The sequence below is a fragment of the Uloborus diversus genome, chromosome 2, assembly GCF_026930045.1.
Source record: "Uloborus diversus isolate 005 chromosome 2, Udiv.v.3.1, whole genome shotgun sequence".
NCBI classification, from domain to species: domain Eukaryota; kingdom Metazoa; phylum Arthropoda; class Arachnida; order Araneae; family Uloboridae; genus Uloborus; species Uloborus diversus.
In genome coordinates, this window is record NC_072732.1 from 39,733,554 (window position 1) to 39,805,642 (window position 72,089).

A 72,089-nucleotide genomic window follows, 5' to 3' on the forward strand; every position below is an offset into this window, starting at 1 on the left:
CTTCAGGAAAGCTTTTCCGACCCCCACATTGCTATATGATTTCGAGTCGTCAGGATGTACCCTACACCTCTTAGGAGGACCTCTTATGTGCATTTTCTAAAACGCCTAAGTGAGACAACCGCTATATGCAAATATAAAACAAATTATTTTTCTTTTTCTTAGTTTTCAATGTATTTTTGGCCTTTGAAAAGTTTTCTGATTTACAACTGTCAAGCATCATATCAAAGTATGAATAAGTTTTGTCTATTTCATTTGTTTTGAATTAAACGAATTTTTATCATTGTTTGAAGTTTTGTAATTAAATTTTAAAATTAAAAAATATATTGTACCCTTTAATGCCCATACTATCCAATATTTAGCGGGTAGATTTCACTCCGTTAATAGTGCTTATTGCCGATTAAAAAAAAAATATACGTTCAATATTTTTAAGTGTTCTGTCGATGTGCAAAGTTTTATTCAAACCGGCTTATGACACTTGGGTAGAGTGATTAGTCAGTTGTATACGAAACGTTTAGCGTCATTATTCTAACAAATTACTTTTCAATAAAATTATATTAGTGGTAACTTGATTTATAATTCAAACTAACGATCTATGATTAAAAAATTCAGCAGATGTTTTAAATAAGGTTTTCGTTCTTACACAGACTTCATTAACATATTCGGAAAACCCTGTGTCTCGCAAAAGTTATGATGTCAGAAAGAAAAGTATACGCTATTTGAGTAAATGTAAATTCTACATTGTTCGAAGGAAAAATATTTTTTTTCTGTAATTTTTACATTCTTTTTTTGTGCTATTCGTACAAGTGAGGTGGCTAAATTTAGAGACATTTTCTCCTTCAAGCTGTGATTGTAGGTCACATTTAATGGCTGTAATCACGAAAGTTAAAGTGATTTCTGAAGATTTGATGAAGATGTTGGATGAAAAAGAATTTTCCCCAGAATCAAGACTACTAACTCTCGCAATGGGGTGATTTTTTTCAGTCAAAAGTACTACTTTTAGTCATTGAAATGGAGAGGATGAGCAAAAAAAAAAATAACATGGACCCAGAAAATACTTTCATTTTCCCAATAGTTTTTTTTTTAATTAATTTTTTTAAGTGTCCAATTTTTGAAACAAGGCATGGTTTTGATAAAGTCACAAATGATGCACTTTGCCGCATCTTTCTACTACGTTTCCACGTTATGATAATCAAGCAGCGAATTAAAATTGCGCTCTAAGCTTGCTACCAACCATATCGTTGCCAATACACGTGAGTAAAGATGCGAATTAAATATCTTGCTCTGTCAATGGCAACATAGAATGGCATTTCATCATTTGTGATGTCATCGGCAAGAAATTTAAACAATGAAACGCACCGATTTAAGTTTTTTTTTTTAAATATTAAACTTAAACAAATTATTTAAAAAATTGTCAGATCCTATGTTTTTAAGCATGCTCCTTCAGAAAAAAATACTTTCAAAATTTTGGAAACGACCCCATTATAGAAAGCAGCATTTGAATATTGCATAAAATTAGTTAGAAAGAAAATTTTTAAACTTTGTAAACTGATGACAAGATTGAAAGCTGAAAAGGTCGTGCAAAATTCGATGTTGTTTTTCATTAATGTTAAGTTTGAAAGTTTGATATCGCTTTTACTTTAATCATAAGGTAGAATGCCACCCTAAGCCTGACATTTTTAAATAAAATAAATGTTTAAATCATTACTAATTTTCTAAAATAATTTAGACTTTTTCTTTCCAAATGAAGAAAGACGTATCATATATGCATACAGATGGCGTGAGAAAACTCGTTCTAGAAATTGGGGATGTTTAAAATGGATATTTTATTTGTCCATACGTTCGCAAGTACTGTCTGCCCACGGTTGCGATGGAATAGCAAAACGTCCAGTTAAGACGATTTTATCTGAATAAGGAGGGAAAAGTAAAAAATTGATACGCGGGTTTCGCTCATTTTAATATAGTTCTGCTTTATTTGAGTCTTATACATATCCACAAAAGCTGGTATGCCTGAAAACTAAGAGATGCGTCCATTTCCGCTTGTAAACCGGATGTAAGTCTTTCCATCTCATCGGTGGTCAGGCTGTACTACAAATGTACGTGTGGACGGACCAGGAAAAAAACCACTCAGCATTCATTCGGTGGTGAGTATAATCGAAATTTTGTGGCCGAAATTTGAATGAAAATAAGCTTGCGAACTCACTACTTCTCGTACTTCATACAAGGTAGTAAAAATTATATAATTAATGAAAAAATTTTGAAAAACATGTCAGGTAAAATCAATAAAAGGAAAATAAACCATTTTGATTTTTTATTTCTGGGGAAAAAAATTCATCCTTTATTTCTGCCAAGACAATCCAAATATCCTGGGACTATTTTTTTTTTTTTTTTTCATGAAGCTGGCGCGAAGCGTTGTAACTTGTACTTCAGTTCCTTACTTTCTTCTGTCCAAATATCATTGAGAAACTCGCTCTCTAAATACTCATGACTGAGTTTTTCTGTAACTTCCATTATTCGCGCAAGAAAGTGGCAAACATCCGCTCGCTCGACTTTGCCATCAGCTATCAGATCATACACTACTGATTTATCAGCTACCGAACTATCAACTTCAGAACTTTCAACTGTCGAAGTATCACATATTTCTTTTGTAATTTGACTCAGCTCTGCTAGAATAAGACCCCACAGTTGCTTCTGGAAAAGCAAGAAGACATCCGGCAATAAAACAGAATATGTTTCCTTCCAAAAGAAGTTCGTCATTAGGAAGCTGTACTTATTCAAATATCTTAAGCAATTTTTCGGCTCAGAAGTGATTATTCTCTGGATATGAGGTTTGATATCTGTGAAAGAAATCTCGGACAATGCATTGCACATTTCTTCACAATAATTATTGAGTGTAACTTTGATGTTTTCTTTCTGCAGTGGCCATTTTTCAACTGTCTCTTCTATAGTCTTTTCCGCAAATTCTGCAAAAGACCCTATATTGTTGATAGCAATGCAAACGATCAAAGTGCCGTTTTCGTGAAATTTATGATACAAATCGTCAGTATTTACTAAATCTATTATGCATTGGACATACAACAAGGAACATGCGCAAAATCCTTCAGCGAAAAGCACGTCACACCTCGACGAACGTGGACTCGAAACTAATACATACAAATCAATCAATGTGTCCTTTAAAATTTCCTCCACTACTTTTACAGAGGAACTTATCTTTTCAGATTTTTCGAAATCAACGGACAAATCATCAGCTTCTACGGCAAGCCTTATTTTTTCCTCAGCATCCGTTTGAAATTTTTCAAACCATTTCATAATGACGGGACGACCAAACCAATGTCGAAACTTCGAGATTCGCAATTTTGTAAAAGGTATATCGACTGTTTTGGTTATATAATTCAACATCTCTAGAAATTTGGAATACAATTCGATCTGTTCGTTTATTTTTTCATCTTTTATGTTTGATTCTGAAGTCGTTCCGACGTATTCTCGTACATGATACTCTAAAGCCCCCACTAGAGCAGTATCGAAAGATTCATACGTCAAAGCTATATATGATACGCCTGGATCAAACTTCCGAAGAACTTCATCAGCCACCCGCTGAAATTTTATTGTTCGGTTCAAAAAATCGATCAAATAAATTGCTCGATTTTCTGGAACAACATCCATAATTTTTAATGCTTTTCTTTCGAACCAAGAACTAGCTTCTGATTTGAGTGCTGATATTGGAGCTGACTGAATTCCAATTGCGTTTTGACACATGTATATAATTCTAAGAACGTATTCGAACTCATTAAATATATAACTGCTTTCGGCCAAATTATATGCACTATGTAAAGAACAAATAAATCCAAAACATTTCTCGTGAAGTGCTTCAACTTTTTTTCGATAAATGGATTTGAGGTTATTTTCCACTACTCGATCAGGACATTTTGAAAAACATTCCTCTGATTCTTCTAGTAATTCAAAAAGAAATTTAAAAGTAAACGGATAATCTTTATTGCTCAAATGTACTACTATAATAAATCTGCTAATAATATCTTCATGAGCAGTTAAACCACTAATGATTCCATGTAAATACAAAAGTGTTGAAGCATCTTTGTTCAAAATTTGGTGCCAGATCGATATCACTTCCACACTACTATAACTTTCATCTTTCCAAGTATTTTCTATGAAGCATTTCAAAAGCAAAAAGTGTCGTTTCAAAACTTCTACTTTGTTTCCATCAGTAATAACTCCAAATTTTGCCTTCGTGTGAAGATACTTCCCCGTGACTCTATTTTCCTTTTTCACGCGCATTCTCTCCTCAAGGCCTTCCGAATAGATATCCCTTACATAAATATTGCAGCTGGCTAAAAGTCTCGGAAATTCTTTGTCTTGGCTTCCTTTTATTCCAAACCAAGCAAGAGTACTTGAAGGTGTTCCTGATTCCTTCCTCGAAGCCTTCGAATCTCGATCATACTCGGCTCTTACATCGATCGAAATTTCGTCCTTTTGCTGATCTCTCACATAAAAATAAAAATCTTCATCCCACTGAGGCCTGTCGGTGTAATCCTTCAACGTAGTGATTTGGAATGAATCAGCTATAGAGGTATTCCCGATTTTGCAAAATAATTTACATTTTTGATATTTCTCGCTAAGTTTAAAGCCACTTCCTGAGATAATGGTGAATTTCAGGACAATCTTCGGCTTTTCTATCTTATGAGCTATTTCAAAATCCTCGTCCCCGTGGCTTGCCTTTTCAGGCGCTACGCCACGCAAGAAGGAGACGAGTTCATCCGGATTGGAGCTTCTAGGACCTGGCTTTCCAAAATAATGCAGGATGCAATATGCTGACGTAATATGTAGCCTCCGGCGGGTGCTTTCGGTTTTTGTGCAGTCAAGAGCGTCTTCCAAAGTTTTAACTTGCAGCTCTCCACAAACTTGGTTCAGAACACTTTCTAAATCCATCTTTCGAGCATTTTTCTTCGACTTTCTCACATCAGTCAACGACGCATTCGATTCACTGCGCGACGGAACTGGGGTAGGAATTTTACATTTCGAACTCAAGTCATTTTCTTCGATGTTTGAAAAATCATTTTTGAAAGTAATGCTGCATTCAGCTCCCGCAAATCTTTTCACCTTAATAGATTTAACACGAGACGGTCCTTCGCCGGAATGTATCTCCATCTGTGTCTCGTACATCTAAAAATTTTGAGTAAGCAACTGCCGAAACGTATTTTTACCTAGAAAAAAAAATTATATTAATTTCAATTTTTGGCATCTTGAATTCAAATTATGTTTTTCGCAATCACGAGCGTGTGTGTTTGTGTAGGTGCATGTGTGTGGGTGCGTGTGTGTGTGTGTATGTATGCATGTGTGTGCGTGTTGTGTATGCTGTGTTGCGTGTGCACGCGCATGTGTGTATGTAGGCGTTCGTGTGTGTGTGTGTATGTAGGCATAAGTGTTTTTGTCTGTGCGCAGGCATAAGTGTGTGTATGTGTGTGTAGGCGTGTGTGTGTATGTGTGTGTGTGTGTAGGATATGGAGACGGTTTTCGCAAGAGGAAGGAGCAGCATCGTGAGGCCGGTCGACGCGACGGTGGTGCTGGCAGAGGGTGCTGGTGGGAAAATAAAATGATAGGAATTCAAAACAGTCAAATGAGAACAATAAGCAATCGTGATTGCTCAAAAAAAATGTTTTATAATGTCTTTTTTTTTTTTTTTTTTTTTTTTTTTTTTTTTTTTTGCATAGTTGCAGTTTTATCGCTTTTTGGAATGTTTCTTTTACAGCAATCAACAAAACGCGGAAAGTCATAACAAACCTAATGGCCAGGCATGAATTTTGATAAAAACGTATATGGTGAAACAAAAGCTTTTAAAAACGCTTGTAAATTGATGATTTGAATCAAGAAAAGATTTGAAAACCAATACTGAAGAACTTCAAAAACTTAAAATACAAATATCTATTCTTGCCTTCTTGCCTAAGTTCAGCCTTGAAATTATTTTGTTAACTTCATTAGCAGAGTTAACTTTATAGTGGCTATTATTCATTATTGTTCTTGGCAGCGATTAAAAAGTTTCACCCCCCAACGACAAAGCAAGAACAATAAATGCTGATGACGAAAAAAAATTCCAATGCAAAAAATGGATGCAGTATAACCAGAAAAGTTTTTTTTTCTTGGAATATTTTGCTAAGAAAAATGATTGCGTGTGACTTAAAATACCGGCGTAAAGCATTTGCACTATAACAGACTAACGGCAATACGAGAAAGGAAGAGATTTGACTAACTTTTCACAATTCACCAGGGTTAGATAGTAGTTAGAAACATCAACCACAGAGCACAACGTGCAACATGGAAAGCAAGTTGCACGTGGTGTTATGTGGTTGACTGGTGATGTTCTGTGATTATTTTTTTTTTCTTTCTTTTTCTTTTTTTTTTTTTTTTTTTTTTTTTTTTTTTTTTGGCAGAAAATTTAAAATTGTAATGCAATTTTTAATGGTATTTTGGGATCATCACCGTGGCGACTTATCAAAAATCTTAAGGTCACAGTCATGCCAAAATTCTAGTAAAGTATGAAAATTTCACCAAACAAATAAAATAGGCCACAAAAATTGTGACAAAAGAAATTTCTAAAAAACATTAAATTACGCTAAGGTTCCTTAAAATGTAAAATATTCTGTCAACAAAGCTAACTACCGCCAATCTAGTCAATGAACCATATTACCGCAACCCAACTGGTTTCTTGAGGCCCAATTAATTTGGCAGAATTTTCACGTTTAAGGGGGTCCGGGACACAAAAATCCTCAAATTTTGCAATTTTTTTTTATAATTTGAAAAATTGCTTCGTTTTTTTCTGCTTAAGAGGACGTTTGAATCTTGTTTCTACCTTAAATAGAACGAAAGTTATAGTTATTTTTGTTGCATGCATCTAACGAATGTGTACATAACTTTGAAACTTTAAACGCGTTTTTCTCCATGATGCAATTTTTCCCGATTTCTTGCATTCAAACTCTTATAAGTCAGGAACCGATACAGATAAAGTAATGAAACTTGGAGCATATCTTTTTCAAGCAATTTACTTTAATTTTTATTCGGCGAATTTGAAAAAAACGTTTACTGCAAAAATTATGATTTTTTTAAAAAAAAGTATCTTCGAATTTTTCGAAATTTTTCTTCAAATATTTTTTATTTTTTATTGAATCAATATTTTTAAAATCGCCGAATAAAAATTAAAGCTTAGATATTTGTGCATATTTTTTGAAAAAAAATTGAAAATTGACCAACAATATTTTGAGTTATAGCAATTTAAAGCAACCCCATTTTTTTGAAAAAAACTAATTAAATTTAAATAAAAAAATATTTTTTTTTCATATTTATGTTATGATTTTGCTTATTAAATAAATGATGAATCAGTTCAAAAAATTTCAAAACTCTAAAGTACATAATAAAATTTTTTTCAAAATGTGTCCCGGACCCCCTTAAACAGAACTTGGGAATGGCTTTGGCGCCAAGATTTGGAAAACTCTCCACGACCACGACCGTAAGTCGACCAAAAAAGAGAATTATATCAGAAAATCTCTAAAAGAATTAGACTTACTTTGTAATCACCTCAAAAAGCTGAATTTATTTACTTTATGACATCTCCCATGTATTAGGAATGTTGCCATCTGACAAAGAAATTCAGAAACAAAAAATTCAAGCAAAATGAAAAGCAGGGCAAGGTTAAATGCCGTGACAGGCGTTAACTTTGGTGTTGCAGGTAAAGCGCAAAGGATGACAAAACTATTCTCAACATCCTTTCCACCGTCACGTGTGAGACAATTCGGACTTTTCCCTACATTTTTGTGTGTATGCAAATAAATACAGGCTGAAAGTTATAAAAATAGTTGACCAAGAGAAAGTACTTGTGTGATTTGGTAAGCAAACAAATGTTTTCCAATTTCTTCCTTAACTATATTTTTTAAATGAAGTTTACCTGTTACGTATGAGACCAAAGAGTAAGGAAATGTATAAGAGATGGCACGCCTGATTGAACCTGATTGCGTCACTTGCCATATTTTTTATTTTCGAAGTAGACTGGGCAGTGCCGGGTGACGCAGTTAGTAGATAAATAAGCATGGTAGTTTCATAGGGGCCGTCGATATAATTATATTTCAACACTTTTTTCCGTTTTTAAAAATATCATCATGAAAATCACAGCGAAGTGGAGAATAATACATGGTTTGCCGAAATATGTTTAGCATGGACGGATTTAGGACTGAGTTTATGGGGAGGGGGGGGGGGCAATGATTTTTTTTTCTCTGAAACATAACTCAACCTAACCTAATTTAACCATAATAAAAAAATTGATCGATTTCTTAATCCGTTTATAGTTGGAGTAAACCAAACCTGGCAGCATTGAGAAGGCTATGAAGATCCTAATCGTAGCATTACGACGCTTCCAGGTGAGGTTCGCTCCAGCTAGAAATGGAAATTGTCGGAAAAATAACCCGGAAAAATTCGGGAAAAAACGGAAAAAACCGTTTTTTCCCGAAAGGGTTTATTTCCACTCCGGAAAAATTGAAAAAATGAATTCTTTCAAATTTTTAGGAAGTTTTAATTGAAATTTTCAGCGAAAAATGATTAGAAATTTCTCATACTTAGATTTTGATGCAATTCCCCTCTCCCCTCTTTGTATTTAAAATACTGTCTAACTTTGATAATACAAGTTGTTGTATGATAATATAATTTGCATATCGATCAAAAAACATGCAATGCTTTTTGCAAAAAAAGAAAATGAAACCAACATCCTTAGTGAAGAATTTATTTTCCTTCTTCGTGAAACAAACAAGCATAACCTTAATCACAGAACTATGTTTCTGCTGATTGTGCGAACAAAACGTACAGGGTGCGGCAAAAAAACCCGGGCAAGCAATTTTCCATGTAACTTTATTAAAAATAAATAAATAAACAAAACACGAAAAATAATAATATGACAAAACCTGTAGCAATCAATAAATTAATTGGTTTCAAATTGGCCGCCTTTTGAAGTAATACAGAGGTGCAACTGCTTATTTAAATTTTCATTCAAGGGCCGCAAGTCCTTTAATCAATCCTATTCCCTATAAAGCAATTGGTTTAGAGAGCACTATCTTATGCGTAGTTTTGGGTAGACCTTTGACTCTAAAACAGGCCATACAGTGTAATAAATGGGATTGAGGTCTAGCGAGTAGAGCGTCCTCTCTAAAGATGATATCATGTCAAAAACAATGCGCCTTGCACCACTCTTGTCTTTTTGGCCGTATGAACTGCTGTGGATTCGAATTGAAATGTCCAGTCTACATTGCTGTGCCGAAGTGCTCTTAGGTACACAGAAGTACAGCAGCTTCTACTATGTCCTTCTGATACACTTTTTAATTCATTCAGTGCCGGATCTAGGAATTTTCCGAGGTGTGGCAAAACTTCAAAATGCCGCCCCCCCCCCCCTTTAACACACATTATTATTGAATAAAATATGAAACAGAGAAAAACTTGATTATAATTCCTCGGTTTTGTTCAAAAATGCAGGTATGAGTACTTTTACTACTGTGCTTATCAAGGCCGTATGAATAAACTGAAACTCCAGTTTTAGTTTTGGTTCAGCTTTAGAAACCATTATGCAGTTTTGGTTTGGGGTTTCTGATGGAAAGAAAAAGAAAAACCAATTTAGTTTTGATTTGGAATTAGACTGGATTGAAAAAAATCAGAACTCAATAGCTTTCATTTTCAGACAGTAAAGTTACATTGTAAGGAAAGGAAATCATACTTATTTTCCTTTCAAACAACAGCAATAATGTTTGAAAGTCAAAAATTAATTATTATTCCAAGTTTCAAAGGCAATCTAAAATAGAGAAAGTATAATTGTTATGATTAGCCACACTTACCCAATATTATTGGTCGAACGACGACTTGACTTATTTCTGTTGTTTGACTAAAAAAAGCTCCTAGTAATAAAACAAAAAAGTTTCTTTTTTCTTCCTAGTTAAACTTACTTTTATGTGTATATCTGTCGAGCAGAAAACGAAGATGTGTGGATTGCATACCTTTTTTAATGCTTAACCTTTTAAATGTTCCAAGAAACACAGAGCTATTAAGAAGCCCTATTTTATTCAAAAAAAAAATCATTTTTCCATTTTTTTTTAAATTTCCTCCCCCCCCCCCCCGAAAAAAACGGTAAAAAAACGTTTTTTTTTTTTACGCCACTTCAAAATTTCCGGAAATTTTACATCTCTAGCTCCAACCAATAGTAAGTTTTTTGAAGCAAAATTTCGGCAAATCCTTCATGGGAAGCAGTGTATTTTTTCCCATTTTGTGGCGTTAAATAGTTTTTAGAATGCTTTATTCATGATTTTCAGCATTATAAGAACCATCAAAAAGTAATGAAATTATTTTCATTGCTATAAATTTCTATAAGTTTCAAAAGGGACCAAAGAAGCAGGACAGTAGACAATATATTTTGTTTCTATCCTTTCGTATAAACAACTGTACGTTATGCGCAGTTTTTTAAGTGCTTGAAACTACAACAATATCACAAAATTCAATAAACATTCAAAATTCTTATCAGATCTAAATTTATTTTTAACTGATTAATGTTAGATAACATAGATTACCATCTAGTATTCTGTTGACTAACTTACGCTTGTTAAAAAAAATCATAATTATTTTGCTCAAAACACTTCTGCAGCACAATAAAATGATTTGTTGCAATAAAAGTTCATTTGTCTGGCATTTAAGTAATAGAATAAGAAAATACGTAGACTTTCCATTAGATCAGCAATTTACCTATGGAATTTAGTCTTCTACATAATATTTCTAAAAAACAATATTTCTAATTTTCTTTTTTAGATGATAATAATGTGAACACAAAAACAACATTGTTTTAAATTCAACTAGGAAATTTGTAGAAAAATGTACACAAGTTTAATGAATTTAGATGCTTTTGATCAGTTACTTATGCTCCAATACAGTTGTGAACAATATATTTTATAAAGAAAATCAATAATTCTTTTAAAAGTAGTGTAATTAAGCTAAAATTAAAACAACTAATAAAAAAAATACGATGATTACTACAAAAATCAATTTATTTGCTCCTTGTCTTGCCATAATAAAATTAAGAATTTTTTTTTTTTTTTATAAGAAGGAAAATGTAAGTATCTGTGTACTTATGAAAAAGAAAAGAAAGACTAGCATATGTTTTCAAAACCTGAAAACTCAAATGCAAACATTACAGCTGTTATAGTTCTTAAAAGTTTCGCTCAACCTAACTGGATGTGGCATCTTAACACATTCATTTTTATCTGTTACACTTCTGTCAATTTTTTAAGAAAAATAGATTGATTAAGCATATTATTTTTTTGTTGTAAATCAATCTAACTATAGCAAAACCTTTTTTTTTTTTTTTAACTCAAACAAGGATAATCAATTTCAACTTGTTCAAGCTCATTTGGCTGATCAGAGCATAAAATATCTATAGAGTTAGTTTATGTTTATATGTTTCAGGTGTTATGTGTAAAAACCCTAAGTTTGGTTACAAGTGCGAACAGATATTTTATTTATTTAGCAGATTAACTGCAGTAATTATTTATATCTTTCACTTATACTATGATAAATTTCCCTATGTTAACATGGTTTTTAATGTTTAAAATTAAAGTCAACTAAGTAAACTACAGTTATATTGTTTTCATTGTGTTAAAATTGTTATAAGGATACCTGATCCCTGGGATCATGTATCCCTGAAATCAAAGGGATCAAGTATCCCTAATATGAGTTTCTTACAAATATACTTGTTCTATTATTAACAATCAGTGGCAGTTTACTAAAAATATGTCTTAATTATTAGCGACTGTATATACTTTAAAATTACTCTTCTCATTTTTTTTTTTTTCAAGTTGTATGTAACAGATAATGTAACCTTTAGAATGTTTTTCTTGAAAAAAATTTCCCTTGACACATTCAGACAATCTTTTCTCCTAAAATAAAATACCTGGAAAAAAAAACAAAGTTTTGCCAGTTTTTATGTACAAGTATAACTTTAACATTGTTGTCCGGTTTTAAAACTCTACCTAATGATTTTGGTACATTTTTGACTGAGGGATCATGTATCCCTAGTCTCCTCTATAGTATTTCAAACCAAAAAATTCTCAGGCTGGAAATTGAACAGTTTATTACGAAAAAACCAAAAGCATTCGGTTTTGGAAAAGAAAACTGGGGAGGGTTTCCATAACATTTTTATCAGTAGTTTAATAAAATAAAGAAGATAGGGGAGAAAGGAGTAAGGAGAGAAGTCGCCGAACATTTTTGCTTCATCCGCAATTTTGAAACTTTGATTTTGAAAGAATTCTGAAGAAAAGTTCTTTTCCCGTACTGCCTATCGTCAACAAAGATGGTCTATAGTTTTGGACTTAAATTTCAAAAAGTTTCCAGGAGAGCTCCCTCATTCAAACCCTCGAGTCGTCGACGAACAATCGTCGAGAAACACACCCATCTCATCATTAAAGATCGGCTAAAATTTCGTTTTTATCACTTCAATTCCGAAAAGATTTCTGGGAAGAGTACCCGAACCCCCTGATAAAATCGGCAAAAATCATCTACAATTGCGTTACTGGAATTTCAATTTCGGAAAGTTACCAAAGGAGGGCTCCCAAACCTCTCCTCCCACTAAATTTATCAAAGATCGTCAGAAATCTGGGTTTTAAATACTGTGTTCTCCCCCCCCCCCCCTCCGTCCCTCCATGATCAACGATCCTCTTGAGTTTTATTTCAAGGGAATTGAATTTCGAAATTTTTCAGGAGACCCCTCCCTCCCTCCCCGTATCTCCTTGACATAATTAGAGACCTAACAATTGCGTTTTGAAGTTTGAATTTTGAAAACTGGACAAGGGCTCCGGACCTTTTCTCCCCCTAACATTAGCAAAAATCGTCTAGAATGCATTTTTAAAACTAAAAATTAAGAATTTCGGTGGGTGGGTCATCGAATCTGTCTCCCTTTACTGTCACCAAAGAATTCCGAAATACAAATTTACGAATTTGTGTTTTTCGCAACGTTTCCGGACTTTAAAAATTTTACCCTTGAAAATTCTTGATGTCTTAAACATCCTAAAGAATTAATTCTTCAGACCAATTATATTTTCTAAAATCTTCATCAACCTAAGACACTGCTGAAAACTGATGATAATTTTTATGAGTCTCTTGAATCAACACGGATGACTTAAAATTTTCAAATCGAACGAGAGAAGCAAAATTAGAAGTCTAAAAGTCATCAACTACACAATTAGACATATAAGGAGTGTTAAAAATAATGCTGAACACATCATTATGAATATGTCCAAACGATAGAATCACACACTAAAGAAAAACTAGAGAGTATGATAGAAGCATTATTTTCAGAAATACTGATTCTGTTGCACTTATTCTAGGCTTGAAAGAGCTATTTTCGTACGGATTGGAAAATAGCAAAGTAAATCTGCAGTGGACGGAATTCAAGGGCGGATACAGACTATCATATTGGGGGGGGGGGGGAGGGTCATGCTGAAGAATGACCCCTCCCACCCATGGACGAACTTATGGTTTTGGTACTAAAAATTTCTGAAACTGCTTGATGTTCCATAAAAAGCACCAAATCGGCCAGGAATAAGGTACTTAGTACAGCATAAACGTTACTAATTAATTTCATAAGCAATGAAAAGAGCAATATTTCAAGTATTTACTTTTAAATTAATAATCAATTGAAAAAATTACTGAAATCGTTTACATTTTATTCATCCAGTGCTTGAACAGCATGTGGACTCATAATATTGTCAAAGGTTTAGGGGGGTCATGACCTCCATTACCCTACCCTTGTATCCGCCACTGAAAGAATTAAAAAAAAAAAAAAACTTGCAAAAACGGTTGGAGGTTATTTTCCATTTAGGAGAAAAGGTGTTCCTACTAAAATTTGGCCCATGTGGTTCTCCAGGGAGATTAAAAAAGCTCTAAATTATAAGCAAGTCGCTTTTTGTCAGTTTAAAGAAACTGGTCAGAGTGCTCATAGGCTCTAGTATTGTAAGGCAAGGCGCAATTTTATGTATTTGGTACGGATTCAGAAAAGGGAATTGGAACAAAGGCTAGCAGATAACATTGACGGGAATCCAAAAAGGTTTTTTGCTTACACCAATTCTGGGAAAGCTCGAAATAGTCAAATTTGGCCACTGGTTGATGAGCATGGAAATTAAATTCAAAATTATAGGGTTTCTTAATAACTTTTTTTCCAGTGCGTTTAACGATAACTGTATCTCAATAGTTGACACTAGCAAAACACAAGACATACAGTTAGTAATCCAACGTTGTGAAGCACAAAAAATGCAAAATTATTGCAATAATTTTGCAATTTTTATGCTTCACAACGTTGGATTACTAACTGTTCTAATTTTCAGCACAAAGGTATTTATTCATTACAAGACATACAGTTTAAAGATTTTGTGTTTTTCCAGGGAGGAGGTTCTATTTCAATTGAAAAAACATTAAAAGGAACTAAAAAGCTCTGGGACCAGATAATATTCATCCAAAAATTTTAGTTGAATATGCAGACGATTTAGTGGATGTTATTTTAAATATTTTTAATGCTTCTTATAACTCAGGGACAGTGCCAGAGGACTGGAAGCTAGCTAACATAACGCAGCTCTTCAAAAAAGGGTCTAAAGGTAATGCAGGGAATTATAGACTTGTAAGTTTGACTTCAGTGGTTTGTAAGATTTTCAAAACTTTGATAAAATCAAGATTATGAATTTATTGGAATCTAATAGTCTGTTGACTAGTTTGCAGTTTGGTTTCAGGAAAGGTAAATCCTGTGCTGCTAATTTTATTGCATTTCTATGACAAGGTTACACCTTTTGGCCTTCAATAACAAAAAGTGCGTGGATGTTGTTTCTACTGATTTTCAAAAAGCTTTTGATAAGATACTGCAAGTTGCTCTTCTCAGCAAACTATCTCAGTATAGGAATAGAAGGGAAAACTTTACTTGGGGTTACGAACTGGCTGATTGGAAAGAAGCAAAGAGTAGTTTTAAGGGGAAATCTTTCTAAATGTAGTGGTGTTTTAAGCTGAGTTCCTCAGGGATCAGTTTTAAGGCCTCTTTTGTTTATTATTTTTATGAATGACATTCATGAAAGCATTTCTGGAAACATAAATTGTTTTGCTGATGACATAAATGTTATGGGGATTGTACAAAATGAAGAACAAGTAAAGCAGCTTCAAGAGGATTTTCAATCATATTACTAAGTGGTGTAGATAAGTGGGGTATGGCAGTTAATGCAGGGAAATGTCAAGTGCTACACTTAGGTAATGGGAATAAGCGCACGAATTATTATTTACAGGGTTTGGTCATTAGTCAGGCCAAAAATGTTATTGATCTGGGTTTCTTAATAAATCAGGATTTCAAGTTTAGTCAACAGTGCAGTGCAGCATTGCAAGTAACAAAGCCAACAGAATGCTTGGGTTTATCAATAGATATACAGTTTTATGCGGGGGTTACGTTCCGCGGAAATGCTGCGTAAATCGAAACTGCGTAAATTGAGACCTAATACTAATAAAATAGGAATTTGGTTCCGTAGATAACAAAATACTTCATTCTAGTGATGACTAATTGTATAATAAGTTTAATGTGTATTTATATCAACTTTTATGCACGACATGCATAAAGAAAATATAAATAATTTTGTGTCCTGGATATAAAGATGAGATGACTATTATAGTCTTTTGGCAGTTATTAAGAACTTTTCTCTGCACTTTTTTGCAGAGCATTAACGCATCCATGGTCACTTGCATCATTTCATGATAGAATCTTCATTCACTATCAAATCAGAAAGATAATTTGTATTGCCTAGGAATGGCACAAAATTTTCAATGTGAACGTTTTTGATTGTGGGTCACCGACGGCGGTATCCTTGTGTGTTTTGGCCTCCTTTGTCACTCCTAAAGCTCTTCTTCCAGTGAGTTCTGAACTGTGTGAGTTGAATAACTTTACTTCTGGAAAGAGCTGTGGAACCAATCACATAAAATGTCTCCAGTGGCCCAAGCTCGATTATTAGCACGCCAAAATGCAGTTGATTACGCGTAACCTGCAATCTTTAAGAGTTTGGATTTTGAAAGAGGGGAGGGAGGATTTTTTATTTGTTTGAATTGCCGTATCCATGTAAAACATCCGCGTAAAACCGAAATTCATCCGTGTAAAATAAAATAAAGGTGTCAAACTTTAAACCGCGTATGATCGAAACTGCGTAAAATAAACCGGCGTAAAACGAGGGTCTACTGTATTTCAAACAAATCTAAGAAGGTTCTTCCGCCATTATATAGGAGTTTAGTAAGACCTCATTTGGTGTATGCTGTTTAGTTTTGGTCTTCTTATCTCAGGAAAGATATTTGTGTATTGGAAAGAGTTCGAAGGTGGGCTACTGCACTAGTAAGGGGACTTTCAGATTTAGATTATGATACCAGACTTAAAAAAGGCTTAATAATATGCATAGCCTGGAGCAGAGGAGAGTCAGAGGGGACATGATTCAATTGTCTATATTTACCAAAATGAAAAATGTTAATCTGTTAAATTTTTGCACGGAAAGCAGGACGAGGGGTAATTGCTTTAAGCTATTCAAATCTCAGTCTAATCTGGAAATCAGGAAAAATTACAGCTTTAGTAGGGTCGTGGGCACTTAATTGCTTACCGGAAGAGGCGGTAATGAGCAAGGTGGTGGATAGCTGTAAGAGGGCCATTGATCTCCATTAGGGACTAATAAATTGACTAGGACCAGCCTAGCTGGGCCCAGAGCCTGTTGCTGGTCATCACATTTGAGGCAGTGAGAAGCAAAGGGATGCAAGAGGCAAAATTAAAAAATCGGAGATAACCAGTACACATGGTAGGTGAACCTCTCCCCTGTCTTGGGGCAAGAGATGGTATTAGTAGCCCTGGTAATTACTGCTATACAGCATGATTTAGAAAAAAAATTCAATTAAAGCCTACCTAGGAGTTAATCTTCAAACGCGTTTTACTCAGAACTTGAAAATGTCCACTTGCATCCCTTTGCTCCTCACTGCCTCATTTGTATTTGTATAAGAAGATGCAATTAGATTTCGAAATGTGAAAAATCAGGACTGATGCGTAAAAGCGTAAGAAATGGCTAAGATGGGTAAATTTTGCAACTAAATCTGTAGAAAATTCAATAAATATGCATGTTTTTGAATTCAAAATCCATGACCAATTGTCAGTTCCAATGACTATTGAGCATTTTTTGCTAAAAATCATGACTTTCCATGACCATTTTTGATCATAGTCCAAATCCATGACTTTTAGGAGTGCGGACACCTTGTAAGTAGTTCCAAGCACCTTGGATATTGCTGTTTGTTTTTTTTTTTATTTTAACAACATTCTAAGGAGTGTATGCAACCTGTAGTTTTAGCTTTCAAATTATGCATTAAACTTCATAGCTGTAAGTAGGATATATCCATTTATAGTTAGGGCAAGCCTAATCTGGCAGAGTCAAAATGCTGTGATTAGGATCTGTGTAGCCTTCACAATGCTGTCAGGTTAATTTGCTCCAACTATAGACACAACTCATACATCTCTTAGTAAGTGTCAAACATTATGGATATGGCAGTAAGTTAGTAACAGTCACTAAGCCAGGGCATTGGCTGAACTACAAGCAATATACCGACAGCCCGGTTTATCCCATCCATAGGCTGCAGTTTCGTCCTTGTTTGTACTCATCAGTTTTGGCACAATCAGCTTCAATGAAATGACATCTGCCTTTCAGACTGATGAGTCCAAACAAGGGCAAAGCTGCAGTCTCTGGATAGGATGACCAGGATGTCGGTATATTGCATGTATTGAGGATATGTTCGAATAGGGCAACCGGTTAACCCGAGGTATGATTTCATGGCATTTGAAGACATCAGTGGTTAGAGTGGTGAGTATCCTTGGAACGTTTTCATCCATGATCAGCTAACCAGTAATCTACTAGAATGCTTTAGGTTAATCACCGGTGAGCCCAGGTTAACTCATTGCTCTATTCAAACATAACCTAAGAGAGTGGTAAACAGTGTTAACCAACATGGAATAGTAAGCAGTGCTTGATTTTCATTTTCTTTATCATCAGAAAAATAAATTACGCCCGAAACTACGCTAGACTAAAATGCTTATTTTATTAATTCAAATAATAGACTTATGTAGCATTCTTTTAAAAAATGTATTAATTATTTTAATTTTTTGTACACCTATTTTATAGAAAAAAATGCAAAATGATTTGTCACAACATAAAATCCAAATATGAATGAAAACAAACATTAAGCTTGGAAATTGTCTGAAATATTTCCAACTTTCATCAAAAATTACAAGCTGAAGATTTTTTTCTGGGGGTTGACGAGAAGGCAGGTTGGGCCTAATTGGAAAATAGGAGCCTGGTCCTTGGGAGGAGAGTCAACATCAGAGTAGGGTGGGGGGGGGGGGGGCCCGGTGACCAAACTGACAAAGGTTCTTCACTTTTTTTACTCTCAGCGACCCAGTTCCGTCCACAAATTCAAATAGTGTAACTTTCAGGTTGGGACGGATCCATACAGAATTCTTGGAGGGGCCATTTGAAAAAATACGATGCTTGGAAATTTTTTTGAATTTTACAAATATCAATATACACTGGTGTGCAAAAATTAAGGATGAGACGGTTTTTTCAATATAACTTTGTACAAAAGCTTTCCAAATCAACACATTTAATACCGTAAGATCCCCAATATGTAAGGACATGTGTAATGTAAGCAACATTTACTAAAAGAGAAATCAGAGGGATAAAAAGAAGTTTTATTGAAAAAGTAGCATGGAGCGCAATGCGACTGAAGGCCGAAACATCCCTGTGATGGGTGTCCAGCAAGAAACATCCGGTCTTTAGTAGGGGATATGATCTCCCCCGACTGCTAGGCAGGTTTCACAGTGTCTGCCCATGCTGAGAATGAGGGTGTCAATGAGTTGTTGAGGCATTGCTGCCCATTCGTCTTGCAGCGCCAATCGAAGCTCCCGAATCGTTACTGGTGGTAAGGTACGAGCTGCCAAGCATCTGCCTAGAAAATTCCATACTTGCTCGATGGGATTGAGATCCGGAGATCATGCCGGCCAATCCATACGTTTAATATCCTCACTCTCTAAGAGCTATTCGGCAGCTACTGTGCGATGACATGGTGCATTGTCGTCCATGAAAAGGAACTGCGGACCCATAGCACCTCTAAAAAGACGCACATATGGAAGAAGAATCTCGTTACAATAACGGGTCCCTTTGACTGAACCTACATCGAAGATGTGAAGGTCTGTACGACTACCAAGCATGATGCCTCCCCAAACGAGAACACCGCAACCTCCATACCTGTCCCTTTCAATGATGTTCGAGGGATGATTGTGGCTTCCCCGCTCTCTCCAGATGAGTATGCGATGAGAATCGCTACTCAGACTGAATCTGCTCTCATCTGTAAAGAGTACTCGCCCCCATTCATTGTCTCTCCAATTCCGGTGTTCCCGGCACCACAGAGAATGCCTTCTCCGATGGGCAGGCGTTTAGAGGTACACACCGTATAGAGCGTCGTGTAAACAGATCAACACCGTGCAGTCTTCTGGCCACGGTAAAACGCGATATCGGTTGTCCAGTCGCCTGTGTCGTGTGTCTAGCGATTTCTTCCGCTGTCTGCCGCCTGTTTCTTCTGGCCTGTAAGACAATATATCGGTCATCTGCGGGTGTGGTTCCTTGTGGACGACCACTACTGAACTCCCCGGATAGCTGTTCCTGTAGTTTGAAATTGTCTCCAAAGTCGTGAAACGATGCTGTGAGCAATTCCGAACTCTGCAGCCACACTTGTCACACTGCGACCTTCCTCCAACTTCCCAATGATTCGACCTCGGGTAAAAGCATCCAGATGTCGTCTAACAGATTGATTATTCGCCTTTTCTTGCTGCAGCAGCAACTCGGTGTGATTTTAACTGCTATACAGCATGCAATCTCTTTGCCAGAAATATTGATCTTACACTGACAACATGCTTCATACTACTCAGACACTCCCCCATTATGTCTGCCTGCATATCTGCGCATGTGCTACCGTACATCACCTTACTTAATCTCCTGATTGGTCTTTCTGTCCGCTCTGCCTCTTCGTTCAGCTGATATGCTAATTTTTCGACTTTGTCCTTAATTTTTGCACACCAGTGTAGCTCATCTTTAACTAGAGCATTTTTTAAGAAATTTTCACTAGGTGATGCAAGTTTAACATAAAGTCTGTAACCATCCCAGTAATTTTTCCTCATTTCTTAACAAACATGTGCATATATCGTCGTCTCAATGTGGTATTCCTGTAATCAGTGCTGTGTTCTGAGGAGAGTGTATAGGACATCTGATTTAAGAGGAAGCCGATATGAACCAACCGTAAGTTTAATATTAACTCCGAAGTAAAGGGGGCCCAGGGGGGTTGTCCCCCGGAAATTTTTTGAATTTGTAGTCTTAAAAACATATTTTAGACGATCTTTGGTAATGTTATGGGAGAAGAGTTTCGGTGGCTCTCCCCTGTCTATTTTTTTGAAATAGTAGCTCTAAGAATGCAGTTTTAAACGATCTTTGATGATGGAGAAGAGATTTGAGAGTCGATCTAAGGAAGTTTTTCTGATTTGTAATCTTAGAAATGCATTTTAACTGTCTTTTGCAATATTAAGGACTCGGGTGCGACCACCTCCACGCCCATTTTTTGAAATTGAAACCTTAAAAATGCAAACATTATCTCCAATAGTATTTAAGAAGAGGGAGGTTCAGGCTCTCTTTGGCGATTTTTTTTGCCATTGTAGAAACAAAACGCAATTTAATCCTATCTTTTCGTGATGATACGTGGAGGAGAAATTCGAGGGCCCACACCAAGAAATTTTTCTAATTTGCAGTCTTAAAGATGTATTCCAATTATCTCTGGTAATGGTAGGGGAGAAAAGGTTTGGAGTGCTCCCCCCGAAATTGTAGCTCTATTATAGACTTAAAAACGCATTCTAGACTATCTTAGGTTAGGTTAGGAATTAAAGAAATTCTAAGGTCCACTCCGAAATTTTTTCAAAGTTGAACTCTTTACATTGCAAATGTAGACAATCCATGATTCATGAGTAATTTTAGAGGACCAGCAAATTTTCGAAATTGAAGCTCCAGAAACGTAATTCTTGAAGACTTGAAGGAGAAAGGAGTTCTCCCACGGAAACATTTTGAAACTCAAGCGCTTAAAACAAAATTTAGGCTACTCTTGAACGATGTTGCAAAACTGAGAGGTGGGAGGCCCTCCCCTGGAAACTTTTACGAGTTATTGTTTAAAACGTGGTTTGTAGTTTGTTGTATGGTAATATTAACAAGAGGAGTGGCTTGGAGGGTACCATATTAAAAAGGGAGTGAAGAATAATTACATAGCACTGCAAAAAGTCTGTTTAAAACTTAAATCTTTAACTTAATGCGCAATCATTAAATGTATAACTTTTTATCGGACACTAAATAACTCGTATTCCTTTTCTTTCTTCCCCGGGGGAAGTAAACACATCTAACAAGACGAGCCCATTATGCTAAATAAACCCAAATATTCGGTATACACTTGATATTTTCAGAAATTTTCGAGGGGTGCCCATGCCCTCCCTCTGGCATTGTTTCCGTTCTTGTTAGACTTCACATGAATTACAATGAAGGTTTTTTTTTTTTTTTTTTCAATTTAAGCAAGGAAAGAAGGTTTAAAAAACGATGCTTGAAACTTCCTCAGTGTGGTTTTATGGCTCTTCGGCGTTGTGTTTATATTATTGTTAGACTTCGAAGAATAAAAGGATTTTTTTTTAATATTTAGCTCCAAAAAAGGTTTTTTAAACTATTTTTTAAACTTTCTAAGGGTGGCCATGCCCTCTTCTCATTGTTTTTCATATTGTTAGACTTTCTATGTATTATAAGGGATTTTTTTGCATTTTTGCTCAAAAAAGGAGATTTTAACTATGAAATTTTCTTGGACTGGATCTGCCCATGCTTTCAGGGTCCTCCAGTTTTCCATTGTGGAGCGTCTCAATCAAATAAGGCTCATTAAAATTTTTATTTTTATCACTTTTTTTCATCATGAAAACAAATGTCTAATATTTTTAAGCAATGTTCTTTGCATTCATCATATTCACTTTTGGAGGTATAAAACTGAATTTTTTGCTGTAAGAAATTTTTTAGTTCATATTCATCCTTCCTACACTGAATTCTTGACTGTTTGTGTTGCGATACTTGTGCTACTAGCACACCAAGCAAATGTTCTGAACTAGAGTCCATCCTTTCCTTCAAAAGTCTAATTAAAACGCTAATCATGTCGGCTTGGAACAAGGACTCTGAAAAGAAAAGGAAAATGATTATAAAACAAGCTTTTATTTGCTTTACATGTAATTTTTAAATACATAAATGCTTAAAAAACAAAACTGATCATTCAGAATGCAAATAGTTTTTAAATAGTTCACTTTTCACATCTTATTCCTCAAATTTTTCTTTGCCATTTCATAAAAAATGTAGAAATAGTTTTCAGCATTAGAATGTAATTCATTTCAGAGTTTTACTATTGTAATCTTATGCACTAGTTATTCAATTTTAAACTAACATGTGTGTTAATGAATGATAACTGTATTCAATAAATATAAGTATCAGCAAAATAAAAAACAATGAATACATTATATTTACATGTTACATAGAATCAAAAGACTTAATTAAAAATACATAATTTTTATTTTTGTTTAAGCCTTATGAAACAGGTTCCTTTCATGAAGACTCATTGATGCAATAAAAAAGAAAAAAATAAGATAGTGACTGAAAACAGTTCACACACACTTATAAATGGCAGCTACACCACAGTTAAAGATTTTTTTTTAAGCTGAATAAGCGAAGAATTAAAAAATAAACTCAAAAACATTGTCATAAAAATTATTAAAATCAAAAGTTTCTGTCTGTATTGATTTCCATTAACTTGCTTGAACTCCATTAAAACAAAATTCCAGTTACAGTCAAGTCCCGACTTACGCGGGGGATGTGTTGTTCCAAGATCCCTCGCGTAAGTCGAAATTTCACATTGTGGAAAAGGGTACGTGTAAAAACTTTTAAAAACATATCCAATTATTCTATACACTTGTAAATGCCAGATCAAACAGTTGAAAACTATTTCTTAACCATACATTTCTGTTTCTTATATAAAAACTGAATTTTATTCATATTTTAAATTTTAAAAAAAAACTGTTTTATTCAACATAAATACTACTACAATGCACAAAAAAAAATCAATGGGAAAGAAAGACGAAAAATAAACCAGTACGGTACGTACAGTATGTAGTAAGAAAAACAAATGCTCGATGGTTTTACTGTACAAAAGATCCAGTAGCGATATTCGTAACTTAAAAAGAAGAAGATGATGGTGATTTATTCTGTGTGCCCAAACCGTTACTTATATATTCTTAAATACATAGTACAGTTGCTTCACTAGTTCTTTTACGATGTTTCTACATGGAAACATCCATCTTCCTGGTTTCTTAAGATTCACAATACAAGAACAGCTTCCATTTTCATAATTTTTGGTGAACTTTTATGGATTTCCTTTTCTTGACTTTTCATTGCACATATGGATGATTCACTCATACCTAATTGTTGTGCTACCTTCGACGCATTTTATAGTTGTTCAAGCATATAATCTTCAGATTTTCTTTAATTGTCAGAAACCTTCTCTTTTCTTTTTGATCTTCACAAGATGAAACATCGCTCCTTGGTGTCATTATATTTTAACAACTTTCACATTTAGAATTAAAAAAATAGAAAATGAGGAGTAGTTATTTGTATAAGCGATGTATCTGACTAGTACAGTGTGGGAACTTCCGCTCTCAATGATGCTAAAGGGATGAAGCTCCATTTTCGAAAAAAAAAGAAAAAAAAAATGGTCAATAACAAAGCTAATACAGACCTCGATTCCCTTCCGAAAATTTTCGTGTTCCGGACGAGAAATTCATGTTATATCTAAAATTCTTTACTGGTGAAAAAATTCACGTTATAGCCATTTCGCGTAAGTCGAATCTCGCTGTAGCGGGAGTCGACTGTATATTGGACAAAATTTGAGCGTTTGTTCAAGTTCACTCAACAGGATCTCACTGTGTTAGTATCTGAAATTTTATTAATAAATAAAATGTATTTTATTTTAATAAAGGCACTATTTCTAGATAATCTAATGTGAGTTACATATGAATTTCAACTTAAAATAAAAAGAATTATCACTATTATACAGCTAACAAATAGCAAACATAGGCAAAAAGCAGATACAGTTCATGGTGTCTCTAATTTGCAATGGTCTCCTCCAATTAAAATTTAAAAGTTTAGAGTAGTGGAATTACACAACTAAAAAAAATAATAATAAATTTAGAAAAAAACTGAGAAAGTTCCATTAAGATTTTAAAAGTTTAATTCAGTTCAATACTAGGATTAATAACTCAATATTCAGTTTAGCATAATGAAGAGAATAAAGTACGTTGGAATAGCTAAGTGTTGTTAAATATCTAAAAATTCAATAATTGCTTCTCTTCCTACTTACTAACAATTTTAAAATTCTTATAATTTAATGTTAGGATGCAAATAAGTATGTATAGATATTGGTGAATTCCAGGAAAAAGGAGACATGACACTTGAATTTTAAAAATTAAAATTTTGACAGTTGCCATAGACCATTTCTCTTTAGAAATAAATCAGTTTCTTGAATCTGAACCTGTTTTTGCCACACAGCTTGATGACTTTTAGAAAATCAAGAGCAAAATCGAGTTTTCTCTTTGTGTGTTTACAGAACAAAAAATTTCTTTTTTTTTGCTACATACTATAATTTTAACAAACTTGTTATGAGAACATAATATGCAGGTTATTTTTTATCTTTTAAATGTCTAGTTAAACTTTTTGCTAAGTAATTTAAAATTCTTTTTTTTTCAACCATGAAATAGGTCCATTACTAAGGTCACAATGTGATGTCCTTCCGTTACCAAAATACTGCATCTCAGTTAGTTCACCAAAAACCTTTTGGGTATAGAAACTGATGTTTTTTAATGTAAAGCAGAATTGTGTCCCTTGTCAATGAGGGCTAGGTATAGCTTGATTAGACATTTAATTTATATGGTTTTTAATTGTAACAGAAGGACAAAAAATATAGTAAGGGAAGGACATTTATCTAGTGGAAAACAAACTAGAGTTTAAAGTTAGTAGTGACATTTAAAATATATATCAGTAATATTTGTACAAAAACTATGTCTGCTTTCATTTAAAAAATGAACTTTTATTTCATTTTAAAAAAATTGTTTCCTGATTTTATTTCTTCTATTGTATGTGATAAAAATCATGACCCTTAAAAAGTTGTTATATGTTTGGTATATGTTTGTGATATGACAAGCCAATTTAAGCAGAAACAGTTGTTTACAAACTTGATATTTATATTAGAACAATACAATATTGAAATTGCTTTCAGATTTGATGCTACAAGTCGCGGGAAAGGATCCTTGAGAGCATTGGTTTAACCATTAAACATATTGCGAAGAGATTGGTGAATTCAAAGATCAACTTTCAAATAGACGGAGTAACATCCATTCTCATTGTGGCACTCAAAATATGCACTATTTAAACCCTGTAACAAGTTATATTATTAAACATAGTGAGTACTTCAACAAATCGAAGGAGATTTCACTTCAAAGTCAACAGACTGACTGTTATAAATAATGTTAAAAATGAAGATACAGCTGAATCAAAAACAGCAAATCATGAGAATATGCCAAAGGATTCATTAACATTTGGACAAGTTTTCTTAGTTGAATGGAAGGGAAAGAAATTAACAAAGAGCAATGTTGGACAGGTACTTCATATAGAAGATGAAAGCATATAAATATCTTATTTGAGAATGCATAAATGTCTGAATGATCTTGATCTTTGTGTTCCATGAGAAAGAAGATAAATGTTCTATGAATTTTGATAAAATTATTGAGTATTTTAAGGATTCAGAATTGTAATAGATGGCTCAGGCATGAGATATCATTGTTCTAGACTGCTGTATTAACTGAATGAATAGTTGTAAGTTGATATTTACCAAATGTAATTGTTTTGGACTTCTTGTCCTTCTGTTACTGTCCTTCAATTAATTACCCTTAACAAATACATAATTGATATGTTTAAAATAATTTATTAAAACTAGAGCTGTAATTGTAATGATTGAACACTACTGTATGTGCCTTAATTTTTACGGAATTGTTCCTTTTACAGTTTGGCTGAACTTTTGGAGAAAATATGATAGCGTGAAAATCATGTCCCAAAAATGTCCTTCCATTACCGTTTTTAAGTTTGATTAAAAAAAAAAAAGAAGTTACTAACAAAAAAAATTCCTGGCTTTTGCTTATTTAGCAACTTACTATGATGTGTATAAAAGTCTATGCATTATTTTTTGAAAAAAATATGTATTTTGATTGGCCCATTACTTAATTCCTATTATTTCTTTATAGTAAATAAAAGTAAGGTTTCAAAGAAAGTCTGGAAGGAAGTCTGTGGCGGATGTGCATCCAGGAGACCCTATAGCACCTACAGCCTTGAAATTTTTGTACAAAATTACTTCGAGCCCCAGGGGTGTGCACCTCGGATTTTATTTTTTTAAATTCGAATTAGCTTTTTTGTGCATAATTTTTTAAGCTCAAATTTCACGTAAATTACCTATTATTGCCTATTAAAGGGGTGAAAAAATACCTGCACATATCAATATTATATATAGTTGGAAAGGATAGAATTTTCTGCGTTCTACGCAATTTGTTTCAATGCTTTAACTTAAATACGGCAGGAGTTATTTGCATTTTTAGCTTGGACTTTTTTAGGCTTAGCTAAAATTTAGGCACTAAGCGAAGGAATTGTGTTACAGTTTTCTTTCTGACACCATTGAAAAGAGCGGCGTTTTTTACTCCAGATCTAACCCGATCTATGGTCAAAAAACAAAGCTTCTATCTCCAAAGAAAAAAGTTACAAGCCATTAAAAATCGAAGTTATTATCATCTCCATTAAAATTATTAATGTTTTATTCGGCGTTGCCATAGTTACGTCTTTTCGATTCGCATGTTTCTTCTTTCCCTTATTCACAAACTTGAAAGGTTTCGATTTTAACGGAAAATTTTAGGATCAACTCAATTTAAGCCCCAAGCTAAAGAGCATAATATATTACTGAGACTATGAATATACAAAACTGCAGTTTTGCAATGCTCAGGGCCCCTTAGCCATTTCGGCTCTGCAAATTGGTACAAATTATTTTGAAACCCGGGGAAGGGGTGCTTTTTGATCCAAAGGGAGCTCATAATGCGTTTTTAATCTGTTTCTTTCTAATTGACAATTTAAATCTTTGCAAATCAAATAAGATTGCGAAGCAATCTTCGAGAGTTGGTGAGGGTTAGCAAGCAGGGGGGCAGAGCCCCCTAGTGAGTCAAAAGAAATTAGAGATAAAATTTGAATAGATTTGGTAAAAATTAGAGAGTGTATTTTATAAATGATAAGTCCATTGACAGAGTGCCCTAACCATTATGGTAATTGGAAAAAGCTTAATGAATGACAGACTTATATATTACTGATGTGTTGCCCTCAAAATCAAATAAATACAATATATCAAAAAAGAAACTTATAAGCAGTGTTGTATCTGCATATTTAGTTTCCAAAATTTAGTTTTTGAGGACTTACCATTGACCCAAACTATAACTAAAATGTCAACAAAACAGGCAATTTTTTTTGCAAAGTTTTGGAACCAAATTAGCTATAAGTCGTCAATTCTGAAGTCTACACAGATGACAATCAATAAAGATAGTAAAAAGTTTTGATTTATATCTCCGGCATACAAGGGTTTAGAAGAATGAGGCAAGATGGAATGGTTTCTTCCAAATGTCCTGCATCAAACAGTATCCCTACTGTCCGGGGAGACATTCAAAATTAGGAGGAGATATGTTTACAGACACATACGCAGACCGATATACATGCACAGATTTTAAAAATAGAGTAAGGATGAAACTTTAATTATTATGATTAAAGAATAGATAGATACATTTAGTAGATCCCAATACATAATGGAATATATCATACTGACCTCGAAGAGTTTCGTATTTTGCAAGACATGACAAAAAAAATGCTGCTTTAGTTCTAAGTTTTTCGTCAGGTTTCTGAAGTAGTCTCAATAGCACTGGTAGAAAATTAGTTATTTCAAGGTATTTGATAGCTTCATCATTATTTCTACATAAACCTAAGATAGAAAGATAAAAAATAAAGAAATAAATGTATGTAATTTACATATACCGTATTTTCGGGAATAAGCGCCGCGGCGCATACAAGAAAAAAAGTAAAAAAATTGCCGGTGCGGCGCATATAACGGGGTGCGGCGGGTACAGTGTTTTTTTTTCAAGTTAACCATCGAAAGGGATGGCCAATCGAGGGATGCAGAAGGCAAAAAGTGCAAAATGGGGATTTTTTAAAATATTTTATTATCGTTAATTAAAAATACTAACGAGAAATGAAAAAATACTTTTTATTTCCATTTAATCCAGCTTTCTTTACTACTAATTGTGCTTTTAAGATGTTTAATGTTGGATGCGCACTTATGGAAGGTGCGGCGCTTACACCGGGTGCGGCGCATACATTAAAAAACTTTTTTCTTTGAGAATATATTTCGATGCGGCGCATACACCGGGTGCGGCGCTTATTCCCGAAAATACGGTAATAGAAAATGCATTGCAGAGTAGATAGTATTAGTCCATTTTAATGAGGTTTTGGTTTTGTAGTCACTCTACAACCTAAGACACTGTTTGACTAGATCTCAAAAGCATTATTTATAATACCTGTATACCTGTGTGTTTTTGATATGTTCAAAATCTGCAACTTAAACCACAATAAAAATTAGTTATACAGTATGCATTCCAGGGGGAAAAAAACAATGAAACTGTTGTTGCTTTGTTTAAGTAGTGCAGAGAAATCAAATAGTGCCAAAAGCATCCAAAATAGCCCCGGACAATGTCCATGGCCCTTGGTGAAGGCAGTTGATAGCCTGTGGGGTTTTGGTCAATGTTGCTGAGTTTGGCCAACAGGATAGGACAATTAAAGATATGACCTGGATAAAGTTGAGCATCGGGACAGTGAGTACAAGCATGGCAGCTTACTTGGCCATTATGGGATACTTTCATTTCCTTAAAAATGTTCTGTAGATTAATCAATAAGTGTTAGGAGTTAAGCTATTGAAAAGTTTAGGGGAATTTTGGTCTGTGGTTAGGTTAACAATGAAGCTGGAAATATCTTATAGAGCTTAATTACAAAATCTTTTCTACTTCAAAAATCTTAACGTGACCAAACTAAATCTTATTAACATATCTCTTTAGATAGAAACCTTTATAAGTATACCTTAAAAAGGGTACTTATTTTTATCACTTAACCATTCTTCATCTAGAAATGCCATTATTCCTATGCAATAATTCTAACTGAATGCTGCTTCATCTTAATATATATATATTTCTTCTGTGTGTATGTTTGTAGCCATAAGGCTTTTAAATGGCTGGACTGATTTCGATCAAATTTTTTGTGTGTAATTGACACACAAAAATTTTAATTTGATTTTTGTGTGTAGTTGATCCAGGAATGGTTTAGAGTCGCGATGGATCGAATTGGAAACATTTTTGTTAATTAATTTATTTATTTAAACATTGAATGGTTATAACTTCTGGACGATTAATATTTATTTTAACCTGTTGCTCAGTGAGAACTGAAATAAATATTTAATCCATTGCCAAAGAATAATAAGAAAGCCAGCTATGCTTTTTCTAATGAAATTTCCTACTGTGATATGTCAATTGAGAATAGATAATATATATATAGAGAGAGAGAGAGAGTGAAGCCTTCATTTCTTGAAAGCAACGATTTTAGGTACCATGATATATTTTAAAGTAAATTACTGGAAGAAATCGGGTTTTCTTCACTATGTTCACACGCAAAACGTGTCTTCTGTTGTCGTAGTTAAACCATGTGACCGAATTGGTGCTTTAGGTTTTCCTAACCAAATGATCAGAAAGTACCGTACCTAGCAACATTTGTTTATCGGCTCAAATTCATCTAAGTTTTGGCACCAATAGCAAGAATACTTTAAGGATTATCAAACTAATCAGTACATTATTAAAGGAAAAGATGGTGAAATTAAAGACGAAACAAATTTTATTTTCATCCAGATAAATTACAACAGGGTAGCTCTGTACACAAAAGATCAGTGCAGTGGAAGATTTTTATCTTTGGTAAAAAGAACTAATTAGGAAATATATGAAGTTTTAAAAGTTTTCGTTCAAATAATCAGACAACTAATCGGTCGGAGTTCGCTTCGCTTACTGATCGGCTGGATAACAGTAACGTGGTGGCTTGGCGACTTTGAACATAAACTTCTAGTAACTCTGGTAAAACTACAACAAAAAACTAGAGTTGCATGATTATTTGTTTACATTTTAAAAGTACTGTTAATGTAATTTATTGTATTTTTTGTTTATTTGGTGAAATATTTCAAATTGCAAAGAATTGTTTTTGGTTTTTAAAGAGTGTTTAGTCATTTTAGAGGAAGAAAGTGTTGATTTTACATTGAGAGGGGGGGGGGGGAGTGATTTTGGCTCATTTAGGGAACTATTTTTACCTTTGTCATTTTTTTAAACGATATCCTTTCGATTGTTTTATTCTTCTTCATATGGGAGATGTTGCAGAGCGGGATTTCCCGTTTGTTCTAGATTAGTAGTTAATTTTTTTACACTTAATATCTGAGGACGATTTTCATCCTTTGAGTATGTCTGAAGGAACAAACCATACAATCTATGAAGATCTTTTAACCGGGATGAAAACAGCCCAAAGTCAAAAAAGGAAAAAAATTGCGCGGCTTAAAATTTTGATTTTTTTTTTAAATGTTACGCGAAACTATCCATATATATATTGATATTATACTGTCTTTTAAATATTAATAGAAAAAATTGTTTAGTTCTTTTTTACTTGCAAAAATGCTAGCATAAAAAAAGCTTGCATTTATTTAATATTTTAACAGATAGTTCAATTCTTTTTATAATTTTCAATTTCCCACAGCCCACATATTAGATGAAATTAAAACTTTATAATGTGACGTCAAGTGCTATAAAACTTCCATATAATTAAATACTCAATACAAGTCATTAGACATCATATTTACAAAATGACATTATCAGTGTTGCCAACCTTGGAGAAACAATTTGGGGAGCACCTGTGGTGATTTTGAGAAGCATTTTGAAGTTTTGTAGAGCAGCTGGGTATATTGTATAAAAATCAATTTAAAAAAAAAAACTAAAAGAAATCTAAAACTGTTTCTGAGCTTTGGTCATTTAAGCGTTAGCACAAAAATAATTACTTTAAAATTAATAAAACATCTTTAAACACTGTCATGCTTGGAGAGTATATGAGTCATTCTTCAAAGAGTGTAACTTTTCTGTCACTCTTCTTTTACAGTAAAAATTTTAAGGAGCAATTCATTTAACAATGGTTTTTAATTTCATGAAAAATATATCTATTTAAATGTGCCAATATTTTTTTAAATAAGAACTTTTATTTTAGTATATTTTTGGTTCACAATATGAGAGTTCTCATCTTTGTGGCATGTCACACACCTTGTGTGACTGTTTATGTTGCTTAATAACTTGTTTAATTAAAAGTATGTGCTTATTTATTTATTATTCCTTTCACAAGTGTCTCAAATAATAATTGTTTAAGTATATTTATTTTTTTAATATTACGTTTTAGTTTGTTTTAGTAGGACAAGGAGTCATGTAACACAGTAAATTCCCACCTGTTTCCTAAACACGAAATGCCATTCCTCATTAACACGTGGCAGTAATGACATCAAATTTTATTTTCCATGATACAAGGGAGCCCCTTTGTTTATTTTCAGCCATAGTTGATGTTGTGAGATTTTTGTCGAAAAACAGAAGATAGATTTTGCTTTAAAAACTTAGTGTGGTAATTCTGACTTCTCACCTCCATGAACGTGGATTACAGAGATGTAAATTAATGTAAAAAAAGAAGTGAACATGTTTTCATATAAAGTAAGACAAAACAACGTCAGAAGAAGCACAAATTTGTAAATTACAGCAGACACGTGTTTCGGCGTAACAGGGAACGCCTTTTTCAATGCAAAAAATAATGAGCTTATGGATGAAAAGACATCCGACAAAAGCCAAGAGCAGATCAGCATGCAGCTTAAAAGATAAAAACAGCGGATTAGCCAAACACCAATGACAAAGTTATAAACCGATCAGGAACCAATAGGAATGCAAGCAAAGGCCAAGAGCTTTCTCTTAGGTACGAACCCAGAAAGAAAGAATTCAATTGGACAAAGATTAAGCCGAAGCTTAAACAAAAAGAAAAGAAATTGTCAGTAACCGTGAACCGCAAGAAAGGAAAAGCTGAATGGAAAACCATGAAATAAAATAAACAGAAACAAAAAATATTCGAAAAAAGGAAAAATAAAGATAAATAGAAGAAAATTGGGGGGGGGGGGGGTGGCAATCAAGACAAAAAGGTAAAAATAAACAAAGGAAGATCGATATATATATATAAAAAAAAGGGGGGGGATGGGGAAAGGACAGTATTAAAGATATGGGAGCCAAATGTTAGAAAAATATGGAACTGCACTAAGATCGTTAACTAAGTTAGAACTGTTCCTCAAAATATGAAAGGATTCCCAAAAGTCAAGATCTGATGAATTGGGGCATTTTTGGATAATCTGATAAGAGTTAAAATCAAAAGAGTGATTCGAATCCCAACAGTGTTGAGCAATACTAGACTTATTTAATTGTTGCTTTTTCACATAATTTTGATGCTCTTTCAAGCGAATTTTTAAAGCACGCCGAGTCTGTCCAATATAGGCAAGTTTACATTATTTTTTGCATTGAAAAAGGCGTTCCCTGTAATGCCGAAACACGTGTCTGCTGTAATTTACGAATTTGTGCTTCTTCTAACGTTGTTTAGTCTTACTTTACTGTTTGCACAAAGGTATTTATTTATCTTATGTTTTCATATGCTTAACATGTGCAACGATGTAGCAACAAAGAAAAAAAAACCCTGAAAAATGTATCTATTAGGCTTATATTAATGGAAAATTTCTCACTTCCATGACAGACCTTATCAATGTCATCATTTCTGAGGTGAAAATAAATGACGGAGGGGAAATACATCAATAATAGGCATTCTATCAAAATTATAAAATACCACTATATCCACAAATTTACAAAATACTATTTTTTAAGATACATTTGAAACTACTAATTAAGAGAGCGTAATATTATATTCCCACTAATCATTAAAATAGCTGATTGTATGCACAAATAACAAAATTACTACTTTGATATTAAATTGGCCTCGATTTTAAATATTAAAAGTTTTTTTATTGTTTTTTATTTCCGTGAACAATGCATTTATTTTATTTTTTTTTTAATTTATGAGTAAATTAATTGGAACTTAGCTGGGCCATTAGTTATGGTTACTTCTAGTAGGTAAAACTTTCATGTAAGAATTTAAAAAAAAAAAAAAAAAAGTTTCGAAATTGAAAAAATATTTGCGTTTAAAAGTTACATTTTCTGGAGAATGACCCATATGCATCTTTAATTTCCTATATTTACATGCATATCATAATTAAATAGCACCATATAATTAAAAGAAGTTAGAATTCAGTAAGATCTTCAAGAGCTATATCTTTGATAAACATTAAAACTAAATCTGACAAATGATTTTGGCTTGAATGGGCGTGGCAGTCTTCAGGAAATATATATATAAGAAGGATTGAAAATAATAGTCTACAAAACGGTACTAATGTCTAAGCAGTAAAATGGCATAGCAGATAAAAATGAGAGAGTATTAATGAAGCGAAGGCAATCAGATTTTAAAAGCTACATCTAACGATTGCACTGTCACTCTCCAGCATTTCCTCACTAACAGCAAGTTACTTCTTTCTTTCTACCCAAGAAAGAAGGATTGCCTCAGCAAAAATCCTGGTCGGGGAAGAAAGGAGGTGAGGGGGTATTTGCACGATGCTTGAAAGTGACTGTGAAATGAGCGTTGAAAACAATATGTGTACAGCAAAAAATAAAATACAAGAAGGGTTGAAAATAATAGTCTACAAGATGTTGTAAAGGTCTGAATGGTAGGATGGCACAATAGACAGAAATGAGCAAGTGTTATAGAAGTGGATGCAATCGGATTTCGAAAATGTTTAAACGCTGGCGATTGCTACGTCATTCTCAAGCCTTTCCCTCTCCCCACTCAGGAAACTAAGTTCCTCTCTTCTTTCTACCTTAGAAAGAACATGCGAGTCAGCAAAAATCAGGGGGGGGGAGAGATCGATCGCTTGAAAACCCTCGGCCAGGAAATGGAAAAAATACAAAAAAAGGAAAATCCCTGGTATTGACGACGTAAACAAAAATACTGTGCTGTTATAGTTAACACAGATATTTTTCTATATCGATTTCGCGGCATTGTGACGATATTGTATGTACGCGGCATCATGACGATTCCCGCTTTTTGTATCGTAAACAACATCGTATCATCATCGTTTAGCCAACAGTTCTGTTATCATCCTATATCGTTTCATGTTGTCTCACCGATGACGCGACCGATATATGCGGTCTTGAAAATTTCTTTTTAAAACATAAAAACCGCGGAAATAAAAAAAAAATACAAAAGCGGAAAATCGCTGATCCACGGAAGATTTTCATCTCTGTTTTAAGTACGTGAGAAAAAATAGTTAATAAAACAACTGCTCAGTGCGCACTAGATAAACCAAGTTGTAATAAATGTAAGCATTCTGACTCCCAGCAGCCTCAAACATTTTCTTTTTAAGGAATAACGAAAAAATACCTTTGTGCTAAAAATTAAAATAACCAATTATCCAACGGTTTGAAGCACAAATTGCAAATTACTGGTTATTGAAATTTTTCAACTTTTCAATTTACAAAGTTTGAACAGAACAACATCTGTTGTCCTCTAGTAAAAAAATAAATGTGCACATTCAAATAATAGTTTTGTTGTACAAAAGCTAGTAGTTTGGGTTAGAAAACAAACAGACTGTTGCCAACAGGCAAAAGAGAAAGTAAACTTCACTCTTTTTTAAACGAGCTGATGTGTGCCTCACATGACTTCCTTTTACTTCAATTTAATGTCATTTTCCCATTACTGGAAATTTTAATGTGATTCAATAGTTTACTCTCTAAATATCACCAACAATGGCCTAATTGAAACCAGATTTTAAAAAAAAGTATCCAAATTTGTCGCCAAGTTGGCGAAAAAACTTGGCGAACAAAAGATGGTCGATATATCGCCAAGTGTCCGCCAAATTATAACACCACTTGTGTTTGCATCGAAAATAACAATGATTTCCCCCAAAAAAGTGGGAGATCCCTTTAGAAACACTCGAACGCAACCAAAAGGGGAGGTGCATACCAAGACCCCACTAGGAGTCTACTACCAAATTTCAACTTTCTAGGACATACCGTTCTTGAGTTATGTGACATACATACAGACATCACAAAAAAACTCGTAGTAATTAACTCGGGAATGGTCAAAATGGATATTTCGTGTGGCTATAACATTCTTAGGCACTTATCCAAGTGTGATCGAGTCGGAAAAAAAAAAAACCTCAACATTCATTCGGGGGTGAGCAAAGTGGAAATTAAGGTAAATTTTTAAGTGAAAATTTTTTCGCAAATACAATACTTTCTTTATTGTAAAAGGAAGTAAAAAGGATTTTCGTGTGAATTGATATGGTTTACATCCAGGGTTCTTGATTTTTTTAATTTAAAGCTGATTATGAAACAGCTGAATAATAGTTTAGGATAAAATATAACTTGATATTGTTACTAGAGGACCCGACAGACGTTGTTCTGTTCAAACTTTGTAAATTGAAAAGTTAAAAAATTTCAATAAACTATCAAGTGTTTGAACAGTTTTGCTGAAATAAATAAGTAAAAAGAAAATGTTTTAAGTTGCTTGGTGTCAGAATGCGTATATTTATTACAACTTGATTTATCTAATGTCCACTAAGCAGTTGTTTAATTAAATATTTTTTTCTCCCATACTTGATGGTTTGTTCCTTCAGCCATACTCAAAGGATAAAAAGCGTCTGAAGATATTAAGTGTAAAAAAAACAACTACCCATCTAGAAGAAATGAGAAATCTGTCTTCAACATTACCCATATGAAAAAGAATAAAACAATCGAAAAGATATTGTTTAAAACATGATAAAGGTAAAAACAGTTCTCTGAATAAGCGAAAATTACTCATCCCTCCCCCCTCCTCCCTTCCTAATGTAAAATTAACATTTTTTAACTAAAATGACTAAAAACTTTTTAAAAACGAAAAACAATTTTTTGCAATTACAAATATTTCGCCAAATAAACAAAAAATACAATGAATTACATTAACATTATGTAAGCAAATGATCACGGAACTCTATTGTTTATAGCCAAAGTCGCCACCACATTACTGTAATCCAGCCGATCAGTGAGCGAAGCCAACTCCAATGGATTAGCGGTCAGATCTTTTGAACAAAAACTTTTATAACTAATTATTATATTAAAACTTTTATATATTATATTATATGTTGCCTGATTTGTTCTTTCCACCAAAGATAAAGATCTTCGGTTGCAATGATCTTTTGTGTACAGAAATAACCTGTTGTAATTTATCTGGACGAAAATAAAATTTATTTCGTCTTTAAATTCCATCATCTTTTCTTTTAATAATGTACTGATTAGTTTGAGAATCCTTAAAGTATTCTTGACATTGGTGCCAAAACTCAGATGGATTTGAGCTGAGAAACAAATGTTGCTAGGTACAGTACTTTCTGATCATTTGGTTAGAGAAAAAAACATAATTTCTTCCAGTACTTAACTTTAAAATAGTGTATCACGGGACCTAAAACCGTTGCTTTCAAGAAATGAAGGCTTCACCCTCTCTCTCTACGTTTTATCTATTCTCAATTGACATGTCATAGTAGGAAATTTCATTACAAAAAGCAGAGCTGGCTTTCTTATTGTCCTTTGGCAACGGGTTAAATATTTATTTCAATTCTCACTCAACAATAGGTTAAAATAAATATTTATCATTTGGGAGATATAACCATCCAATGTTTTTAAATTAATTAATTAATTAATTAACAAAAACGTTTCCGATTCGATCCATTGCGCTTCGAAACCATGCTTGCCACGACTTAATTACACATAAAAAATTTGAACAATCCAGCCATTTAAAAGCCTTATGGTGACAAATGTCCACACAGAAGATTTTCATATATTAATATACTGACTACCCAGCTAAAATTCAACACGTATTTATACATTGAATCATTAAACTTATTTCATCTATAAGACATTTAATTTTAACTGTTGAACCAAAAATTACTTACAAGATAAAGCATATAAAGCTTTTAAGCAAACTTTTTCATCAGGATGCACGTCCATCAGTTTAACTAATTGTGGCATTATATTGAGATCAAGACTCTTTGACTGGCAAAATTTATTGTTCTGGCATAAATCTGCAATAAGTTCTGCAACTGCAGCAACTACTTCAGCATCCGAGTAAGACAATAGAGGTACTAGCTGATTAAATCCTCCTATCTTGAAAAAATCTACATGAAAAATATATTAAGTCCATGAATAAAAGCTCTTTGAACAAGCAATAATAAAAAGCATAACTATAAAATTATTATTCATTTTGTTACACCACTAGAGATGCCAGCTGATGAAAATGACTTTCAGTAACAGGCAAGACAATTCTTAAGGTTTTTTTTAATTGTTATTATTTTCAATACTTCAGTAAACAGAATATTTGATCAACCTAAACATAAATTCAGAATTTAACCTACACCTATAACTATAATTATTACCAATCAATCAATATATACTTTATATATATATATATATATATATATATTTAATTGCCTATCATTTAAAAACCTAAAAGTCCAAAAATTCCCTTTAGGTTTCTGAATTAATTTTTTTTTAAACAAAGGAACGCTTATTAAGGTAATTTTTTGCATCAATATTTTAAATAGATTTTGGATATAAATTTAGGTTTTTAACTATTACATCAAAAACCATGTCAAACAAAGGGTTTTGAAACAAAAGCAAAAATTGAGGTTAAAACCAAATAAAACCACCAGCTGTCAAAAACTGACCAGCTGTAATCCTGACCCTATTCGAGGGATAATTAAGAATTTATTGCAAGACCAAGTACAAACTAGGAAAAAGTTGAAAGCAATAACCCGATTCACGGACCCACCATTTAGGGAAGAGAGAGATCAGTTGACCCCCACTCCCTTCTCCCCGACTTTAAAGAATTAATATTTTTATATAAAAGTGGGTGTGGTTTTTGTTGTTTTCTTATAAAAATTGCATTGAGTATTTATCTTTTGACATTGCCTGAAAAAAACTTGAAATGACATGCCTGACAAAATTCACTATCAGTTATTTCTAAGCAAAGCAAATTTTATTTGAATTTATAATGGGATTAACACCAGAGAGTATTAGAACTAAAAATTTAACTTGAATTTAGTCCCAAGGTCAGTTTTCTAGACATCAAAATGGAAACACTAAGTTTATTTTCAATATTATGCAATTGTGAGGTTTTTAAAAATTTTAAAACTCAAATAGGAGAGCACATTAGATAATATATATTTTTGTAAAACAAAAAGTTGAACCAACTGACCACTCATTCTTTAATACTGCTATGTAAAACTAAAATAAATAGAAGACAAAACATACAGAAATTCAAATTTTGTAATAGCTCTAACCAATCTAAATATCAAGATTTTATCAGACGTTCAAGAATTACTATAGAACTCCTAACTCCACCCACCCCCCTTTTGTGTGCAAAAGAAACTGTGCTCTCTCTACCTACCATTTGCATTATCAACTGACAAAATTATTTCATTCACAACAGTAATAGCCGTTTTCAAATCAGCATAAGTTACTTCTGTGCCTTCTCCCAGCTCGATTTTCTTCATGAACAGATCAATTTTAAAGAGCTCTGTTTTCATTTTGTCCAAATCTGAAGGTGGCAATTCTACTTGCTGCGACTGCGGCTCAACACAACACACTTGCATACTCATTCTGAAACGCAAAATACATCACTTATTAATGCCTGTAAGTAAATTAAAATGTCTTCGAAAGGTATGGAACCAAACATTGTTTAAAGTAGTTTATTTCAAATTAATTAGAATTTGCTTTTTAATGTGTTATGCAGAAATACTACCTACTATATTTTAAATTTTAATTTGTGATTGATTGATAAGGCAATTGCAGACCAGAATTGTTGAACCATATCAAAGAGCTGTGGTTATCTGAGCACCAACTAACCTCAATGACTCAATGAGTTCTGGATTAAACAGGACATATTAGCTTATAAAAAAAATGTACATAAAAAAAGTGTTCTGGACTTTTTCCAGAAATAACTTTTTGAACTTGAACATGAGCTCTAAAGCTTGGGTATAAAGCAGTAGGTTACCGCCTCTTGCCGTACTCGCTTTAGCACTGCACATACTAAATTTGGAATGATACAGAGTTCTTTCTGCCTTGCCCTGGCTTAAGGATGATAACTTATTGATTTATACCCAACCAATTACTTACAATTCAATTAAAAGTTGAACCGCACCATGATTGCGGACTCTCGCTGGTGGGCTAAATTTACTTTCTCCACCAGTTTGTTGGCACTCTCAGCTTCAATGAGGTAACATCTTCCTCCAGCTCAGTTATCACTATTAGAGACAGATGATCCCATATAACAAGGACAAAACTGCAGTTTCTGGATGGGATAACCGGGCTGTTGGTTTATTGCATCTTAAATAAGATTTGCAACAAGAAAAGATAAAGTTGAAATTGAATTCACCATGCTTGCCTCCCCCCTCCCCTCTAGAACCAGTCATCATTTTTCTTTTTTTTTCCATTGTTATAATTTGGGCAGAGAAGTGAAAATGGCTTGCTTCATTTTTGCAAAAAAGATAACATTTTCATTTTTCAAAAAATATGACCATAGCAGAAACCATGATATGAACTTTGTTTTAGATATATCAAAAAGCCTCATTATGTTGCTGATTACATGACCTATGCTGTTCAACCTGTATAGTGTATAGCTTCAAATCCCAAGAAAAACCTTGATAAATTTCATGTAAGTATGAATAGTTTTATGATGTTGCATTATTTTTTTATTTTTTGAATTATTAGCCTCAAGTTGGCTGCAGATTTAACATTGCAGTTAGTTTCTTATTTTTTAATAACAAATGTAACAAAAAAAAATGTTTTGAGGACCAATGATTTTTCACATTTCAGCAACTTACTTTGTTACTCTTTCAACGAGTCTTTGATATTGTAAGGGAAGATTTCGATAATTGGGAATCTGGCGATCTTTTTGGCGTCAATTTTCGGCTCCAGTGCCTGAGCGAGAGGTATTTTCGTTTCAAATCTAAACAAAGAGAAGCGTAACATCTATTCACATAGGGTTACTATAAATCAGCAGGGTTACCAAAATAAAATTATTTACGCCAAAAATGAGACGACCGCACCTGATTCCCAATTATCGAAATATCCCGCATTGTAACACATCAGTGACAGATCTGCGACTCTTCCCGATTCCGGACAAAACTTAAAACTGCCGCCCCAACCCTACCCATCTTACTTCAGGTTTTCATGTCAGGCATTCGGCGAAAAAAAGACCCGTAATAAAATAATTTAACCCCCGTCTCCGCTGACAGAAGCTGCTGTCTGGGTCAATCATTTCCCCTAAGATCCGGCACTGTAATGTTTATGGAAATGCCGACAATTTATACATGCAGTAAAAACTGTACATTGTAAATACAATTGAAGCTGTTGTGAAAGGATAAATAAATTAGCACTGCTTACTCTGACTTACTTTGCTTCGCTTTTTGTGGAAAAATATTTAAAACAAGAGAGTAATTTTGCGATTCGTTTCTCGGATAAATGACAGATAAACCAACACAGCCGGTGCACAAAAATATTTTGTTTCTATTCTATTCTATTCTATTCAAGAGTCACAACTGACTACAACTGTATTTATGTCGAGGACTGCATACTAAGTGCCTTGCCTCCATTATTTTATATACCGATAGATGGCAGCACCATCACCGGATCGAACAGTTAATGAGAATTTAGAACTAGTCCAAGAGCTAATAGCTACCTGGTACTAGCACCCCCAGAGGTATCGTTTCACTTGGAGGACATTGAGACCACGAGCATATTTAACGTCGCCCAGTCCCCTTTAATGACGACGGTGGGTCTTCGACCAGCGGGGATCGAACCCGAGCCCCTCCGGCCCCGAGTCCAATGCCCTACCGATCAGGCTACCACGGCCCTATTTTGTTTCTGTTTATTGTTTCCTCATTTCACTTCAACTGAAATTCTTTGGACTCTACAAAAATGAAAAAAGACATGTCACTGTGATTATTATCATTGCTTTAACTTCTTGGAATATATTTTAAGAAGAAAAAAAATTCAGTGCCAACGTTTCAAAAAAACATACTATTGGCTAAATAGTTAACCGTCCCTAGCCAAACTACTGAAAAAGTATTTTAACTCTTGAAGCTTGGCAACAGTCCAACGATGTCGCCTAGCAACAAGCTGGGTTCGCGTTCTGAAGATTCGGACATAGAGGATTTGGAGCATTATTGTTCAGTTGGTGGATTTTGTAACATTTCTTCTGGCTCAAAAACGAATCTTGATAAAACATTATTGTTCAAGCATATTAAATGCAGCAAATTCACCGCTCTGAACGGCCCTATAAACAACGGATTCGTAATGTAAACATGCGTTTAAACAAAGCTACGGTCCATCACACCACACAAAGCCACAGCAAGCCAGCTTGAACAACCAGTGTTGGCGAAAAAAAAAAAAATGGGCAGGTAAAAGCTCTGAAGTCGCAAAACTTGAGAACTACCCGGCCGATTTCGCTGAAATTTTCAGTTTGTTCCCTTAACTCCTCTGAAAAGGTCTGAAGACCAGTTCGAAAAAAAATCGACGAATAGTTATTTCTTTATTCCAATTTAAGCCCAATTTTCACATAAATTCCCGAGCACATATTAATATAACCTACCATTGGAAAGAGTAGAATTTCCTGCGTTCTGAGCAATTTGTATCAATGCTCTAACTTAATAACGGCGGGAGTTATTTGCTTTTTTAGCTCGAATTTGTTTAGGCTTAGCTGAAATTTAGGCAGTACTTTCTTCATTCAATCTATCAATAAAAAGTGAAGGAATTGTCTCATAGTTTTCTTTTGACACCATTGGAAAAAGCGATATTTTTTACTCCAGTTCCATCTCGACCTATGGTCAAAAAACTAAGCTTCTATCTCGAAAGGAAAAAAAAAAGTTACAAGTCTTTTTAAATCAAGTTCAAAAAATCTCATTCCCATTCAAATTGTTAACCATTTTCTTTCGCATTTTAATTCCTTAAATTTATTTTATTTTGCGTTTCCATGGTTAAGCTTTCTAAATCCATTTTCTCGATTTAATTTCTTAAAAGTATTTTAATATCTGTCGTCATTGTTTGGGAGGGAAATTTTGCATGATGTTTTTTTTTAAATTTATTTATTTAAGCCTGATTGTTGAAAATACGTCACTTGACACAATTTTTATTTTCAAGGCGGACCGGGCAACGCAGCTAGTAATAAATAAATAACAATTAAGTAATACAGTATAGGTGCCGCTTAATGTGATCACGGTTAATGTTATCATTCGCTCAATGTTATCTGAATCATGAAGTCCCGGAACAGGGAACACTTGTATATTAACATGCCTTTAAAAAAGTCAGATTTTGTATTCAGCGTCTTTGTTTATTGTTATCACTGTTTCATAAATTTTCAATTCCCCCCCCCCCCCGCTTTTTTTTATATTTTTTAGGTTTTTTTGAGCAATTACATTGCTTATTGTTCTCATTTGACTGTTTTGAATTCCATGATTTCCCCCCCCCCTCCCTTTGCAGCACCACCGTCGACTGGCCTCACGATGCTGCTCCTATAGTGAAAACCGTCTCCAGTTTGCGTCCATATCCTATATACACACACGCACGCATACACACACCTACCCACACACAGACACGCACTTACACAGAGACATACCTACACACAGACACAAACACACGCAAACACGCTTACACACACATACACACACAAACACACACGCCTACATACCCACGCTCGTGATTGCGAAAAAGATAATTTGAGTTCAAGATGTCAAAATTAAAATTATTTTTTTTCTTTTTTTTTAAATTTATTTATTTATTTATTTATTTATTTTGTTCCTAAATTAAAAGAAACACAATGGCAAACCATTACAAATAACTTTCGAAAAAAAAGTTCCCGTCTTTACGGTAAAAAGCAAAAGAATTTTTCTCCCTGCTCAGTAACGCTAATACCTCACTCTAAACACTGTCAAACATTTTAACCATGGAGAAAAAGCGCAATTGTTTAACTGTCAAGGAAAATATTGGCATTTTAAAACGCTTTGACAATTTTACTGTGTTGAGTCAAAGCAATGTAATGCTGTAAAAACAAGTAAACTTTTGTAAGTTGCTGAAAAATCGTAACGAGATTGAAAACAAACTGAAGCTAAATGAAAATTTGAACAACAAGTGAAACCGTGCTGGAAATGATGGTGAAATTGAATTTACTGAAGTTGTGTTTTGCAATAGTCATTAAAAAGGATGCGCGAGTAAACGGTCCGTTAATGCTGCAAAAAAAAAAAAAAAAAAAAGATCTTGCTTTTAAAATGGGCAAAAAATACTTTGTAGCATCTTACGGATGGTTTAATGAATGGAAAAAAGAGCTATTCTATTCTGCTAAATCGGTAATTTATAATTTCAAACTACGTTTATTTTAATCATTTTAATTTTGATTTAGAGTTGTAAAAATAAATGCTTCGAAATTGAAAAAATTATTTTGTATGTCCTGGATTCTTTTCGGTTATTGTTATCAAACTATATTGGCCCTAACGTGATCACATTAAGCGGCGCCTACTGTAATAAACAATAGTGGTTGCTAGAGCTTCGAATTAAGTCTTCAGAAATTTTATTTAGGGCACTCTGCCTCCTGCTCACTAACGCTCACCAACCGTCGAAGATTTCTTCGCAATCTTATTTGATTCGCAAAGATTTCAATCGTCAATAAAAAAATAATAATTAAAAAAAAAACAAAAACACAGATTAAAAACACATTATGAGCTCCCTTTGAATCAAAAGCATACCTTCCCTTGGTTTCAAAATAACTTGTACCAACTTGCAAAGCCGTAAGGGCTAAGGGGCTCCCGAGCATTGCAAAACTGCAGTTTTGTACGTTTGAAAAGTTGCTTTCATATTCGTGGTCTCAAGTAATATATTTTGCTCTTTAGCTCGGGTCTTAAATTGAGTTGAGCCTAAGATTTTCCGTTAAAATCGAAACCGTTAAAGTTTGTGAATAAAAAAGAAGAAACATGCGAATTGAAAAGATGCAACTATGGCAACGCCAAATAAAACATCAAGAATTTTAATTTAGATTAGATTATTCGAGCTTAATTTTTAACGACTTGTAACTTTTTTTCCCTTTGGAGACAGAAGTCCAGTTTTTCGACCATAGGTCGAGTTAGATCTGGAGTAAAAAATAGCCCTTCTTTTAAGTGGTTTAAAAAAGTAAACTGTGGGACAATTCCTTCGCTTTTTACTGATAGATTTAATGAAGAAAGTGGTGCCTAAATTTTAGCTAAGCCTAAAAAAGTTCGAGTTAAAAACGCAAATACCTTCCGCCGCATTTTAGTTAGAGCATTGAAACAAATTGCTTAGAACGCTTAAAACTCTACCCTTTACAACGATACATAATATTAATATGTGCAAGTAATTTTTCACCCCTTTAATAGGCAATAATAGGCAATTTGCACGAAATTTGGGTTTAAAGAAATTAATTACAAAAAAAAACCTAATTCGAATTAAAAAAAATAAAACCCTAGTTGCACACCCTTGGGGGCTAGATGTAATTTTGTACAAAAATTTCAAGGCTGTAGGTGCTATGGCGTCTCCTGGACGCACGTCCGCCACAGACTTCTTTCCAGAATTTCTTTGAAACCTTACTTTTATTTACTACTAGCAATACCAGCACGGCAATACCCGTGCCCCCCTGTTTTTATGCCAAGTTTTAAAAAATTTGGCAGCGGTATTAATTGATCTATATCTATCTTTTTCGTATTTTTTATACCTATTTCCAGTTGCGTTTTCTGTCATTTACCTTTTTATGTAAAATTACGAACAAAGATCATTAAAAAAAAACTTCTCTTTATTCGCTTAATTAAATAACGCAAAAAAAAAAAAAAAAGAGCTCTCTCCTTGTTCCCCGTAGTTTGCAAAAAGTAGCGTTTGCAAAAAAAGAAAGAAACACTTCACTATTTTAATTAAATTAGGTATGTAACGTAAAATAGATACATCGAAACGTCTGGCGGAAGGGACCGCACTACAGTAACTCACCCAATTAGCGGGCGAAACGAACTGTAGCCGATAAGCAATTAAGATTAAAAAGCACAGTACATCTAGGACAAAAAGGAAATCCCGTATCCCATATGAAAAAGAATTCAACTCCCCAGCAGTAAAACAACGCAATTAAAAAACACGGTACATCTAGGACAAAAAGGAAATCCCGTACCCCCCGTATGAAAAATTTAACTATTGAAAAGCTATCGTTTGAGAAAAGGAAAAAAAAAACTCCAGAATACTCTCCCCCCCCCCCCCTCTGTCTGATATCAAATAACCAGTAATCATACTTTTTAACAAAAATGCGTGAACACCCTTCAAAAACCTTAATGCAATCCTTTGCAATCTAAAATATTTTGCGAAAAACAAACACTGCAACTCCATTGTTAATTGCAAAGCAAGTTGATGCAAAAAATAAATAAATCTATACTTATCTATACATATCTATCTATCTTCTATACATATAATAAAATAAGATGTTTGTGTGTGTGTGTGTGTGTGTGTGTGTTTGTGGCGCGCATCCCAGGAAAACGGTAAGGCCTAGAAAGATGAAATTTGGTATACAGGTGCAGTTTTTGCTGAAAAAGTGCACCTCGGGCTTCGATTTTTGATATTTTTATTAGAAAAAAAGTTATTTAATGTTTTATGCGTTTTTTTGCACTTTTTAGTACTTTTTACCTCACAGACCCCGAACCAATCGCACCACACAAATATTTTTTGCACTATAATGTAGGAAATTTAGTTTTAAATATGATGATTGAAAAAATTTTGAAGATAGAGCAATTTTTGTATTTTTTATTGATTTTTGAAAAAACCTTTGTTTTACATTTTTTTCTGGGTTTAGTTTTTTTCGAAACCCATCCTGCGACAAGTATTGAACCCTCAATTCTAAAATTTTAGTTGGTAATAGTAAAAACATTCCGCCCTCTTCAGAAGAAAAAAGTTTTGAAAAATACGCAATAGTTTTTTTTTTACAATTTTTTTAATGGCAGAACACAACGCGCGCTGCTCGCTTGCCGGCTGAGTTCCGAGTTTACCTCATCACGTGATCCAACTGAAATCGTTTGCCTTCACTTCACCTTTCTTTTTTTTTTTTTTTTTTTTGCAAGCGCTACTTTTTGAACACTACGGGGAACAAAGAGCTTTTATTTTTGAGGGCTATTTTGATTAAATAAATAAAGTCCGCGATTTCTTGCATGATCTTCGTTTCTGTTACGAATTGGCGGTTAGGTTAGGTAGATACAGAGATAGAGGTTGAGTGGACAAAAAATGTTTTTGTTTTCGAATTAATACTTATATAAATAAAAAAAGATTGTACTGTCAGGAGGTAGATATGCGCAGATCGTATAGATTGATAGATAGACAAATATAGAGTTCGATATAGCAGATGGACAGCAAGAAAGAGGCATGTCCGTCATTTAAGGCAGTGCTTTCAACCTTTTTTACTTTGCGGCACACTTAAAAAATTTCTAGATCAACGGGGCACACTGAACTGAATTTCGCAATGTTAATATAGAAATTTTTTATCATTCACAGGTAAAAAGACAGGGAGCGGACTTTTTTCATATGAATAAAACAACTATAACTAACGTAGTGTATTTAAATTTATTTAGAAAGTATAAATATTTCGAATGTATTGATGTTGATAATGAACAGCAAAACTACCTATATCAGACTAAACAGAAAATTATGCTTCAGATGTTTCAAATCATTTCTGTCAAACATGTCATTAAAGTGCACAGTGCAGTTAAACGATTTATCAAATAATGTTTCAAGAAAGAAGTAAGCAAGAAATTAAAATCAAGCACATAACTTCCGTTTGACACTAATTCTTGACGTTTGATGTTCGGCTCTATGCTGGAAAAAGTTACACGAAGTTCTGATCCAGGCTCTTTAGAGATGATCTATTGCTGTTTTTTTTATAAGTGTGAGGGGCTAAGAAGCTGAGTTCGAAAAGATATGTAGTTGAAAATGGTAGCTGCAAATCAATAGCAAGACAAGAGATGGTGGGATACTCATTTTCAACCAGCAACCAAAATTCATCCCGAGACACTTCGCTCAACCCAAGTTTAAGAGTACGATCGCTCTTGAGGTCCATAAATTCTTCTCGCGCTTTTAAAGAAAGGTCTTTAACTGATGCATCCGCAGATGAAGAGAATGGATCGCGAATCCAGTCATACTGTTTGTTCTATGTCAGAACGATTCAAACGCTATTCGGTCGTAACTTTAAAATAAAATATATCAAGGCTCTTTCTTTTTATATAACTACGAAAATACTGCGGCACACCGGGTTCCTTGTCGCGGCGCACCAGTGTGCCGTGGCACACCGGTTGCGAAGCCCTGATTTAAGGAATTTCAACGGGGTGTCAGTGCCCCCCTCCCCACACACACCATGACTTTGAAAAAACAATGCTTTCACATAAAAGTGGAAGTGCTTTTTGTTATTTTTCGACAAAATTTGCATGAAGAGTACGTCGTACCCCCTCCTTTAAAAATATTCCAAACGACGGAACTAGAGATAGATTTAGAAAATATTTTATTCAAACTACTAATGATATACATAGATATAGATTGATTGATACCGCCACGAAATTTGTTTAAGCAGCCGCCGAAGGCGGCAACATCGGCGTAAAAAGGCGAATGATAATATTGATATCTAGAGAAACACATTGATTAATACCGTCGCTAAATTGTCTAGGCAGCCGCCGAAGGCGGCAACTCTGGCGCAAAAAGGCGAATGGCGTAAAAAGGCGGACCAGCTGGTCGCCGCAGGCGGCTAGTACATATAATAAAATAAGATGTTTGTGTGTGTGTGTGTGTGTGTGTTTGTGGCGCGCATCCCGGGAAAACGGTAAGGCCTAGAAAGATGAAATTTAGTATACAGATGCAGTTTTTGCCGAAGATGTGCACCTCGGGCTTCGATTTTTGATATTTTAATTAGAAAAAAAGTTATTTTATGTTTTATGTGTTTTTTTGCATTTTTTAGTACTTTTCACCTCACAGAACCCGAACCAATCGCACCACACAAATATTTTTTGTACTATAGTGTAGGAAATTTAATTTTAAATATGATGAATGAAAAAATTTTGAAGATAGAGCAATTTTTCTATTTTTTATAAATTTTTGAAAAAACCTTTAATTTGCATTTTTTTCTGGGTTTAGTTTTTTTCGAAACCCATCCCGCAGAAAGTATTGAACCCTCAATTCTAAATTTTTAGTTGGTAATAGTAAAAACATTTCACCCCCCTCAGAAGAAAAAAGTTTTTAAAAATACGCAATAGTTTTTTTTTTACAATTTTTTTAATGCAGAACGCAACGCGAGCTCTTCGCTTGCCGACTGAGTTCCGAACTTACCGCATCACGTGATCCAACTGAAATCGTTTGCCTTCTCTTCACCTTTTTTTTTTAGTTTTTTTATCTTTTTGCAAGCGCTACTTTTTAATACTATGGGGGAACATAGAGCTTTTTTTTTTTTTTTTTTTTTTTTTTTGCGGGCAATATTAATTAAATAAGCCCGCGGTTTTTGGCACGATCTCTGTTTCCGTTACGGATTGACGGTTAGGTTAGGTAGATGCAGAGATAGATAGAGATTGAGAGGACAAAAAATGTTTTTTTCGAATTAATACTTATATAAATAAAAAAAGATTGTTAATTACTGGTCAGAGGTAGATATGCATAGATCGTATAGATAGATAGACAAATATAGAGGTCGATATAGTAGATGGACAGCAAGAAGGAGACATGCCCGTCATTTAAGGAACTTCAAAGGGGTGTCAATGCCCCCCCCCCCACACACACACAACATGACTTTGAAAAAACAATGCTTTCACATAAAAGTGGAAGTGCTTTTTGTTATTTTTCGACAAATTTTGCATGAAGAATACACCGTTTGTGTCTCCCCTCCCCCTCCTTTAAAAATATTCCAAACGACGGAACTGGAGATAGATCTAGAAGATATTTTATTCAAATTACTAATGATATAGATAGATAGAGATTGATTGATACCACGACGAAATTTATTTAAGCAGCCGCCGAAGGCGGCAACATTGGTGTAAAAGGGCGAATGATAATATTAATATATAGAGAAAAACATTAATAATACCGTCGCTAAATTGTCTAAGCAGCCGCCGAAGGCGGCAATCCTGGCGCAAAAAGGCGGACCAGCTGGTCGCCGTAGGCGGCTAGTAATAAAATAAGATGTTTGTGTGTGTGTGTGTGGCGCGCATCCCGGGAAAACGGTAAGTCCTAGAAAGATGAAATTTGGTATACAGGTGTAGTTTTTGCTGAAGTTGTGCACCTCGGGCTTCGATTTTTGATATTTTAATTAGAAAAAAAGTTATTTAATGTTTTATGTGATTTTTAGCACTTTTTAGTACTTTTAACCTCACAGACCCCAAACCAATCGCGCCAGACAAATATTTTTTTGTACTATAGGGCCGGAAATTTAATTTTAAATATGATGAACAAAAAAATTTTGAAAATAGAGCAATTTTTGTATTTTTTTATAAATTTTTGAAAAAACCTTTATTTTGCATTTTTTTCTAGGTTTTATATTTTTTTAATATCATCCTGCGAGAAGTATCAAAGCCTCATTTCTAAAATTTAAGTTGGTAATAGTAAAAACATTTCGCCCTCTTCAGAAGAAACAAGTTCTTAAAAATACGCAATAGTTTTTTTTTTTACAATTTTTTTAATGCTGAACACATCATGTCTTTCCACGAATCAGTCGAAAAAAGCTTTCTTCAATCTTCTATGGCTCTGACGTCACTACTTGGATTTCGATTCGATATTTACAACGGAATCTTAATCGCAAACAATGTTAATCTTTTTTTTTTACTATATAGCTTACTTCTAATTTTATGACGTGATGACCACGTGTTTTTCCGGCAGCGCTTGCTTTTTTTTCTTTCCTTTTTTTTTTTTTTTTTTTTTTGTTTTATTTAGGGATTGCATTTATTTCTTTTTTCATTCTCCCCCCCAGCCAAGATGGACGTTTTGTTGTCGACGCTCATTATAACGACCACACATTATAAAGACCGTCCCATTATAACGACCAGTGGTTAAAGTCCCAACTTTGTTCCTATAAACTCTATGTTAATTTGCTTTCGTTATAACGACCGTTCTGTATCGTCTAATCTAATACAGCGACCGAATCAGCGGACGCTATTTCTTGTGTTCTTTCCAATAAAACAAATTTGTAGCTTGGAATGACATTATTGTTTACGGACATCTGCCTGAAGTTTTCAATGTCAAATCCAACTTTAAGAGGGGTGGGGGGGGGGAGATTACCATTCACCACAGCTAGCACAGAAAAAATAATGGGAGGAAAAATCGAGAAATTTCCAGATTCCTAAGAAAAGGGAGTTGACAGATGTATTGGTAGTTTGGTGTTTGAATTTAGTGGTTTTAAAGATTTGGGGTTCTCGAGGGACTTTTAAATGTTTCTTTGGAAAGCAAGAGAAACACAATTTATCACCTATATCTGAAACAGAAAATAATGTTTTGCAAACATCACGTCTGCTAAAAAGGCAGACCTCTGTTTCTGGTTTTATCTTCAGAAATTGTTGTAGTAGTAGTAGCAGATTTGAAAGTGTGTAACATTTTCCTCCCTATATTTTCTACTTTAAAACTTGTTTAATATTCTGTCATAATATTTTGCACAAGACTTTTCTAAAAATTCCTATGATAAAAAAAAATTTGGGCATTTACTTGGGCATGCATGATGACGGTGTACATTTTTTTAATTTATACCTCTTATAACGACCACTCGTTATAAAGACCTTTTTCTCTGGGACAGAGATGGTCGTTATATCGAGCGTCGACTGTATCTATATTACGTTACATTTCATAGTTGTGCGCATTTAAGTCACTAAAAACAGCGAGATTTTTTTTTTCTTTGTCATTTACTTTACTTTGTTACTTTTGGCACACTACGGGGAATTTCGGAGATAACTTTTTTTCTTTTTTTTTTTGCTCTACTTAAATAAAAAAGCGGTTTTTTGAGTGATCTTTGTTTTTATTAGGAAATGAGCTGGGAGGTTAAAATAAATAGAGATGGATAAGAAATTTTAGAGATAGATCGTAAAGGTAGGTAGCCGCCGAAGGCGTCAATCTTGGCGTAAAAATGTGAATGGCACAAAAAAAGATAGAGATGGATTGATTAATACTGCTGCCAGATTTATTTAAACGGCCGCAAACTTGAAATAAAATGGTAAATGACAAGTTAGCCAAAGAGCCGCCGTAGGTGGCTGCTTGCATAGAAAGGTGAATGGCGTAAGAAGGCGAACCAGCTGGTCGCCGCAGGCGGCTAGTAATAAAATAAGATGTTTGTGTGTGTGTGTGTGTGTGTGTTTGTGGCGCGCATCCCGGGAAAACGGTAAGGCCTAGAAAGATGAAATTTAGTATACAGATGCAGTTTTTGCCGAAGATGTGCACCTCGGGCTTCGATTTTTGATATTTTAATTAGAAAAAAAGTTATTTTATGTTTTATGTGTTTTTTTGCATTTTTTAGTACTTTTCACCTCACAGAACCCGAACCAATCGCACCACACAAATATTTTTTGTACTATAGTGTAGGAAATTTAATTTTAAATATGATGAATGAAAAAATTTTGAAGATAGAGCAATTTTTCTATTTTTTATAAATTTTTGAAAAAACCTTTAATTTGCATTTTTTTCTGGGTTTAGTTTTTTTCGAAACCCATCCCGCAGAAAGTATTGAACCCTCAATTCTAAATTTTTAGTTGGTAATAGTAAAAACATTTCACCCCCCTCAGAAGAAAAAAGTTTTTAAAAATACGCAATAGTTTTTTTTTTACAATTTTTTTAATGCAGAACGCAACGCGAGCTCTTCGCTTGCCGACTGAGTTCCGAACTTACCGCATCACGTGATCCAACTGAAATCGTTTGCCTTCTCTTCACCTTTTTTTTTTAGTTTTTTTATCTTTTTGCAAGCGCTACTTTTTAATACTATGGGGGAACATAGAGCTTTTTTTTTTTTTTTTTTTTTTGCGGGCAATATTAATTAAATAAGCCCGCGGTTTTTGGCACGATCTCTGTTTCCGTTACGGATTGACGGTTAGGTTAGGTAGATGCAGAGATAGATAGAGATTGAGAGGACAAAAAATGTTTTTTTCGAATTAATACTTATATAAATAAAAAAAGATTGTTAATTACTGGTCAGAGGTAGATATGCATAGATCGTATAGATAGATAGACAAATATAGAGGTCGATATAGTAGATGGACAGCAAGAAGGAGACATGCCCGTCATTTAAGGAACTTCAAAGGGGTGTCAATGCCCCCCCCCACACACACACAACATGACTTTGAAAAAACAATGCTTTCACATAAAAGTGGAAGTGCTTTTTGTTATTTTTCGACAAATTTTGCATGAAGAATACACCGTTTGTGTCTCCCCTCCCCCTCCTTTAAAAATATTCCAAACGACGGAACTGGAGATAGATCTAGAAGATATTTTATTCAAATTACTAATGATATAGATAGATAGAGATTGATTGATACCACGACGAAATTTATTTAAGCAGCCGCCGAAGGCGGCAACATTGGTGTAAAAGGGCGAATGATAATATTAATATATAGAGAAAAACATTAATAATACCGTCGCTAAATTGTCTAAGCAGCCGCCGAAGGCGGCAATCCTGGCGCAAAAAGGCGGACCAGCTGGTCGCCGTAGGCGGCTAGTAATAAAATAAGATGTTTGTGTGTGTGTGTGTGGCGCGCATCCCGGGAAAACGGTAAGTCCTAGAAAGATGAAATTTGGTATACAGGTGTAGTTTTTGCTGAAGTTGTGCACCTCAGGCTTCGATTTTTGATATTTTAATTAGAAAAAAAGTTATTTAATGTTTTATGTGATTTTTAGCACTTTTTAGTACTTTTAACCTCACAGACCCCAAACCAATCGCGCCAGACAAATATTTTTTTGTACTATAGGGCCGGAAATTTAATTTTAAATATGATGAACAAAAAAATTTTGAAAATAGAGCAATTTTTGTATTTTTTTATAAATTTTTGAAAAAACCTTTATTTTGCATTTTTTTCTAGGTTTTATATTTTTTTAATATCATCCTGCGAGAAGTATCAAAGCCTCATTTCTAAAATTTAAGTTGGTAATAGTAAAAACATTTCGCCCTCTTCAGAAGAAACAAGTTCTTAAAAATACGCAATAGTTTTTTTTTTACAATTTTTTTAATGCTGAACACATCATGTCTTTCCACGAATCAGTCGAAAAAAGCTTTCTTCAATCTTCTATGGCTCTGACGTCACTACTTGGATTTCGATTCGATATTTACAACGGAATCTTAATCGCAAACAATGTTAATCTTTTTTTTTTACTATATAGCTTACTTCTAATTTTATGACGTGATGACCACGTGTTTTTCCGGCAGCGCTTGCTTTTTTTTCTTTCCTTTTTTTTTTTTTTTTTTTTTGTTTTATTTAGGGATTGCATTTATTTCTTTTTTCATTCTCCCCCCCAGCCAAGATGGACGTTTTGTTGTCGACGCTCATTATAACGACCACACATTATAAAGACCGTCCCATTATAACGACCAGTGGTTAAAGTCCCAACTTTGTTCCTATAAACTCTATGTTAATTTGCTTTCGTTATAACGACCGTTCTGTATCGTCTAATCTAATACAGCGACCGAATCAGCGGACGCTATTTCTTGTGTTCTTTCCAATAAAACAAATTTGTAGCTTGGAATGACATTATTGTTTACGGACATCTGCCTGAAGTTTTCAATGTCAAATCCAACTTTAAGAGGGGTGGGGGGGGGGGGGAGATTACCATTCACCACAGCTAGCACAGAAAAAATAATGGGAGGAAAAATCGAGAAATTTCCAGATTCCTAAGAAAAGAGAGTTGACAGATGTATTGGTAGTTTGGTGTTTGAATTTAGTGGTTTTAAAGATTTGGGGTTCTCGAGGGACTTTTAAATGTTTCTTTGGAAAGCAAGAGAAACACAATTTATCACCTATATCTGAAACAGAAAATAATGTTTTGCAAACATCACGTCTGCTAAAAAGGCAGACCTCTGTTTCTGGTTTTTATCTTCAGAAATTGTTGTAGTAGTAGTAGCAGATTTGAAAGTGTGTAACATTTTCCTCCCTATATTTTCTACTTTAAAAACTTGTTTAATATTCTGTCATAATATTTTGCACAAGACTTTTCTAAAAATTCCTATGATAAAAAAAAAATTTGGGCATTTACTTGGGCATGCATGATGACGGTGTACATTTTTTTAATTTATACCTCTTATAACGACCACTCGTTATAAAGACCTTTTTCTCTGGGACAGAGATGGTCGTTATATCGAGCGTCGACTGTATCTATATTACGTTACATTTCATAGTTGTGCGCATTTAAGTCACTAAAAACAGCGAGATTTTTTTTTTCTTTGTCATTTACTTTACTTTGTTACTTTTGGCACACTACGGGGAATTTCGGAGATAACTTTTTTTCTTTTTTTTTTTGCTCTACTTAAATAAAAAAGCGGTTTTTTGAGTGATCTTTGTTTTTATTAGGAAATGAGCTGGGAGGTTAAAATAAATAGAGATGGATAAGAAATTTTAGAGATAGATCGTAAAGGTAGGTAGCCGCCGAAGGCGTCAATCTTGGCGTAAAAATGTGAATGGCACAAAAAAAGATAGAGATGGATTGATTAATACTGCTGCCAGATTTATTTAAACGGCCGCAAACTTGAAATAAAATGGTAAATGACAAGTTAGCCAAAGAGCCGCCGTAGGTGGCTGCTTGCATAGAAAGGTGAATGGCGTAAGAAGGCGAACCAGCTGGTCGCCGCAGGCGGCTAGTAAATAAATAAAACGATTCGTTCTATCCATGCATGACGTCACTGATGACGTGACAGAATGAAGAAACGGACGTTCGAGGATAAAATGTGTCAGTTTGAATTTTAAAAAATTGCAAAAAAAAAACTATTGCATATTTTTGAAAAATTGTATTTTCTGAAGAAGGTGAAATGTCTTGTCTACTCCATACTAAATTTTCAGAAAGAAATCTCTAATACATTTTGTAGGGTGAGTTTAGGTAGAATTAACCGTAGGAAAAAGCGAAAACTAAAGGTTTTTTTTTTCAAAATTTCATAATTTTTTTTTTAAATAAAGCTGTTGCGTATTTTTGAAATTTTTTTTTCTAAAGAGGGAGACATGTTTTGACTACTACATACTACATTTTCAGAAAGAAATATCTAATACTTTTTGGGGGATGGGTTTAGAAAAAAGTTGAACCCAGGAAAAAACGGAAAATAAAGTTTTTTTCAAAAATTCATAAAAATTTTAAATATTGGTCAATCTACGAAATTGTTTCGGTCGTCATATTTAAAATTAAATTCCCTACACTGTGGTACAAAAAAATATTTTCCTGGCGCGATTGGTTAAGGGTCTGTGACGAATTAAATACAAAAAAAGGGCTAAAAGTCACATAAAACATTTAATTAAGAAAAAACTAATTAGAAATTAAGAATTTTGGCTTCGAGGTGCAGACCCCCGAGGTATGTTCGATTTTTGTGCCAATTTCAAAGCTGTAGGCGCTATGGGGGGCTTCTGGCCATCGGGTACAAACAAAGAAACAAAGAATCACCGTCACCTTTATATAGGTATATTATAAAAATAAAGAGATAATAGTGAGTTCATTGCTGAAATTGCAGAGATTTCTTCTATTTTTTGAAACTGAAATTTTCAAAACACGGTTGTAAGGCCACCTTTGGTTACGTTAAGGGACCGGCAATCCTTCCCAATTGAAGCTCCAAAAACGTAATTTTGGTTGACTTTCAATGATGTTAAGGGTTTTGGAAGCTCTCCTCTGGAAAATTTTCAAAATTCAAGACGTGAGAACTGAAGTTAAGACGACCTTTAATCATGTTGGTGAGAGAGAGAGAGGGGGGGGGGGGGGAGGGGGGGGGGGGGGAGAGAGGCATTCCTCCGACAAATTTTTGAAGTTAGCTTTTAAAACGCAGGTTTTAGAAGATCTTTGGTTGTGGAAGTGGGAGGAGAGGTTGGGGGTTCGGTAATTTTCGGGGCGCTCCAGCGGAATTTTTTTGAAATTGAAGCCCTAAAAACGAAAGTTTAGACCATTTTTGGTGATATGGGTGGGGGGAGGGGAGTCACATCTTTAATTTTTCCGAGTTGAAGTCCAAAGAACGAGATTTTTGACGGCTTTTTTACAGCATGTGAAACTTCGAAAAATTTGGGGGGGGGGGGGGGTTAACCCCTTGACCTCAACTGGCTCTGACCTTGTTGTAACACCGAAACACGTATCTGCAGAAATTTTCAATTTTTGTGCATCAAAACATTGGTATTTCATTCTTTTTATTTTCAAGTACAAATTCGTTATAAAGAAATAATTGTTGTTTAAATCTCAAAAAATTCCATGACACAAAAAAAGACTATCCAATCATGAGGACATTTTTGCTCATCAAAAATTTTTTTAAAAAATATATTATAATATTTTTCAAAAAATAATGAAATGAAAAAAATTGTCTACATGTACCCCCTCTTTTCCGTATCTGCTAAAACAAAGAAGTCGTCTCCACAGTATTATAAAGTGACTCATTGTTCTAAAAATTTGGCCAAGGGCTAGTATAGATTCTAAATTATTTGAAAATTTTTCAAGATTTTTCGCTTGAAGTCATCTTAATAAACTATATGAAGTTCACATGCGTCCCCCTTTCCCCTACATCTTGATAATTTTTCATGTTTCATTGAAATAATTTGTAACCCTAAACCATTATTTGCACATTTTTTCTTTCAATCCTTAACTTTTTTTTTTTTTTTTTTTTGTTAAGTGAGTGTAAATTGAATACTCCAGCCAAATTCTTCTCCATAAAAGTAGTTATGTAGCTGCCACATTTCAAAAGTAGTTTTTTGTCGCTACTTTTAAAAAAGTAGTTGTAGCTGCTTTGTTAGTTACAAAAAAAAAAAAAGAATAGTTCTTTTGACCACTGCTGGAAAGCGAAACGTTTAATTAGTTCATCTCTTAGAAGTCAGAGTTAAAGAGAAACCTCTTCCTAACTTCGTTTTTAGCCTACTTTCCCAGTAAAAGTCAGAGAAAGACGAAAAAAGCATGAAAGGAGGCACAATGCATCTTGAAAATATTACAAAAAACAAAAAAAAGTCAAAAATAAAAATAATAATTAAATAAATATCGAAAAATTAAAAATTGGAAAGTAGGATATTGAGATGGGGAAAAATGTCTGTCGGTCTGTTTGTCTGTCAACCAATAACTTTAGAGTGAGTAGTCCGATTCAAACGAATTTTTTTTTGTTCGAAAAATCTCGGCGAGGACACATCATTCCTATATTTCATTTTTTGATTGGAACTATTTTTTTTGTTCAATTTTGAACAGTTCAAAAAAACTTAACATTAGCGCCTATGAGGAAATGCAAAGCAATTCCGAACTGTGAGGCAATTTGCTTCAAACTTTGTAGGAAAAGCTTTTGATGAGGAAAAAGATGAAGGAAAAGATGAAAAACTTGTGTATAAAATATCTTTTTGATCTGAACAATTTTCCCCTTAATGTTGAACAGTTCAAATCCCTTAACATTAGCGCCTACTGGGAAACTGAAAGTCAATGCAGATTCCGTACTTGAAGGCGGATTTACTTCAAACAAATTTTGTTGAAAGTAGCTCTTGACGCCAAACTCCAGACTCCGACTCCGAGAATTTAGGGGCACCTGACTCTGCCTCCGACTCCTGTGCCCGACAATTACTCCCCGACTTCGACTCTGATTTCGTATCTTTGGCAAAAATTTATACACGGAGGACAAATGACTGCCTCCGATTCTTGGATATTCGACTCCACTCCTTTATCTCAATATGAGATTGACTCCGACTCCGCAGCTATTGTTTTAACTGTGAAATAATTATTGTTAGTATGACTTGTTTTTATTTTCACGCTAAAGTTTTAATTTAGGTATTCAGTTTTCGGCGGATAAACTCGAAGTCATTAAAGATTCTACATAAAGATATGCGCAGACGATTTTTATTGCTTATTGTTCTCACTTGACTGTTTTTGATGTTACACTGATTTTATTTTCCCACCAGAACCCTCTGCCAGCACCACCGCACAGGTGGCATAGTGGGCAAAAATCCACCGAACTCGCGGGTTTTGAGCTAGGATCTTCTATTATGGCTCAAAATACGGCAAAATTCTTCGACTATTTCGTAGTGGGGCTACAATTTTGAATTTCTTAACCCCCTAAGCCCCGTAGAGCTCAGAATGGCCCCAAGTCGCGATTTTGAAAACTAAAAAGTATGACAATAAATTTCCCCCTGATATGTGGCTCAATGTTTAGTAAAATCGAGGAATTGGATGATAAAACACAACTTTTGATAGCTGTCGCGTGTTTAGAAATGCTTTTTTTTCCACGGTATAAGACATTAAAAACATCATTTTTCAGGCTTTTTATTTGAAAAAATGGGTTTTAACGATCTTCACACATTTTTCGCGCAAGAACAAATATATATTTTAATTCTAAACTGCAACTTTTCAATCATTTTACAAAGTTCAAAAGGTAAAAACCTCCATAATACACCGAAAATCGCTCAAAATCCGAATTTCAGCTTGAGATCCTACCATTGCCCACGAGAATACATCTGTTCAATAGTGGCAAACAGCTTATTTTATATGTATACATTTATGTGTAATACATTTTGAGAATAAATCGTGTGCGTTCGAGTATAGACCTTTACATCTAGAATTTCCGAATGCTTTTGATGTTTTTAAGAAAATTTAATGTATTAAAGTAACAGTTGAGCAAATGTGTAAACGCAAAATGGGTATGTTTGTCTGTTTCCTTGGATTAATCGTAATATTAGAATTGTAACAGGTATGTTTACTCTTTTACATAAATATACAAAATTTAAACCTTTGTCCTAAGTTACATAAATAAGTATTTAAACAAATTATGTAAATTACATTTTTTAAAATTAGTATCTGCGTGTTATGCCAACAACACAATAAAAACAAAATTAAAATATAAATTCATTCATACTTTATTCATTGTTTTTCATACTTCTATAGTGAAAATTAATGGACATATGTTTGTAAATATTCGTTTTTTAAATTAAATAAAGTGAAGTAAAATCATAATTTCATTTATCCTTTCAGTCCTACCTTAAATTTAGTTGTATTAAAACCTATAAATGATGTTGTTAGGAACAACACTGAGGCTAAAAAGGTTCATCTGAGATTTATTGTTTAGTTTAAAACATAAAAATTTTAACATGTGTTTTTACATTTTAAGTTAGAATTTCAACAAAAACACTTACGTAAAAGAGTGAAAATACCTGTTACAATTCGATTATTACGATTATTCCAAGGAAACAGACAAACATTTTAATTTTGAGTCTACACATTTGCTCAACTGTTACTTTAATACATTAAATTTTCTAAAAAACATTAAAGTATTTGAAAATTCTAAATGTAAGGTCTTTACTTGAACGCAGACGATTTATTCTCGAAATGTATACACATAAATGTATACATACAAAATAAGCTGTTTGCCGCTATTGCACATTGACAATGGTAGGATCTCGAGCTGAAATCCGGACTTGGAGTGATTTTTCGGTGTTGTAGGGAGGATTTTACCTTTTGAACTTTGAAAAATGATTGAAAAGTAGTAGTTTAGAATTAAAATAGATAGTTGTTCTTGCGCGAGAGATTTGTGAAGACCGTTAAAACCGATTTTTTTTCAACGGAAAAAAACTGAAAAATCATGTTTTTAAGGACTTATACGGTAGAAAAAAAGCATTTCTAAACACACGGCAGCGATCAAAAGTTTTGTTTTATCATCCAAGTCTTTGATTTGTACTAAACATTGAGCCATATATCAGGGAAAAAATATGGTCATACTTTTTAGTTTTCAAAATCGCGACTTGGGTCCATTCTGAGCTCTACGGGGCTTAGGGGGTTAAGAAATTCAAAATTGTAGCACCACTACGAAATAGTCGAAGAATTTTGCCGCATTTTGAGCCATAATAGAAGATCATAGCTCAAAACCCGCGAGTTTGGTGGATTTTTGCTCACTATGCTACATTGTGCACCGTCGCGTCGACCGGCCTGACGATGCTGCTCCTCTTGCGAAAACCGTCTCCAGGTTGCGTTCATATCCTACACACATACGCATACACACACACGCTCGTGATAACATAACTTGAATTCAAGGTGCCAAAAATTCAAATTAATATATATATATATATATATATATATATATATATATATATATATATATATATATATATATATATATATATATATATATATATATATATATATATATATATATATATATATATATATATATATATATATATATAAATATATATATAAATATATATATATATATATATATACATATATATATATAATATATATATATATATATATATATATATATATATATATATATATATATATATATATATATATATATATATATAATATATATATATATATATATATATATATATATATTTTATTTTTTTTTTGACAGTGAAAATTATTTCTTTAGGTTGACATTTTCTTGTTTTTATTTACTTTGGTAAGTGCATTAATTCATTTAAAAAATTATTTTTGGAAATAGGGGAAAAAGAAACGATTTTTTTTTTTTTTTGATATGATGCATTTATTTTAATATGAGCTTATTAATTTTAATTATTATTTTTTCGTTTTGAAAGCTGTTAAAGAATTTTTTTTAATGGGAAAAAGTGTATTAGCTGCTTTGTTTAAAAGGTGCTGCTATTTTATTTGTTCGTTTATTTATTTATTTTTACGCATCTAATTTTTCAGATGAGTGAAGAATATTTTATTCCTAGAAATCAGCTAAAAATATTTAAAAAATATGTTTGAAACAATTTGTGATTTTAGCTATTTTTGAGAATATTGATCAGGTACTAGAAAGTAGTATGGGTATACGGGAAAGTAGGCTCGTTTAGTTCTAGACGGAACTTCTTGTTAATCTTGAAGATATTTGACGTTGATCACCAGTTTTGAAGATTGTTCAATGATTAGAATCAATATACAAGTTTCCATGACTTTACCTTAACTTGTGACAACTCTGCCCTATGGATAATCGGTGACACATTTATTTTAAAAAAACAATAAGTAGTATGATGAGAAAAAGTACATACAAATTGAAACAGCAATGTCACTACGTTCCATTATGCATGTGCAATTGCGACAAAAAAAAACATTTCGTATAGTGGGATATTCCGATAGGGAAATGCCATGTAATACCTTTTTGGTTCATTTCAAGACGGATTCTATCACGCATTTTAATATACGCAGTTAATTTGAGAATAATCTCAAACAAAGCTAACAATCAAATAGCCTGTAAAACGTCATCAGGCCCCTGCGTAGTTCCCATCCAGTTCAGTAACATAACTTATGATTTAAACCTGTGAATTAGCAATATTTGGACTTGTTGAATTGCTTATGGAAGAATGAAGAAGTTATTATTAAAATTAAGTAAGTAAACACTGTTTTTATTGCTATGTTTTAAATACATTTTCAATAATTTTCGATAGAAGAATTTAAAAACATACGTGTTTAGAATTGGGAATTTAACCGAAGTGTTGTTTTATTGTAAATGGGCAATTCTACGGGTAACTGACTGAAATTCACAGAGCAAAATGATAAGTATTTTGAAACATAAATCACAAAATATTAATTCTTAAAAAGATATTTTCTCCTCGCTTATTGTGCTTTTTAAGCGGAATTTCATGGTATGATTGAATTTCCAAAATACGTATTGGGTGATTTGAGAAAAGTTGTTAAAAGCATGGCAAGTGACTGAAAAGAAAATTATGTATACATTTTTCGAAGTCACAAACACAATGAACCTGTTCATCAGTACATGTGCCGGAAAACTAGGTTTTTGTGTTACATAGCTTCAAAAGCTGATGCTTATCCATAGAAATGAGTGCAAAAATATTACTTTTTGAGAGCTTACGGGTGCAAATTACTCATAATTATGAAGACCTTCAGATTAAGACCATCACCCCCTCCCCAGGCAACAGAAAACACACAGCTGACAAATCAATAATTACTATAAATGGATAAATTAAAATTTCAAGCCTAGACTTAGAGACGCTAAGTATGTTTATCTTGGACAAAAACAAATTGAAGCCAAGCAGACGGCGAATGAGAATATTACTAGTTCACTTTTTTTAATTTCAGAAAAAGTCCCCAGAAGTGGCCATAGTGACAAACCTTCTGGCAACATGTCTACTTCTAGTCTATCTTTTCCATGAACGCAGTATAGGCAACAGAAGAAAGACATTCTGAGAATTTTGTGAGTTTGCAAACAGCTGTGTAGACGTCAACATCGTTTGAAGATGACACTGAAAAAAGTTGTTGAGCAAAGTGTATAGACTTTATAAAGAGTGCAGTATATCAACTTCCCCTGTTTGTTTTAAGAAAGATTTGCTTTAGCTGTGGTAGAGGTGGTATCCTTTGACAACGATATACGGACAGTTTGCAGTAGTCGCAATGGCGCAGCGCGGTGAGCTATTGAGCATCGTCGTGCGTTGTGAAGGAATTTATTCGTTCTTTAATTGCTATTTGGGCCGTGGTAGCCCGATCGGTAGAGTGTCGGATTCGGGGCCGGAGGGTCCTGAGTTTGAACCTCGATGGTCGAAGACACACCGTCGTCATTAAAGGGGACTGGGCGACGTTAAATATGCTTGTGGTCTCAATGTCCTCCAAGTGAAACGATACCTCTGGGGGTGCTAGCACCACGTAGCTATTAGCTCCTGGACTAGTTCTAAATTCTCATTAACTGTTCGATCCGGTGATGGTGCTGCTATCTATCGGTATATAAAATAATGGAGGCAAGGCACTTAGTATGCAGTCATCGACATAAATACAGTTGTAGTCAGTTGTGACTCTGAATAGGAATAGGAATTGCTATTTGGCATCAAACAGTCCGCATTCAGTTCCAATTTGGCGGATCGAACCCTGTTCAGCTAGAAAAGGCATTTACGTTGTGTAGGTTACTGAGCAGGATTCTTCTTACACACCTATCGGAAAATCTCAGGGAAGCTGCATGTTAAATGCTAACTGAAAGATGCAGCTTTGGAGATTCCGGGATAAATGCTCCAACACGTTCCACATTTTTCAACTTTTTTACGGTTTGAAGTTGGCCAGGCGTTTATTTTTCAGTGCAGTATCTGTGACTCCGAAGTTTGATACCCAAACGTGAAATAGTTTTTTTTTCATCTGGAACAGGATCGTTTCGGTTAAGTTAGAATCGAATGCGAAATACTCACTAAGTGGTAATCATAAAAACACCACTACGAACATATTCCTTTTCAACACAAGCTGCTCACCGTGTCAAGCTATTGCGACTACTGCAAATGGCACATAATTATACGGCTGTAGATCGATTGATTGTCACGTGCAAATGTGATTGCTTGCGCGTTCTCGTCAACCCTGGTTATTAAATAACAGATTTTTTTATAAAAAACACAAAGCACTTATCATAATGCACTCAAAAGGTTAAAATAACTTTTCTGGGTCAGAAAGGACATTCAGTACTCCTTTAGTTTTCAATTATTCCTAGAAAAAAACTTCACAAACGAAGAAAAGTGAGACTCAAGTCATGTAGAAAATGTTTTATCATTATCTAGCTTTCAATCATAAATTTGAATGTTGAAGCACGCACATTTTTCTTAATGGGAAAGTTCGGCTTGAAATGACTTGAGCGCACTTTTCTTCGTTTGTGAAGTCTTTTTCTTGGAATATTTGAAAACTACAGGAATACTTAAACTATCCTTTCCGACCCAGAAAAGTTATTTTATCCTTTTGAGTGCATTATCATAAGTGCTTTGTGTTTTTTAAAAAATTCTGTTATTTTAAAGTTTTGCGTTTTCAAACAAAATTTTATTTTGGAGTTTCATTTTTTTAGCGTTAAGTTGTACCTTAAGATTAAACAAATCATTTAGTAAAATTCTGAAGTCTATAAATTGTCTAGTTGCTGAGATATAAGCAAAAGAATGTTTCACAACGCATAAGTTACTTGTGATAATGATCCTTGTATGTCTCTTTACTTAGCCCCGTTATCGATTATTGGCATAGATGAGGATAAAAACCCTAAGAAAGCAACGTCAGTGAATAAATTTCATTCTTGCTCCAGAGAAGACTTGATTCAAAATTTTCATTTTGATTACTATAAGCATTACATTTGCAAGGTAACAAAATTTGTAACAATGGCGTTTATATTTAAACATTTAATGGGGAAATTACATGAAATTTGCTGTTTTCCATCCTAACCGAAATAACAATTTTATTTCGGAAATTTAGTTTTTCAGCGTTAAGTTGTACCTTAAGATTAAGCAAATCATTTAATGAGATCCAGAAGTCTCCAAGTGATCTAGTTGCTGAAATATCAGCAAAAGCAGGCCTCAGATTACTCCGTTACAATCAGGACAAGTATAATAAAAGTGCTTAAAAAAAGAAGTGTTCTGTTTCAACTTCCAGCTCATTTGTTATCTCTCCGCGGCACAACTATACCACTTAGGGGCCGTGGTAGCCCGATCGGTAGAGTGTCGGATTCGGGGCCGGAGGGTCCTGGGTTCGAACCTCGATGGTCGAAGACCCACTGTCGTCATTAAAGGGGACTGGACGACGTTAAATATGCTCGTGGTCTCAATGTCCTCCAAGTGAAACGATACCTCTGGGGGTGCTAGTACTAGGTAGTATTAGCTCCTGGACTAGTTCTAAATTCTCATTAACTGTTCGATCCGGTGATGGTGCTGCCATCTATCGGTATATAAAATAATGGAGGCAAGGCACTTAGTATGCAGTCCTCGACATAAATACAGTTGTAGTCAGTTGTGACTCTGAATAGGAATAGGAATAGGAACTATACCACTTCCCTCACCACAAACTCACGGAGCGCTCTCTCAAAATACGGGATGTTGATATACTGGACCCTGTATTTTCTTTTCAAACAGATCTACAGCCGCCCGCCCCGTCTAGTAGTAAGAGGAGTCTGACTGCGATGGGGAGGTCCAGGGTTTGAATCCCGGCTCGAGCATGAATGCACTTTTTCTCTATTGTCCTTCCTTTGTGCGAATGCGTTGTTATGCTGAGAATGGTAGCCTACCCCATAAACAAAAGTTGGACTTCACACCAAATTACAGTACAGTTGGAAAAGTGAAGCAGAGCACCCCAAATTGCCGGCCTAGCTGGTACAACAACAACAGATCTACGTTCTACAGCCGCGGAGTAACTAGTTTCAACTATCATTTTATTTTTTCAAAGTAGAATGTTGCTTAAAATACATTTAGTTACGTAGATATCTCAAATTCCCTGCTTTTTTCCTGTGCAATTCTTAATATTTGATTAAATCTTACAAATTTGTCTTCCTATTTATTAAATTGTATATCCAATGCAAAATGTTAATAATAAATACTTAATATATACTTTCAATTGAATGGGTTTCAGTTTTAACAGTAGATGTTTATTAATGTTTTGCAATTGATAGTGCTCCATCTTATCTTGCTCATCGGCATTTGTACTGCAACCGAAAACAACGGAACTCAAGTCTTCCTCGTGCAACGCTTCGGGCAGCTGTCATGTTCATGTTCACAAACACATACCTACAACTACTTGGATAGGTAAGCATAACTCAGATTATAAACAATCAAATTATTGACTGTGCCCAAGGCTGTATTATGGAGGTAGGGAAACCGGAGAAAGTTGATCTTCATTGGGGACTCATAAACTGACTAGGACCAGCCTAGCTGAGCTCAGAGCCTGTTGCTGGTCGTCACATTTGTATTTATTTTATACAAGTGTGTGCAATATTTGTATAGCATAAATATCGCGTATCTTTGCCTATCCTATACTACACCCATTAGGGGTCATTAGCTTCGTGGTAGAGTGTGGACTTTTTTTTATACGTATAACTATTAAATGGTGACGTAGATAATATGTATGTGAAGTTTTGTAAAAATTCTTTCTCTTTTCTTTTCTTTTTAATGAGATTGCGTAAGACGCCTTCGCGTTTCGTAGACCTAGTGAGATCCCCTGATATGGCGCCCCGTCTTTCATGTGCCACTATTGAGGCGCGGATGTCAAAGGCACAGATAATTTTGACACCTAGTTTTCCACCAGATGGAAGCACCTGGGCTCTCTTCGATGCAAAACTGCACCGGGGATTTAATTTTGCTGGGGGAATTCAAAGCCAAACGAATACCCAAGAGCTCTTTTACATACTGCATAATTACATGACATGGCCGCTGACGATATTCTGCATCTTGAAAATCCGCCGATCGACCGATACTGGTTAGATCCCGGGACCATAGCGCAAAAGGTCATCATCTTACCAGTCGACTGTTTTTTTTTTTTTTGTCAAAATTGGTTTAGTAGATCTTGTGTAAACTGATGTGTCTATCTCTACAATGGTCCGTAAAAGGTGCAAAGCTACAACGAGTCCAAAAATTCGGTTAATTTATTACTAAGCTTAGAAGTGTTTGGATAATATGTGACACACCCAATGTCTATCTTCTATTAAAGATCCCTTATCTTCTATTAAAGAACAAATTTGAATAACAAGTGTTAAAAGTGCACAAAGCTGGTGACCAGTCTCTTGGCCGATATTTAAAAGTGTCAACAGTTTTGCGGTCTTTACGTGAGTCCTCTCAGCTTATTCTTGTTCTACCTGAAAACCAACACAAAAGAACATCATTTTGAAACATTTGACAAAGAAAAAGAGACTTGCACCAAGGCTCTGAAGAACATCCCGTAAAAGACGAACCGTGACTCCTTTAATGTTCGGAAATCTCACTGGAAGCGATAAATCAACTCAGGAGTCTGTTTTATGTGTGTTTTAACTGTTGTATAAATAAATGTCCTGTAATCGGTTCAATGACATTACTTTCTGGACTAACCACGTACATGTCACATGGTTGAATGGTTAAGAGCATATTCATCTCCAACACAACCGATCGTGTTCGATTCGATCGAATTTTATCTCACCCCCATTAGCGGAACCAAAAATTTACTTCACCTCACCTGTGCTTTCTCACTTAGCCACAGATAAAATTCGATCGAATCGAACGCAATCACTTGTGTTAGTTGATAAATATAACCCTAAGTTATAAAATCCTAATTTTCTATTTGCTTCTACTAAGAGCAAGGTAAAAAATGATATGTAAGAATGATTTAGTTCAAATGCTAAATATATCAGGAATTCAATTATAATTTTAGAAAAACCATTAACGTTTATTTGACAGCCATTTGACAGAACAAATTCTGAACCATCTGGAAACCTTAAAGGGAAACATTTTCTCCATGGATGATTATCCTGATCTGAAGAAACGTATCGGTAAAAAGTGCTTGAAATGCGAAGTTAACAAGTACGAATGCAAGAATAATTTTGAAGATGGAAACCTATCCTGCTTGAAAAGTAATTACCCCATTTTTATTAAAATTATCCCATTTTTATTAATTTCAATAAGTAATCTCTAAATTTCTTGTTCCTCCTTTGTATGCCGAATAAATGATTTATACAACTATATCTCTCTGAAACTGCTAGGAAAATCAGCGTTAAGGCAAAGGTGCCCCCTGGGGCGCAGTCCCCTAAATATCACGGAGACCACCCTCTCCAAAAAAGAGCAAGTGCCTCCCAAATGAGAAAAGATCCCTCAACCGCCCCCCCCCCTAGGTGGGCACCCTGGTTAAGGTAATTTTCGGATAAACAAATTTGATTTTTCATTAATAATTTTGATAAAATATTGCATTGTATTTCCTTGCTGTAAATTTTTTCTGTCACTTATAATGCATATTTCGTAATCAAAAAACATTTAAAAAAATATTTTAAACTCAATTTTGTCAACACTCAAGAGCTGCTACATCTTCATTTTAAATTAATACAAATTGTTACCTCACTTGTAGAGACGTTTTTGTATAACTTCTTTGTTAGTTGCGATCTCTGATACAGAGATGTTTGTACAGTCATGGACAAAAAAAAAATTAAAATTAAAATAAATAAATAAATAAATAAATAAAATAAAGTAAAATAAATAATAAATAAATAAATAAAAAAGAAAGAAAGAAGAGTAACACTCTTAATTATTGGCTATTATACGTGCTAGGAATGAAAGAAAGTTATCACCCGACATGGATTAAAGTCTTCTTTAAAACAGCGATAAAGGATCGCATTCAAAGTAAAATAAACATAAAACCTGAATTTTCGAATATAAATTTTTACTTTTACTACACAAATGAGTTTTAATGGCTGAAAGCAACCAGAATACTAAGTTTCATTGCATTCCGACAAGTATAACAGAATATATTAGCGAAAAACGATTCAGAGACCACTACTGCGTATAAAATGCTACTTTCAAGGTCAAAGTTTACCAATCAACGCAAAAGAGTTGAATTGATTTTAGCTCAAATTTTGAGTAGCCGTATAAAAGCTCTTTTAGATTGTGTTTACATTAAAATCTAGCACAGTTTCAGATCATATTTTTACCAACATCAGTTTCATAATTCATAAAAAAAACCATCAAAATTTTATTTTTGATACAATAAATGACGTTTCAAGTGATCGGTTGATTCATACTCTGATATTAAAAAAATCTTTGCCGTGCCCAACCTGGTTCAGGTATTGTATGCAAAAAGATCAAAAATCTTTTCAACATTTAAGATGGTTTTTTTTCCACTCAATTTAATGTTGAAGTAACGCTGGAGCAAAATAAACAAAATTTGGCATACAAAGATAATAAACAACACTGATCAAAATATGTGGTAAAAGAAAGAGGTTTCTCATGGAAAATGTTAACGTTGATGAACATTTTAATACGAAGGCGACCTCTTTAACAACAATTAAACAACAGAATTCTGTAGAGTACATTATTTCTGAAAAAATAACAACTACACGTGTTTTTAGTGTTAATAATCTTCGAATACGAACGCGTGCTTCGTTTTTGTATATTTTTCTTTTCTCACGTCTGTACCTGTATATTTATATCAGTGGCGTCACTACGGGGGGGGGGGGTTTACCCTGGGTGCCATCCGTCCGGGGGGTGACACCCTAAGTGAAATTGCAAGTTTTTGAAAAATATGAAGCTAAAATGCGTTTTTAAGTCTACAAATTTGAAAACTTTCAAGGGGGGGGGGGTAAACCCCCAGACCCCCATTTTTATTTCTTTTTTGTACATTAGTCCACTTAAAATTTCGTTATGACACAAATTTAGTGGTTTCTGAAAATTGCATGAGTTTTATGCTACATGTTTATATAAAATTTTGCTTTTCTTTTGCTTCTGCGGAGGGGGGGGGGGGGTGACACCACAAATTACCGCCCCGGGTTTCACCTATGCTCGGTACGAAACTGTTTATATGTCTCGGTGTATTATTTTATGTAAAAAAAATTTTTTTAAAAATTCTCCCCTTCGGCTATGGCAGAACAAGACTAATTGCATATTTTCTCTTTGTTACCATTCATGTCTTGAGAGGTACTGCATAAATAAATATATACCTCCAAAGTAAAGTTTTCGTCTGAAATATAGGTTTATAAAACTATTGATTATAGTTTCTTTTCTGTGTCAACAGCTGTCAAGGAATTTTCTATCTGCATAACGTAAAGAGTTTTAGACAACTAAAAACGTGTAATTTTCTTCTTTTTCAATTAATTTATAGAATCTGCCAGCTTCAATCTGATGGGCGATTCTGATCCAGGTAAGAACGTAAAGCAGCATTTTCCTGCATGTCTTTTTTATATGTTTAAAACTTCAACCTTTTAAAAAAAGAGATGTTAATTAAAAAAACTGCTTTCCAAATAAAAAATAAATTACACCGTATAACCTCGTAATGCCTTTCCTCGGTATACTGCAGAATCGGTTATATAGTGGGTGCCATCATATCCCCGATATTTTTAGAAATAAAAAAGTCTCGTATTTTTTCAATCATATTTCTCTGCTGTAGTAATCTCGCACAAAACTTTTTCATGAAAAGTATCTCCTCCATTCTATTTCAAGGTCTGAATTTTCTAAGAGGATACACTAGTTAGTAGTTATCCTCCCCTCGAGTGCGATTTTCAATCATAGTTACGCTATAATTACTAATATTTTCTATCGGTGCATTTTTAAAGAGTTCATATGTGTAACATGAAACAAAAATCTTTTGAAAAATAAGAAAAATATCGTTTTTTTTTTCAATTACAATGACCACTAAACTTTAATAATTTGAAATATTAAAAATCAGGCATTTAACATGAAACAGCAAACTTTGTCAAGATCAGAAAAATATTGTTTCTTTCAATTAAAATTATCACAAAAATTTATTACTTTAAAATACAGTAAATATCATTACAGATAATACCAATAAACGAAATAACCGTTTCAATGAAGCAAATGCTCAGCCCTGTTTTAATTGCTATTATATTGCTAGAATTCGATTGTAACGAAATTCCAAACAAAATTTGAGGTCCTTTGAAGTTTGTTGGGAGGATACTACTGTATTAAAAAGTATGTACGTAACAAGAAAGATTTTTTTTTTTAAAAGATCACAGAAAAGTACAGTCTATTTCAATTATAATGATTGGAATGATCGCTAAAATTTCTTATTTTTTGGAACATTTTGCATTGCATACATGTTATACTCAGTCTCCTTATATTTAAAAAAAAAATGTTGCAAATCGCAAATATATATAATAGCTGTTATACATAAAAATATAAAATACTGGCACCGAAAAAAAAAAACTACATTTCAAATTACTTTTTCTGCACTCCTTTGATAAAATTCTACTTTCCTTCTGTGTTCTGTACCATTAAAAAAGTATCTGTAAATTCTTTTCATATTAAACATGCACTATTTGCATTGAATATGTCATCAAAGTTCACCCCTGGATTGTTGGCATTCGTCCTTGAACCAGTTCATTGCAAAATCGGTTAAAAACAAAAGAAGCAATGCTTGCTATAACTAAGCACTGACCAAACAAAATTTTTTCTTGAAGCAGCGTTGTTTGTTAAGAATGAGAAATGAATTTCAACTGAAAACATGCGACGAACTTGTTAATGAGCGGACCCTTCTTTTCGTTTATAACCTGAGAAAGAACACATTTTTTCCTATCAAACTAAGTTTTTTCTTTGATGGTGTTCTTTCGAATGAGGGTAGAAAATGAGCTTGAAATTCAGCCTGTCGTGACGAATTGCCATGTTTAAGCTCAGGTTGTGGAACATTTTATCACACTGGAAGTCTGAAATTTAGGAATTTAAAGCACTTTTACCGGTTAATATGTTCTAGTATTTTTGTGAGTTTGAGTTCATTAACTTTTGTGTAGCACTTATACAAAGACTTGACAAAACGTAGTGGAGACACTTTTTCCTGGATTTTAGAATGTCGTTAATTCTGAAGAAAAATAATTCAAAAGCTCGTACTTAGTAATTCTATTGTCAATATACAAGGGTTAGACGGGTAAAAGTTGCAGCGCGTAAATACTGAATTTCTAAAAGATATTGCCATCCAAAGT

General features: G+C 33.9%; 1 protein-coding gene across 2 annotated transcripts; it reads right to left on the reverse strand.

The window, feature by feature from the left end:
* Positions 1-22,070: 22,070 nt before the first annotated feature.
* On the reverse strand, positions 22,071-41,091 carry LOC129217250 (hsp70-binding protein 1-like). 2 transcript variants are annotated; one of them, XM_054851524.1, is made up of 5 exons: positions 40,980-41,091; positions 38,973-39,184; positions 37,480-37,701; positions 28,132-28,284; positions 22,071-22,357 (listed from the first exon to the last, which is right to left on the reverse strand). In XM_054851524.1, the coding sequence occupies exons 2-5, from the start codon at positions 39,181-39,183 to the stop codon at positions 22,089-22,091; spliced, it is 855 nt and encodes a 284-aa protein (XP_054707499.1). In that variant the 5' UTR covers position 39,184; positions 40,980-41,091; the 3' UTR covers positions 22,071-22,088. The 2 variants fall into 2 exon arrangements, with proteins under 2 accessions (XP_054707499.1, XP_054707500.1); XM_054851525.1 differs by having other exon boundaries at positions 40,970-41,074.
* Between the last annotated feature and the right edge of the window lie 30,998 nt (positions 41,092-72,089).

Excerpts from the sequence above, each read along its gene's own strand:
- LOC129217250 (XM_054851524.1), bottom strand. The coding sequence starts at position 39,183 with ATGAGTATGCAAGTGTGTTGTGTTGAGCCGCAGTCGCAGCAAGTAGAA. Across the intron at positions 37,702-38,972 it reads GTCAGTTGATAATGCAAATG|ATTTTTTCAAGATAGGAGGA; the intron begins GTAGGTAGAGAG and ends TTTTTCATGTAG. Across the intron at positions 22,358-28,131 it reads AAAATACGAAACTCTTCGAG|AGTCCTTGTTCCAAGCCGAC; the intron begins GTCAGTATGATA and ends TTTTCTTTTCAG.